We start from the raw sequence: 72,089 nt of genomic DNA on the forward strand, positions 1-72,089 counted from the left end.
CCTCTTGGTTCTGTATTACCGAGCTGACGTGACAACCACTGCACCACCTCTTCATGCGTTCCTTACTGCACCACCTCTTCATGCGTTCCTTACTGCACCACCTCTTCATGCGTTCCTTACTACCTAAAAAATACATTCCAAATGCAAGTTCTAGCCCATCGTTAAACTTTATCACTAAAATTTTATTTACAGATGTCAATTAAGTAGCTCATTTAGAAAAGTCCTCTTTGCCCTTCAAAAGTCAGCTGACTAAAAATTTCAACCTAACTGGTGAATGTCCTGATTGATTTAAACAGTTTTCTGCTTCTTATCTTACTACTCCAATCTTGTTTTAGGAACATTCCATACAAATAATTAGGTGAGCTTAGTTTGACAAATTTTGGATTTTATTAGACATAGGTTATTATTTTAAGTCTGGTAGCCTACACTTGAAACATGCCACATAAATAAGCTACTTAGTTGATATTAAGTCAGAAATAAAATAGTTTCCTCTGCTGGAATTGTGTCTCCGGTCTTTCCCTAGTGGTGTCATTAGAGGGGGGGATTGCAAGGACTTAAGTGGCAAAACTTTAGTTTAAAGATCTCTTGCTATCTTGGTAAGTAAGCTGAATAAGTTGAATAAAACTTTAAGGAAAATGCAACCTGGGGAGCTATTACCAGACTACTAGCCTAGGCTATGTCTACCTCTTTCTTATTTCAATCACTCTGAAGATTATACATGACAGGTCAATACCTATCTGAATTCTGAAAAAAATATTTGGTAAAATTCTAGTTGAGTGACTTCTTGCTATCTCAGAAAGGGGTTAGTTTAGGAAAATGAAACTTTCAGGGATGGGTCTACAGGCTAGAGTATATCCTGGGAAGGTATTTTAAAGTACCCACCTCTACTCCTTCTCCCTCTAGAGAGCCCTGAAATTTGCCTACATGACAGGTCAATACCTATTGAAATTTTGACAAAACAACATTTTACCTTAATTTTCAGTTACCAGTTGCTTTTTCTCTGCCTTTAGTTCTGAAAATGCAATTCCTTTTATTTGAATAGTTATTTGAAATTCTGAGCCATATCAATGTTTTTTTTTTCAAATTTAAGAAATGTATTTGCATATCTTTAAAATCTTATAAATTGGGATTGGGATTGAGCAAAGTTGTGAAGCTGAAAACAATTTAGTTGACCTTCATTCAAGCAGAAGATATATTTTGCATAGCCTACCTTCCTGGGACATACTTTAGCTTGTAGACCCAATCCTGAAAGTTTGATTTTCCTAACCTAACCCCTTTCTGAGATGGCAAGAAGTCAATCAACTAGAATTTTACCAAATATTTACCTTAATTTGATCCTGTCAATCTTTATTTTTCTTTGACTATAGTTTTTGAAGATGTAACCCCTGTTATTACAGTAGGCTACAATTTTAAACCATTTCAAAGATTTTTGTCCTAAATATTTCTTTTAAGAAATGAATTTACAGACCTTTAAAGCCTTATAAATTTGGATCAAGCAAAGGAATGAGGCTCAAACCACTTTTTTATGCCTCATTTGGTATAGATGTATGAACAGTCCATCACATAAGGAGACATGTTGAGAAAACAATTCTTACTTCATAATATGTGTTACAATTCTAGTTAATATATTTTGCAGCAGGAGAACCTTTATCTTTACTTCTTTCCTTGTTTTTCTAAGAAATTCATGAATTTCTTAAAACCTATGATCTTGGTTTGATCTGATCTAACAGAGTATATACCCCCACTCCCCTAATCTGCCAACCTAATATATACCCAGATTTACAATCCAGATCTAAGTATAACCTTCATTTATATCACAAAGAAACTTTACCCTCACCCCTAAGTATGTCTAAATCAGAGTATGTACTTGTACATCATGGGGGTGAGGTAAAGTTTATTTGTGATACAAGTGAAGGTTATATTTAGGTTCAGAATGTAATTCTAGATATGTATTTGCACACTAAGGGGGTGGGGAATATGCTCTGTCAATGTATTGGTTCTAAGAAATCCACAAAATTTCTTGGAAAAACAAGGAAAGAAGTGAAGGTAAAGGTTCTTCCACTGCAAAACATATTAACTAGGATTATTGTGCATATTATGATGCAAGAATTGTTTTCATAATATGTTTCTTTATGCACTAGACTGCTCATGCATCTGTATCCCTTATTTGAAGATGGTATCTATTTTACAAGGCAGCTCAGGACTACACCCTGTCAAAACCCTTTGTTTATTGTATTTTTGGAAGAGGAGGCTGAACCTATGCAAACAATGAAATTTTGATTTTCTATGAAAGATTTTATAAAGGATACTAGCTTTCAAGGTAATCCAAGATAGCTAAAACTTGCAAGTTTAGCTAAAATGATCTGGTGGTTTACATTGCCATATGCCACTTCAAAGTCTTGGAATGCAGCAACTATGACATTATTTTTTAGATTGAGATTCATTTATTGTATTTGCTAACAGGATAAAAGCATCTGTTGAGGAATGGTGTTTTCTGAAACCAATTTGAGTGTGAAGTTTCATATTATTCTTCTCAACAAACCAAAGTAGTTGATGGTAAATCACTTTATCCTTTACTTTTCCCAGCACAAGAGTAATCATTATTGGCCTGTGAGGCTTAGGGTCATATTTGGGTTTATTTGTCTTTAATATTGGTTGGAGGGATGAACATTTCCAAACACTGGGGAATTTAGATGTAGCCCATGGATGATTATAACAATTTAGGAGTTCCTGTTTATAAGAAGGGGCGAGATTCTTTATCCATGTAGGGGGTATGTTAGTGTAGCTTCTACTAGCCTTATTGCTAATTTGTTGTATTGCATTATTCAGTTCATGCATTGTGAATGGGCAGGTTATATATTCTGAGCCTGGGCAAGGCTGGTATATAGGATTTATGAAGATTGGGGTGGTGTTGCTGTTATTATTTGATGTTAGCTTATTTCAGAAAAGAGTTGCAAATAAGTTTGCCTTTTCATTATCATTATCATAATGGGCCTCTGTTTGTAATTTATTTAAATATGTAGCAGGAAATGTTTTTTTTTTTATCATTAAGCTTGTCCAATTTGCTTTAGTGTTAATATATTTGGGTGTGTATGGCAGAATTTTAGTGGGTACATTTAATGAAGAGACTATGGCAAACTGGTTCATGCAAAGGTTATCAATTTTCTTTATACAATTTGTATTCAAAATATTTATTGACACAATTTGTAGGTCAGTTGTGGAAAATTTGCCACTTTTGGGGTTAAAATATGTATTTAAATTTGGAGAGGTAGTAACTGCTAATTGAGTATTATTTTATATTAAACTTTCAATAAACTCACCAGCTTTATTTGCTGGCTTATCCCTCACAAAAGGCTTTGGGCATTAAAATCTCTACAAATAACTATTTTTTTTTAGCTTATTAAAATTACTTATATAACTGAAGAAATCCATGGCATCTGTAGTTTTGCCATTAGGGTTATAAAAGCTTATTGTATAAATTATGGTGTTATTCAGCCAAACATTAATTCCAAATGTATCAACATCATTTAAAAAATCTGGAAAGTTAATGCCACAAAATTTGATATTATTGTTTAGTATTAATGCTACACCACTTCCTTTTCTCTCTGATGACCTATCATTTCTCAGGGTAGTATATCCTGGAGAATTTTTTTTTTTTGTCAAATGGGTTTCCTGAAGGCAAGCAATATCAATGAAATTATTATTCATAGAAGATATTAATTCATTTAACTTATTATCTGAAAGTGATCTTACATTCCACAGAAGTATTGAGAGTTGCTGCTTTAGTTTTCATATGACTGTGTGTCAATGTTTAGCTTTGCTAGGGGTAAAGCAATATCCTTTTTTGCTTGAATAAGCATGTGAGTGGGTAGGTAGATGTTTGCTAATTCATTTATGATTTTTGCTTTCTGTGGGTGTTGTAGGTTCATGGACTGAACTGCATTAGAGTTTAGAATGAAGAGGCATATATTAGGTGTTAGCTTGTTTGGTTGTTCATCTGGCTTGTCATTAAGGGCTGAATTCCTGGTACTGTTTCTGATCCATTTCTGCTTGGAAGGGGTGGTCAGGCAAACCTCTTTCCATTGGATGTGGAGGTTAGTTGGCTCAGCTTTGGCTATTTTCTCTGATAGGAATTTGAGCTGGGTTGTTTTGAGAAAGGAGTCTTTTCAGTGATGCTTGTTGTTTGGGTTGAGTGTTCTATGAGTGAAAGTGTTGGTTTTTTTCATAGAGGGTTTAGTTTGGTGTGATTGGGCTGCATTTGCTTCCAGAGCTGCAAATGGGTAAGGTATAGCTTTCTCTGTTGCTATTTGGAGTGTTAGTGCTTGCTTTTTACATGCAGGGCATAGTGTTTTGCTTGAAGAATCATTGGAGCCTTTGCAGTTTATAGATGTAGGCTGATCATTTTTACAGTTTGCTATTCCTTTGGAATGGGAACTTTTACATTCACTGCTGGTTTGTAAGATTTCACTGCATTTGTTTGTTGTGTGTCCTAGTTTTAGACATTTTTTGGCACTGGACTGGTTTTGGCTTGTAGGGCTTGTGTTGTTTCATTTGTCCAAAGAGGAATATTTGGCATGGGATATTTTTTTTTTCTAAATATGAATACAAAAAACCTGCTTGACTTTCGGCCATTAGCATCAGGTTTGCCCAGTTCTGTGATGTCTGCAACTGGGATTTGGTTTTGTCTGAAAGCCCCTCCTTTAGCTCCTAGATGAGCATTTCTGGAGGGATGCTGTACACAACTATTTTAGCTGGTCCATAGAGCAGACTTTATTGGGATGATAAGATAGGTTTTTGAGTTGAGTAGTATCTCCACTGATTTAGAATCTTGGAGAGCTATTAGCAAAGGTCCATCATAGTTAATGTTTAAAGAAAACATCAATTTTAACAATTTGGAAATTGCAACCCTTATTAGAGTCATCTTCATTGTACTAAAGGGGGTATCAGGAGACATTTTTAAGTATATTCCAAGGTTTTGCAAAGGAGGAATTTTAGCTAAGGGAGGGGAATTATTTTTGATTGGAGAGTTTTTCTTTTCTTTTTTTGGAGCTCCTAGAAAGTACCTCTTGAAAGTCACTTTCATCATGGGCAGTGACAAATGCCCCCACCTCTACCACTGTGTTATCCATTGAATTTGACCCATCATGTTGGTTTTGAGATAGTGAGCTTGACCAGCCAAGATTGGGCATATGTCAAACGTTTTTGGTAGTATTTGGGGTAGGGTCCAGGGGAACTTTTTATGTTTTTTTTATGCATTGCCTATTGGAATAAGCTGTAATACTAGCAAAAGGAAATTATAATACCAGACCGAATGCACAAATGTGAAGGATGGGCTTCACCATCCACAAAAAACACCACAGTGTGGTCCAGAAGGAGGTTTGGTGCACAATTTGTTGGGTTGACTGCTGATAAATTGAAGTAAATATTCACAAGATTTTTTTTTAATTATTTCTTAAAGTGTCAGTGTTGTTGGGTTCTTCTTCCTCCTCTGTTTTATTCTTCTTCTTCTTCCTGTTTGATTATTTAGGGATGCTAATGCATAATATATCTATGCAATTCCATGGTCTGCAGAAGCTGAGATTGAACCCTAGGTCCTATATTTATTGCTAAGCAGAGATCACTCCCATTGTGCTACCAATTGCATTGCTTTATTCTAACTAGTCAATGCACTTATTTTCTATATAGCTTAATAGCCTAATAGTTAGCCATTTTAAAATTACCTATGTATAATGCCTTGATTTTAGCCAATCATTTGAGGAATTTAAGCTTATTGTGTACATTTTTTGAGATCTTGATAGCCAAACAGCTAGCTAATTTGTTAATGTCTGTATGTGGACCACATTGATTTTTACCCATTAGTTGAGAAAAGCATATGCAACTGACAATGATTAATTTTTTAAGATAAATTCAGCTTTGATTAAACATGTAAATTAATTGTGCATGTCGAAAATTCTTCAAATATAGCTAGATTCAATAAAACTAGAACAACAAGTTGGCTACTAAGGAATTAGGATTCTTGGGATCCACCTCTTCCATATTCAAGAATGCTTATTTTGATATTACCTAGATGACAGGCTTTTCATAAGCTTAGAAAGTAATTGATTTGTGTAGTAAACTTAAAAAAATCGTTTTGCTTAGATTCCAGCTTAGTTTCTTGGAACTGCTTTGCTAAAGTGTACAATCCAAGAAAGGAAAACTAAGTAAGCCAGATTTTAAAAAAATGAGTGGCAAAGTTAAATCAGGTTTTCATTTACCTTACTTGACAATTCTCCAAGTCTAATTTCACTAATTTCGACTAATTTCACCCTAAATAGGGCCAGAGAAGGCATTTTTGTGTTAATCTAAGATATCCTTCTGTTCTAAAATGAAGCACCCAAATTGCCCTTTAGATCCTTCATCCATCACAAAAGAATCCATTGTTGAAACTTGATAACAAAACAAATAAACAGTCTAAACCAAAACTGACCAGCTATGATAAAAAAGGACAACTTGGAGCAAACAAATGAACCTAAGGCCATTGAAAAAGACAATGCCACTATTTGTCTTGTATAAAACAAGGTGCTTTGGCATGGATAAAAATCAAGAAATAGAAGCTCCCATAAATCTAGAAATCATTTTGTATTTCAGTGAAGGAGGGACTCACTGGATGAAAAAAAACACAAAAAACAACTAAACAAATATGTTCTTCCTGAAAGATTCTTTTTGGTCTTCCTTTGAAATATTTTTTTTTTCAAAGAAATTAAGAGCCATCAAATTTGGTCATTTCTGCCTTAAGGCAGAAATGACCTTAAAAGATAAAAAGACCTTAAAGATAAAAAAAGATAAAAGACCTTAAAAGATAAAAAGACCTTAAAGATAAAAAAAGATAAAAGACCTTAAAAGATAAAAAGACCTTAAAGATAAAAAAAGATAAAAGACCTTAAAAGATAAAAAAACCTTAAAAATAAAAAAAGATAAAAGACCTTAAAAGATAAAAAGACCTTAAAGACAAAAAAAAAGATAAAAGACCTTAAAAGATAAAAAGACCTTAAAGATAAAAAAAGATAAAAGACCTTAAAAGATAAAAAGACCTTAAAGATAAAAAAAGATAAAAGACCTTAAAAGATAAAAAGACCTTAAAAATAAAAAAAGATAAAAGACCTTAAAAGATAAAAAGACCTTAAAGATAAAAAAAGATAAAAGACCTTAAAAGATAAAAAGACCTTAAAGATAAAAAAAGATAAAAGACCTTAAAAGATAAAAAGACCTTAAAGATAAAAAAAGATAAAAGACCTTAAAGATAAAAAAAGATAAAAGACCTTAAAAGATAAAAAGACCTTAAAAATAAAAAAAGATAAAAGACCTTAAAAGATAAAAAGACCTTAAAGATAAAAAAAGATAAAAGACCTTAAAAGATAAAACATCTTTTTGTGTGAAAGCCTCTTGGTGCTTGTGTCTTGAATCTCCCTTATAGTTGGTTTTGCAAACCCATGTCATTTTTGGAAGTCATTGCTAATAAAAATTTTTACCCATGCCAGGGTATACCTATCCCTTACCATGCCAGGGTGCCTTACCTTACCAGGTTACCCATGCCAGGGTGCTATGCCCTTCTGTAAATGCCACTGTACCTATAGTAACTATCTAGAGTAAAGGATAAGATGCTTTATAATAGGAGGATTTCAGTTGCAAACATCTAGATCTTTTATGTATTTTAAATATTTTCCAAAAATTTCACTTGGAGAATGATAGTCATTTTGAGTTGAGGGAATCCTTTATTTTTTTTTCAAGAGTTTTGGTTGGCTTGCTTAAAAAAAACTCATTTCATGCCTAGAAGCCTGACTAAGTGTCTTAGCATGTGTTTCTTTCATACTTGTTGGAGGGATCCTTGAATACTTGCTTATGGAAAATTCCCCAGTATAAAGGTATACTCTCAGTCTCAAATTCAGGAATAAATCCCAAGCTCACCTGTAGTAACCTTTATTATTCTTTTTTTTCAGGAATATTGCAAAAATGGCCATCCAGAAAATTCATGCTCGAATGATTTTTGACTCTAGGGGTAATCCCACTATTGAAGTTGATCTTGTCACAGAACAAGGCTTGTTTAGAGCTGCAGTTCCATCTGGTGCATCCACTGGCATCTATGAAGCCCTTGAGCTTCGAGATGGTGTAAAAGCTGAATACCATGGAAAGGGTGTTTTTAAAGCTATCAGAAACGTTAATGAAATCATTGCACCTGCTCTAATTGCAAAGGTAAGTATTTGTTTAACATTAGTGTCTTTCAATATCTAATGCATTCATAAAGAGGGGTAAACCTCCTGAATATTTCTTGTTGGTGAGACTGCTCTAAAACCTCATTTCTACCCATTCAAATAAATTAATAGGTTTTCCATATATTATGTTCAAAATTTCTTAGATCTAGAGAGAATGAGTAGCTGTTACCCACCATGGCCTGTTGCATTATCTGTTCTTGTGGAAATGCACTTTTTTGTGTTGTGACACTTCCCCATTTAGTGTCCCCTGATTCTCCCCCAGGGGTTGAAATCTTGAGTCTCTGTGCTCAATAGAAATGACTAGAAATTATTTCCTGTTAGAGATAGAAATTAGAAAATTCTATGAATGTATTGACTACCAAAAATTCAATAATTCTGTGGATGCATTAACTGCCGAAAATTCTACGAATGATTGACTGCCCTCCCTTCTTTAGCCTCATTTAAGACAAGTTTATGATCAGAGTCATCAAAGGCTTTTTTTAGATCAACAAGTATTTTTTCTATAGTAGACTTTTATCTGAAGTGTTTCTTATAATATTATCAAACATTCCAAAAAGGTGGTTTAATGTGTTGTAGCCTGAACTCTAAGTGACCAGATTTGGATCTATATTATGTTTTATATCATTGTCAGGGAAATCAAATTAAGAACCTTTTAAGCTCTTAACAAACGCCAGAGACTTTGGTGTAATTATAAGATTAGTAGTTTCTTTTAGTCAATTTGCTGTGAGGACTAGAGAAATGAATGAGTGCTGAGAATTATATGGAAAACTAATATACTGTAGATAAAAGATAATGGTTATTTACGTTCTTAATATTCCTGGGTATTCTTTGACTAATCTGACTGGTATTCCAAATAGATACTTGGCTTTTCTAGGGTCAAGATTTTCAGTTTCTTTAAAACATTAATTTTCTTTATTGCTGTTTTTTTTTTGGAGTAAAAATAAAGGGATCTGAGTTTACAAACAGATATAGAACATAGATAACTTCGAAGACCACACTGCCTTTCCATGACGAAAGTATAACATTTCAAAATAGGGACAAAATCTTTTAATAAACAGTGAACAGATATGAAATTTTTAATTGGATATTTCGAACGTATATATAGTGTTCATCATCAGCAGTAAAACTAAAAGACATCAATAAAAACAAACATAATTTATACCCAATAAACTAATTACATAAAAAAATAAAACAATAAAAAATAAGAGAAATAAACTATTTTAGATTTTCGTTTATTTCATTTTTCATATATTTTCATTTTCCATTTTTCATATATTTCATTTTCATTTATAAACTATGTCCTCTACTTTGATTTAATAAAATAGAATTTCAAAATTTATAAAATGATTGAATGCTTTCTGAAGAATGAGTAATCTTTAATTGCCATTCATATAGTATAAATAGAAAGTGTAGAAGTATAGAGTAATAAAGCAAGAAGTATAAAGCAAGTATAGAAGTATAAGCAAGAAGTATAAAGCAAGCGAGAAGTAAAGAGAAATAAACTATGTGTTCTCCATAATAATCTTTGCACGCTGCTCTCACATTATTTGGATGTGACCTTTTATGCTGTACTTCTTCATCTTCTGTCAAGTGTTAAATGTACTAAAACTCTATTTCTTACGTTCTTCTTCTTCGTCTTTACTAACGATTCTATTTCAGTTTTTCTTTCCATTAGCGGAAAATCTAAATCTGCTGAATGTGTCATGCTATTTGACTAAATTCTTTATTTTAGAGGTATTCCAAAGCTCGTTATAGAATTTGACGGTGATTTAGCTCTATACGAGCTCAAAATTGACTTTGCAAGGATTTTTGGAAAAAGGCAAGGGGCTGTTTCCCCCTCCCTCACCATCAAAAATAATACAAATGGGTGACTAGGTAAATTACTATTGCTCATATTTGAACTTGACAACGCTGTCCACAATATATGGCGGTTAGAATACAAACTTGGTCCTCTGTTGAAGAATCTCCACGTATTGGATAGGGATCTAACATTACATAGCAGGACGTTAGGAAATGAGTTTGATTATATGGTTTTAGTGAAAGCTGTATATTGTTTGTTGCTTTGTATTTGAGGTGCAAAACTGTACTTTCATTTCTGGAAGGATTTTGTCATATTCAGATTACTTCTGGGAAACCTAAGGTAGGGGTATTGGTGGAGTGAGTATAGAACTGAAGAGAAAAATGAGATTGCTCTCCAATACCTCCCTATGAAAAAGTTTGCTTCAGTTCTATTAGTTTATTTTTGTTACATCAATTTTTAGGTTTTCTCGCCATTTGTATTTTTCCTTAAGTAGATATGTCAGAAATGGAAGCACGTTTTTATCCGTTATTGCATTGCCTGTTGTTGCTATGTCAAATTTTGAGCTCTAAAGTCTGGCTGAATCTTTTGTATGAAATTGTAAGCAAGTAAAATGAGCAAAAAGTTTTGGAGTCACAATATTTTTTGCAAGTAAACTTTCTGTTTCTCTGTGCAAGACAAATAAAAAAGAGGACCATGCCTTGGCAAAGGTTTTGCTCTAAGAACCGGATGACATACTATAATCTCATAGCTTTTTGGCTGCTTGCTGTAACTCTTTTTCCTGATTTGGGTTTGCCAAAGCGTAGTTGTGGTCACATTAAGGATGGTTGATATTCTATTTTGTGTTGGGAACTGTCTGGTGTAAATGTTTGCAAATTTTTTCAATTGTGAATCGTTTAAAATGCACCTGGACATTTAAGAATGTCCCACGAAGGTTTAGTGTCAAATATCTTTTAATTTTACTTTTGTCATCACTGTTGTTTGTCAACTTAACCAGTTTAAAAGTAGCTTTTATGCCCAAAAATTGTTATCAAATTAAATTTGTAGTTTTTGCTTCTTTTTCTTATGATTTAACATAGCAGCACTGACGAGAATATGATACTGCCCTAAAAACTTCACAATTTGCAAACAGAGATAATTCCTCAGGATTGGCGGAAGGGTTTCATCATCCCCTTATGGAAGAGAAAAGGCTCGACAAGCGACTGCTCCAACTACCGGGGAATAACCCTACTGTCAGTTCCTGGCAAACTGTTTTCAATGGTCCTGCTGGATCGATGTCGGAGCATCATTCGAAAAATCTGGCGACCGGAGCAAGCTGGTTTTATGTCGGATCGTTCAACCATCGAGCAGATTTTCACGATTCGTCAAATAGTAGAGAAGACCACAGAGTTCCGACAGAAAGCATTTATTGCCTTCGTTGACTTCCGTGCTGCATTTGACTCAGTCGATCGAAAAGCTCTTTGGCGGATCCTAGAGTTGACTGGCCTACCCGATAAATATTGCAGACTTCTCAAGGCGCTGCACCATGGGACGGAGAGCTGTGTACAAGTAAATAGTCGGTGCAGCCCGTTCTTTCAAATCACGACAGGGGTGCGCCAAGGATGTGCAGTGGCCCCAGAGCTCTTCAATGTCATCATAGATTACGTTATGACAAAAACTACTTCACGTCTCAGCTTTGGGCTCAAATTCGGAGATCATATCATCACAGATGTCGATTTTGCCGATGACTTGGCCATTCTGGTGGACTCCATGGAGCAGCTGCTGGAAGCGCTCCGAATTCTGCGAGAAGAGGCTGCCAAAGTAGGACTGCATATAAACTGGAACAAAACTAAAATTATGGCCATAGACCCGTCTTCTCCTGCTGTTAACTCTCCAGTTAGCCTGGACAGCACCACTAACATCGAGGTTGTTAAAGACTTCACCTACCTGGGCTCCGTAATTTCTTCAAATGGCTCACTTCTCCCCGAGCTGCAGGCAAGATTATCTAAAGCGTCTTCTGTCATGGGTAGACTGAATCGTCACCTCTGGCGAAAACCAAATATCAGTCGCACAACGAAACTGCGGATCTTCAACGCTCTAGTCGGTTCTGTGATGCTTTACGGAGCTGAGACATGGTAAGCATCAGCTACAACCCTCAAGGAAATAGACGTATTTCATGCAAAGAGCCTGAGGAGGATTGAGGGCCTACGATGGTCTGACTTCGTCAGCAATGAAAAGCTTCTGCAGCTCACAAGGCAGTCTTGGTTTTCGACTCAAGCAGCCGAGCGAACCTTACGATGGTTCGGGCATCTGCTTCGAATGCCACCACATCTACCCGCAAAGATGATCTATGACTTCGACCCTATCAAAGTTGGTTGGAAGCGACCTCGAGGCCGACCGAAGAAACGTTGGTCCGACTGCCTGTCCGAGTTCGTGGCGATGGCAAACATCAGACAGGGCGAAGAGCAAATACTCGCCATGGACCGAAGTGGGTAGAGGAGGCAGATGTCACTCTCTACGCCGAGCAGTGCCCGGCAGGAGACTTAAGTCAAGTAAGTAAGTAAGTCAAGTTTTAAGAGCGTGCACGTATGAGCGATAAGATGGCTCTTACTCAGAAAAAATAGCTTGTTCTTGGCAGATAATTTAAGTTTATGAGAAATGGACACTCAGTGAATAAAATTGTGTTAATCAAGTAATCAATTGTTAAGTTTAAGTATCAAGTAGTTAAGTAGTTAAGCTTTTATGATGACAAAGCAAAGGCAGCAGAGAGCTCTGAACCAATTTTTGGTTCAAAGGCAAAGGGAGTGGATGGTGTAACTGAAGATAGAAATAAAGAGAGTTTCAGTGTCTGTAGTCATTTCAGCACGGTGACGAATAGTAAGATGTGCGGGATGGGTTGATAGCATTAACAGGATTATGTAGCCCCAAGGCTGATACAGTCATTGAAAATATAACTCTTTTTTAAATATGATATTGGAAGTTGTATTGGTAAAATTGGAAAACTGGATGAACATACGCGGTAGGAATGGCTTCAGAATCTGTGGACTCCGTCGTCTAACTATAGTTCCTCCTTATCAGGTCACAAGAAGCAGGGTAGAGACAAAAAGAGCTCTTTTTAATCATCGTTGCATGGAAGAATTTCTTTAGCTACTACTTTCAAATAAGGTTTATTTTATAAACATTTATGTTTTGTTTAACGCGCAAGGGATTAGAGGATCTAATGGGTTGCAAAAGTTAGTAAAAGGAAAACCCTCGTGGCTCTTGCTGAGCTAGCAGAAAAAGACGGCGACTTAGTGTCGCCTGAAACTAAAACTATTGTGCCTGGGTGGTTTGGTGTCTCACGAAAATCACAATCACTATCACCGCAATTCAGTTGATTCGGGCAAACATTCCCTTCTAAAATGTAGCAACTCTGGAACCAACATTTTAAACCGTGTAAACGAATATTGTAATCAACAAGTGCTAGAAAACAGAAAGGTTGAAGCCTCTTGTTTTCTTTGGTTGACAGAACATTGAGATGCGGAGAATAATTGAAAGAAAACGACCCATTGACAGACTTGAGGGAACTTCCGAGAACTTTCAAGGTACCATATAAATAACGGTGACATTATTTTAAAACAACATTTGGAAAGCTCTGGTGCAAATGCTACTTATTTGCAAATGCTTGTTGCAAATGCTACCAACATTTGGAAAGCTCTGTTGCAAATGCTACCAACATTTGGAAAGCTCTGTTGCAAATGCTTGTTGCAAATGCTACCAACATTTGGAAAGCTCTGTTGCAAATGCTTGTTGCAAATGCTACAAATGCTACCAACATTTGAAAACAACATTTGGAAAGCTCTGGTGCAAATGCTTGTTGCAAATGCTACCAACATTTGGAAAGCTCTATTGCAAATGCTTGTTGCAAATGCTACAAATGCTACCAACATTTGAAAACAACATTTGGAAAGCTCTGGTGCAAATGCTTGTTGCAAATGCTACAAATGCTACCAACATTTGAAAACAACATTTGGAAAGCTCTGGTGCAAATGCTACTTATTTAAGTGAAGCAACCAAGAAAGGATTCGTTAAATGCTATGCTATACAGATTATAAAAGAAATTCTCCTACGAGTTCATTCTGTCAAGTTAGTGTAGTTGTTGATATAACTACGGTTGTATCACACAGGTCACAAAAAATTCTGGTACGTTTCCATTCTGCCAAGATCTACAGTGTGGTTGTTGATAAAACTATAGATGTGGCACGTAGTTCATATCTAATTATTGCCCTTTGTTACGATTGCAATTATACCAGGCGTGATTATTTCGTTGGATTTTTAGACCAACACAACACATGTTACTGTGAGAGAACTGGAAACTTCAAACCAATCATTAAAGGGGAAACAACTGGAAATGTTGTGTTGGATTTTCTCCAATCTCTCGTGCTTTACTTGCCAAATTGTATGTACATAGGCACTGATACACGTACTGTCATGGTTTCAGAACGATATGGGGCTGTCAAGAAAGGAAGCAAATAATTCTCTGTTTTACCCTGCTCTAAATATTTCCACGTGAAAGATTTTTCTCCCCAGAGTGTTAGAAAATCCTTTATCTTAATAAAAGAAATAGTTCCGTTCATTGGTGCTTTTGCAAAGCGGAATTATATATTAAAAGTTAGGCTGTAACTCTATAGCGTTAGTATATATTAAAAAGGCTATATTATATATTAATATATAAATTACTATATATTATATATTAATATATTACTATATTAATATTATAAATTAGTATATATTGATATAGTACATATTAGGAAGACTCTAACTCTATAGCGTAAGTGTAGCACAAAATTGTGTTATACGGACTTGACTGGTTACAGGGCCAACCTATTGTTCGCACATGTAGGCTCTTAATTCGCGGGAAGAAAGCACTACTTTTAAGTAATGACGAAAACCACACTACTTTTCCATAATCAAACAGTTCGTGGTAACGAACTGTAGTAAGGAGCGACCCGGCTCAATAGTAACCAAAATTCTAAAAAATGGAATTTTGATACCAATACCTACATCAAAAGAATTGCATTTTAATGCTGATTTTGAATATATAAGTTTCATCAAATTTAGTCTTACCCATCAAAAGTTACGAGCCTGAGAAAATTTGCGTTATTTTAGAAAATAGGCGGAAACGCCCCCTAGAAGTCATAGAATCTTGACGAAAATCACACCATCAGATTCAGCGTATCAGAGAACCCTACTGTAGAAGTTTCAAGCTCCTATCAACAAAAATGTGGAATTTTGTATTTTTCGCCAGAAGGCAGATCACGGATGCGTGTTTATTTTTTTATTTATTTTTTTTTCCCAGGGGTGATCGTATCGACCCAGTGGTCCTAGAATGTGGCAAGAGGGCTCATTCTAACGGAAATGAAAAGTTCTAGTGCCCTTTTTAAGTGACCAAAAAAATTGGAGGGCACCTAGGCCCCCTCCCACGCTAATTATTTTCCCAAAGTCATTGGATCAAAATTCTGAGATAGCCATTTTATTCAGCGTAGTCGAAGAGCCTTATAACTATGTCTTTGGGGACGACTTACTCCCCCACAGTCCCCGTGGGAGGGGCAACAAGTTACAAACTTTGACCAGTGCTTACATATAGCAATGGTTATTGGGAAGTGTACAGGCGTTTTCAGGAGGATTTTTTTGGTTGGGGGAGGGGTTGAGAAGAGGGGGATATGCTGGGGGAACTTTCCATCGATAATTTGTCATGGGGGAAGAAAATCTCCATGAAGGGAGCGCAGGATTTACTAGCATTATTTAAAAAAAAAAAACAATGAAAAAATAAATATGAAAAAGTTCTTTCAGTTGGAAGTAAGGAGCAGCATTAAAACTTAAAACGAACAGAAATTATTACCCATTTGAGGGGCTCACCTCCTCCTAATACCTCGCTCTTTACGCTAAAGTATTTTTAGCAATTTCAACTATTTATTCTACTAATAATTCTACGGCTTTTGTGATTCTGGGGTCATTCTTAATGAATTGGGACAAAATTTAAGCGTTAGTGTAAAGAGGGAGGATCTGACAAGGGGGCTAGCCCCCTCATATATGTAATAAAAATATGAGAATACAAAAGTTCTTTACGTAAGCTAATTTATAAGTTACTTAAATCTCTTACTAATAAAAATATTCGTAAAAAATTAAAAATTCTAGTTGCCTTTTTAATTAACCAAAAAATCGGAGGGCAACTAGGCTTCCTCCCCCGCTCTTTTTTTCTCAAAATCATTTGATCAAAATTATGAGAAAGCCATTTAGCCAAAAAAAAAAATGCAAATTTTGTTTAATTATTCCTCTGCGGAGAGCCAAAATCAAAACATGCATTGATTCAAAAACGTTCAGAAATTAAATAAAAAAAAAACAGTTTTTTTAACTGAAAGTAAGGAGCGACATTAAAACTTAAAACGACCAGAAATTACTTCGTATATGAAAGAGGCTGCTTCCTCATCAACGCCCCGCTCTTTACGCTAAAGTTTTTTACTGTTTTAAAAAGAAGAATTGAGAGAAAGAGTCAAACTTAAGCGCAAAGAGCGGGGCGTTGATGAGGAAGCAGCCTCTTTCATATACGTAGTAATTTCTGGTCGTTTTAAGTTTTAATGTCGCTCCTTACTTTCAGTTAAAAAAACTGTTTTTTTTTATTTAATACAAATACAGAAGAGAGAATAATGAGGACTTTTTTTTTCCCAAGACAGTGAATGAAGTTTCGTTATTTTTCATTATTCTCTCTTCTTTATTTGTAGCACTACTTCTGTATACGTGCTCTACGTGCCCTGTAGGTTAATGATGCAAGGTTGTTCTAGTCGTGTTAGAGATTGCTAAAAATCAATCCCTCTCCGCCCCGGTTAAAAAGGAGTATACTATTGCAAATGCTAAGTAACATCTTGGACCACACAGCCTTCCCATTTATTGATGAAATGAAAAATAGAAAATACAAAAAATAAGAGGCCATACTTTTAATTCCGACAGTGAAGAAAAAAATAACAAAAGTCATTTCTTCTTTTTATTTAGTTAGGACTATTTATCTTTGAGAGCTCACATTTTTACGCCTTTTTTACAGTACAAGATTTTTTTTTTCGCTATATTTTTAGTTCCGGTTAGAGACATTGTTTCCTCAATCTACTACTTCATAAGAATTCTTTTAAAATAGAAATGTGTTTTTAAGGGATTGGATGTAACTCAGCAAGAGCAGATTGACCAGTTTATGTTGGATTTGGATGGTACACCAAACAAGGAGAAACTGGGAGCCAACGCCATTTTAGGAGTCTCACTTGCCGCTTGCAAAGCTGGTGCTAAGCAAAAAGGCGTTCCGCTTTACAGGTATTTGCATAATTTAAATAAAAGTAATTAGTAACTAAATTTTATCTCTAATTGAAAAAAATTAATAATTAAAACTATATTATTTGCATATTTGTTTAGCTTCATATCGGTAGGAGTTTTTTTTCAATGGGACATTTATACTTCCTATGTGTCTACCATAAATTGCAGAATAAATTTCATCAATAATGAAATAGTTTCATTCGGGGGGGGGGGGGGGGGGGGAATAAAAAAATCAATAATTTGAATAAGAAGTGCCTAAATCTTTAAGAAAATTTAGGATTTCCGAGGGGAAGGGGTGCATCCCCGTGGGGGGGGGTGGTCAATAAGTGATCATTGAGAATTAAGAGGTAAGAACCTGAAAAACGAGACTTCGGTGCTTTTCAGGCAACATCGACTCGTTATACATAAACCTGTTGACTTTGAAGCAGCCTTTGCTATGAATTTTGTTTTTCTAAGCTTTCCCCCTTTTTTCATATTGACACACTCATGTTGGCTTTAAGTTGTCGTAACGAATAAGCATATTTGTTCGTATACATTTTTTTCCAGCTGCTTATTAACACAGGAATAAAAAACAAAATACAGAAAAGACCAATTTTAAATACTTTTTGTTGCATGATGCCTCATGTTTCGGTAATAACTGAATTATATAAAAGAAAAGTCACATATCATTATGTACAGCTTATAATACAACACATATTGCTCAACGCTACAATATGCATAGCTGCCCAAAGGTAAATAATAAAATAGTTTATGCTTAATTCAAAGGTGACATATAAAATTTTTACTAATCGTTCTATTTAAGATTATAACAAAATTTGATACAAATAAGACTCGTTTTAAGATGTTTAGCCAAAACATTAAGCTTCAAAAATTGATACATTGATGTTTAGCCAAAACATTAAGCTTCAAAAATTGATACAAAATTTGATACATTAATATGTTTAGCCAAAACATTAAGCTTCAAAAATTCCTATTTGTATTCTCAACGTGCCTTGAAGAAAATTTTCTTCATTTATATTGCTCAATAGACCTGTTAACATAATGTAAAAGTATTAAGCAATTTCTTGACGTGAGCAGAAAATTAAAAATGTAATAAGAGACTATTGCAAAAATCCTAAGGGTGGTTGCTGTTTTCAATTGTAGGTGGTAATACCGGCTATACTCTAGGTTTCATCTAATTAAACACTATTGACCCGAATTTCTATTAAGCTGCAAAAGGTTCTTGAGTATCAGGTGTCATACAAATGAAGTATTTTGTATTAGTTTCTTGATTCTGTTTTCTTTACTCTTTCTTACTTTCTATTACTTATTTTTGCTGAATATCTGTTCACCTTAAGCTCATGTATTTTAATCTCAATAAATCTCATAAATCTCAATTTTTTTTTGGAAGGACTTTCAAAAGGTCCTTCATTAAAGGGCTTTCATTAAACATTTCCAAATATTGAAAAAAAATTCATTTTGTGTATTTTTAGTCTTCCAGAGTGTAAGGGTATTCCTCCTCCTTTCGAAAGTACTACTACTACTACTACTGCTAGTTTTTAGTAGTAGTAGTAGTAGTAGTAGTACTTTCAAAAGGAGGAGGAATACCCTTACATCTTGGAAGACTAAAAATATGCAGAATGAATTTTTCCAATATTCGGAAAAATTTAATGATTTTATTTTCCAGCAAAAAATTCCCCCTTCCCCTGGAAAAATTTTCAGGTCACTCCCCATGCTTGTAAAAAATACTCAGGACGTCCTCAATATACTCTTTTATTCCCAAACTGAAGACAATTCTTGATTGATCATGGTACTCAGTAAGGGGAGTGTAAGTAGACTCTTGGATGACCCTTACTTTCCTTGGATGACCTAAAATGCACAAACCATTTTTTTTTTCTTGAAACTATCTCACTTGTTATAGGCAAATGGGAACTTCTAGTTAATACTTTGGTTTTAATACCAAAGTATTAAAGATAGTGATGACTTTGTTTATTCCCCTTTTTCCATGATTTATGCGTGTGTTTTTCTGTACTTCTCTGTGTATCGATTTGATTAGTGTAGAATCAAGACTTAAGCTGCCGCAGATCGGCATGCTATTGTGCAATTTTGGTGCATATTCCTTGAAAATGTTGTATGGTTTTTAATACCAAAGTTTAACCGTTTATAGTCATTTGATTTGAGACATCAGAGGTCGTTATTTTTTTTTGGGTATTGCTAGTTTTGTTCAATAAATTGTTACAAGCATTATCGTTTTGCTTTGGATTTAGATACATTGTATGAATGCATGTAACCGTCGGATTAACTATCGAAAATTCAAACGATTCCCTGCTGAAAAGCGTTGAGTAATTTACGTTTATTTACTACATTGCATGGAAATACCCTAGCAATAGTGATTCTTCCTTGCGAGAGAAACGACTTCAACTCGCCCCATGATGGTTACGACACGCTCACCTGCACACCTGAAAATAGGGTTCCTACTCTAGAAGAAGAAGTGTTTAGGAGATATGGACAAAACATTTTGAGAATGTACTAAACCGAGGTAAAGTTGCAAAAATATAGAAAAGTAGTAAGCAATTTTTCTGCAGTTGTAAAGTGAAGGAAGGTTTATTTTGTGAGAAGGAGTTAGAGACGGTACTAGTAGGATTGAAAATTATAAGTTGTCGGGTGCTGTTAGCGATGTAGGGGAATTTTTTAAACACGGTGCCTTACTGAAGATTGTGAATACGATTCTTGAAAAGCGGGAAGTAGCTAATGTTTTTAGGGAAAATTGAATCAAACCCCTTTATAAGAAGTGATGTGAGTGAGTGTGGTCATTACAGAGGCATTTATTTAATTTCAACAGGAAGCACATTACGAAGCGTGCCTCTTGGTATCTTTTAGATTAGGAGATGGTGAAGTTGAAGTTTGATTCATTTTTGATTCAGCTGATAGAAAAGCTTTTGTGAAGGTCATATCCTTATATGGTATACCAGATAAGTTGTGATCAGGGCTATGTACGAGAATGATGTTGCTATGGTTAAGGTAGGAAGTGAGGTTAGTAGTTGGTTCAGTCCGTAATAAGGAGTTTAGCTGGGTTTTATCCCATTTTCTGTCCGCTTGGATAATCTGGATGGAGTTTGTCTGAAGAACGGCAAAGGCTTTAGGAGAACAAAATATCAAATAGGAAAGTAAAACTCTCCTACCCTTAGATTATGCAGATGATTTGAGTGTCCTAGAAAAAAATGATAGCGTAATGAATGCAATTTTTGATGTTTTAAGAGTTCATGGTGCAAGAATAGTTTTGGAATTTACGTAAAATTTTGTTTATGTATACCACAACACTGAAGTTGTCTGCAAATATACTTTGATCAGCTCATTGAGGACTATTAATACGTATTGAATATATATATATATATATATATATATATATATTCAATATATATATATATATATATATATATATATATATCAATATATATATATATATATATATATATATATATATATATATATATATATATATATATATATATATATATATATATATATATATATATATATATATATATATATATATATATATATATATATATATATACATATATATATATATAGGAATTTAAGTACAATTTTTTTGTGTATACCACAACACTGAAGTTGTCAGCCCGAAATTTTATATGTATTGGGTGAACTTTTAAACTTTTGGATGAACAAATTGATGTCATATACTTTGATCAGCTCATTGAGGACTATTGATGCGTATTGAGAAAAAAAATCTATCGGTCTTGGTTCAAAAGTTTATTTTCTGGCTTCAAATCAACTTTCTTATGCTGCACCACTACTTCGAAAGGAGCAATGGGAAAGCACCTATTTTTTTGTCGGTGGGGCCAGGTAGCTGTCGCATATCTTAAGCACTTATTGATTTAGTCTGACTTCGATTTTCAAATGGCATCTGCCTGCTTATCTACCAGCACGGGGCTTTCCGTCGAAAGCAGAAACATGCCTCAATGGAACAAAAGTTTGGCTGCATAACTTCCGATTGACTTCTGGACAAAGACTAAAGGCTCAACCTCAACTTACAAAGTCTAGACTCTTGACTCAATTACTAAGGAAAACTATCTTTTAGGCCCCAGGCAACAATTTACGTATTTTTCTAACATGTAATGTCATATTCATTAATTTGACCTGAGTTCAACACTTTCTGTAAAGACCGTGGAGGTTAGACCCTTACCCCTTTCTAGCGAAAATATGAAATCCTTGGACTTAAAAATAGAACAAAAACAGGATAAAACCATAGTGTTGCTCTCGCAATACACAAATTTTTTTGAGCCAAAATTGTTCATGTGCAATGGTTTTTGCCTAACCACGGTTAGATTTTTAATGTGTTAGAATACTTCTTAATCTGAAATCTCGTAAGATAAGCTCTGTTTTGGTTCTAGTGTTAACAGTTGTTGTTCTTGTAAAATACGAAACACAAAATGTACTTTATACTTCTTTAACAAAACGTATAGAAACGTCAGTTCTCTTATAATGCAGAAATACTATCTTTGTTCAGTTATTTAAGGCCTAAAAGACAAAATATAATCGACTAAAGGCATCAGTTCCTGTAATATTTGAATGTCGTCTTAAGGGAAATTTATTTCCTAGAAACGGTCCTAAAGTTTCAGGTCTTTATTGATTGTCATTTCTTTTCTACTCGTTACCCTTCTTTCATAAACTTTCTTCCTTTCTCTCTCTTTTTCATTATTCTCTCTATTTTACTATCTTTTTTCATGTGTTTTTTTACAGCACCTATGACTTTTTTTTTACAGGCACATAGCCGACCTAGCTGGCACACCAGAAATCATTTTGCCAACTCCTGCATTCAATGTCATCAATGGTGGCTCTCACGCTGGCAATAAACTGGCCATGCAAGAGTTTATGATCCTCCCAACAGGTCGGACCTTCTCTTCCTAAATCTTAAGTGTAACAGAAATTTTTGAGGCCTAGATATATTAAGTGTTGAAGAAAAGTATGATTTTACATGCAAATAAGATCAATGTACTGAACAAGGCCTTAATACAGGGGGAGGGTTTTTTAGGGTTTACCGCCCCTCGAAGTTTTGGTCTGACTCAAACATAACAAAAAACACTTAAACAAAATTTTTGATGCATTTTAAGAGTTTATTACCCCCCCCCCCCGAACAAAATTCCAGAATTTTGTGTGTGTGGGGGGGGGGGGATATACGCCCTTGTTACTGAAATTTATATTTTTTCCACAAGAGGGAATGGTTTAGTTGCAAAATATTTCAAAAATTGTTCCTTGGAAATCTTGAATTTAGGAAAGATTTGCTATTTAGCTGCTGCTAGCTGCTAAATGAACACAAATTGGTTACTATAAATATTTTGTCTTTGAGGGGGGGATTTTTCTTCCTTAATCTTAAGTGTAACAGAAATTTTTCAAGTCTAGATACAGTAAGTGTGGAAGAAAAAGTGTGATTTTACATGCAAATAAGACAAATATATTCAACAAGGCCGAATACAGAGGGGAGGGGGTGTTTCAGGGTTTACCCCCTCCCCCTTCTTAAAATTGGTTCGACTCAAACGTATCAAAGAAGCATAAAAACAAATATTTGATGCATTTTTAAAAGTTTTTTTTACTTCCCCCCTCCCCCCACCTCTGAACAAAAAACCAAGGATTTTTTTTTGTGTGTGGGGATATACCCTCTTGGTATTCAAATTAATATTTTTTCCACAGGAGGGAATGGCTTAGTTGCAAAATATTTCAAAATTTGTGCCTTGGAAATCGTGAATTTAGGAAAGATGCACTATTTAAATGTTGCTAGCTGGTAAATGAACTCAAATTGATTACCACAAAAATTCGTCTTTGAAGGGGGGGAGGTAAATATTTTATTTTCATGGACATGTTTTACAGTATGACTACCGGCTATTCAACCTCCCGCTAAGCTCACTTGGATATAATTCACTCCTTTTTTAAAATACTTCATTCTTAAAGAAATGTGAAATCGATTTGTATCGTGAAGTAAAATAAATCTCATAGATCTTTACCGCCTTGTTTTGTCTTTACTACTTTACTTTTTTTGTCTTTACTTTGTCTTTACTTTTGTGTTTTGTCTTTAAGGAAGAGTTGTATTCTAGTAGTCTGGGCTTAGGGGATTACAGTTCTCTGTAATTCTTGATAAAAGTGACTTATTTTAGATTTTAGCTGCACTATAATTGTCAATGAAATTTTTTAGTATATATTACAATATTTTTTTATTTAGATTATGTAGTATATTTTAAGAAGGACTAAGACTGTCAGTATTGTTCAGTGACTCTGCCCAAATAATTGTACTAGCTAGAATCGTAACTTAAATTTTATGTTTTAGAAGAATCAAAATACCATATATAATACGATATTTAGATAGAATAAAATTAAATTCACTAATAGAATAAAAAAAAAGAATAAAAAGATATAATAATAGATTTGTTTAAATAAATTAATGGATATTTAATTGAAATAGATGAATGAATAGAATTAATAAAAATAAATAAAATTAATTAGGTTGTTTGAAATATATAGAATAATAGAGTAAAAATATATATATAATAAAAGGGAATCCGTATTATCATGTATTTACAATCCCTAAGATTGGGTCAGAAGTAACTCCTCCTTAGAAAAATAAATAATCTTTTGTTATTCCATCCCCTATCTCAAGATTTGGAGCTTTCACCCTGGTATATTAGAAAAAATACTAGAGTATAATAAATTATAGAATATAATATAAAAATATAGAATTAAAGAAAATAAAGAATATATCTAAAATTATAGAACCCGCCATGCAAAAAGTTGGGTAGCAAAGTAGAAATGCCACTTGGCAATTTTAAAATCTGTTGGCAGATTTTGTCTGAAAATACCGTTTTTACATATAAATTACTCGCTCAAAGAATTGCTGTCAAAACACAAGATGTCTCCTAAAGTGTCGGTAGCCTTATGGGTCTTTTGTCGAATGCTACTACTGGCAACTTTGGAACTTTTTTTCATACCTCTATAGAACATATAAATAGAATATATATATAAATATATTAGAATATGCATAAATATATTAGAATATGTTATATCTATTAGAAAAATAATTACTTTTCTTATATATTTAATAGCCTTTAAGTATATCTTTTTTGTCAATCTCTTGATCTTACTCAATGGAAAATATTCTTCTTAAATTGAAAACCTGGGATATATTTTAAAATGTAGTTTGTCAGAAGCATTCGGGATTACTGGACTTTTAATTGTCAAAGCCGCACCCTTTGACTACCAAAATAATCATAAAAGATATCTCAACCTCAAATGTTCTCTTGACATTGAAGAACCTTTGGAGAAAGCCCAAATTCTTGGAGAGATCAATAAGGTTTCCGGGAAAAATTGTTCACGTGCTTTGCTCGTGGATTTATTTGGGGACAGTCCATTAAATGTGGATTGTCTGTCAGTTCTCTTGGAAATTAAATTCAAAAACAGGTTTTTTTTTTCAAATGAAAACCAAGAGTGATATTTGAAACTGAAAACGAACAGTTTCTCTGTATGTTTAGAAGAGATATTGCCCCCTCCTCCTCAGCTTTTAGCTCTTTATGCTAAAGTTTAACTGATGCTTATTTGAAAGTATTTAAATACAGCGAGTTAGTGCTTGTGAGTGGTTTAACGATGACCTTTCAAAACATTGAACTAAAAATTTTCTAGTTTAAAGCAGATGGGTATGGGGTTAAAGCAGATGGGTCCATTGTAGAGCAAATTCTGAAGCGAAAATGTTTTTCTCATTTCTATTGTGTTAGAGCATTCGTTCTTGAAGCATAGGTGGAAAAAGACAAACTTTGGTGTTTAGAGGGGTTGGCTGAGGTGGGGGGCTTAGTACCCCTCTAATGCGGGGTAATTTTTATTCTTTTCAAATTTTGCTGTCACTCTTACTTTAAAAAAAAACACTTGTTAATTCCTGTTCGTTTTTAATATATTTTTAGCGATTTCAGGGACTTTATATTCAAAACGTAGTTTTGTATACCTCGATGTTTTTCATTAAAATGAACATTTTTTACCTTGAATCTTGAATCGTATTGCCATAATGAGACCTCGGGCCAAAAAGCCAAGGAGTGAGGGGGTAGTGGCTTATTCCACCCCAATGACTTCCGAGTTATTAAAATTTGTAATTTCCGCTCGAAGTAGATCCCTTCCAATATGTAAGAATACCAGCTTGATTCTAGCAGTCCTCGTGGTTGTACTTCGGGGAGGATATAAGAAGGAGGAGGGTATAATACTTCAATCATGTAGTACTATATCTGCTCGTAATGTCCTATTCAAAACGTTACAATGTACCCACCTTCCTCTAAAAATTTGTTATAAAATTAATGTGTGATACAAATTTCAGTCAGATATAACGTTCTCAGCTTTGGAATACAGTTCATTGATGAGATTTATTATTAGAAATCAGTCATTTTTATGGGTTCGGGTTATTTCCTTAAAATTTCGTGGATGCCTTGAGATTTTGACACGGCGCTATATTTGGATGCAATGGAACCTGGGGTCTAAATTGGTGAGGTACCGGGTCTAGTTGTCCTTAATCATATTGAATGGGACCTTTAACAAACACTGGTTCGGTCTGATTCCCAGTCACGTGGAAAGTACGAAATTTCGTATTTTTATTAGGGTGTATGAAAACTCCTTTAAACTAAAATAGCGACGAAGACCACACTGCCTTTCCATAACAACAAATACAAAGTAGAGACAATAGGGAAAATTTCCACTGTCCTGAAAAGAGTTTCCCTATTGTCTCTACTTTGTATTTGTTCTCCTTTAAACTAAATTTTAATATTTTTATTAACTATGTAAATATCTATTTTTAGTCATTTTTTATCATAACTCAATTAATAGAATATGTTTTAACTAATTAAATTTTTACATATTTGGAATGAGCATTAAAAAGATGTTCTTTTGATGTCCTTATTATTTTCAAACTTCATTTTTGACAGTTTTAGCTACTTTTTTCAACTTCTAAACTCCTTTGAACTCTATTTTTTAACTACATAAATATTTTTCTTATCAGAACTATGTAAGTAGAATATTTTTTAACTATATAAATTTTAGCAATGGATGTACGTACTATTTTTAATTTTTTTAACAGTTTTAGCTACCTTTGGCATGGCTTGCTCTTTACTTACGGTTCATTGTCATGTACTGTTCGATTTGTTACCACGAACCGTTTGATCTAGTTCTCAAACTTGTAATTCAACCTTGAAATACTAATCAATAAAATTATCGTAATTTTTTTTTTAGGTACAAATGTACTTAACAAAAGTACAAATGCACTTAAGTATGTACTTCTTTTTGTAATTAGACTTCTGAATACTGGTCAATAAAATTATCGTAAAATTTTTCTTATAGTAGGTTTGTATGTCACTTTCTGTCGAGATATGGAGACATTTTAAGCAGAACACAAATACATTGTTCCTAATTTTGATTTTTAATTATTCCAAAGAATTCATTTTGCTTTTTGGTCTTTTATTATGAGTAATGTTTTTAGATACATATGTACCTAACAAAAGTACAAATGTACTTAATGTACTTAAAAATGTACAAGTTTATTTAATTAAGGAATGTTAATTAAGTAAAAAGTTGCTTAAAATATTCTTTGATACAAAATGTTCATAACAATGTTTTTAAGTACATTGCTTTATAGAAATGGCTAGGTTGACTACTGAAAATATTTTCTACTATTCGAAAAGATAGATTTGCCATCGAAACGAATTTTTTTTATTAAGTACAAATAAAAACAAAAATTACCATCGAATGCAAGTTCAAATACACTACATTATGGACATGGTCAAATATGCAACTAAAAAAGATAATTTCACTACTTCCTGATAAATTTACCACGAAATACCCTACCCCTTCTACAAACTGCTTATCCTCTCCTCTTTTTTGGCATGAATTCATCTTGTCTTGATAAAAAAAAGCTCTATTTCTTCTCTTTTTTGTTCAATATTTATCCCATTTTTCTGTTCCGATCGCAGAAAAATGCTTTTAATGTGTTTGTGAAGATTTTTAAGATTATTTTTATAGATTTGGTCTAATGTATAATTAAAAAAAATCCAGTACTTCCTGATAAATTTACTAGAAAATACCCTACCCCTTCTACGAACTGTTTATCCTCTCCCCCTTTTTGACATGAATTCATCTTGTCTTGATAAAAAAAAGTTCTGTTTCTTCTCAAATTTGTTTAATATTTACGCCATTTTTCTGTTCCAATCGTAGAAAAGCGCTTTTAATGTGTTTGTGAAGATTTTTAAGATTAATTCTATAGATTTGGACTAATGTACAACTAAAAAAATTCAGTACTTCTTGATAAATTTACTAGAAAATACCCCACCCCTTCTACGAACGGCTTATCTTTTCTCCCTTTTTGGCGTGAACTCATCTTGTCTTGAAAAAAAGTTGTGTTTCTTCTCATTTTTGTTCAATATGTATACCAATTTTCAGGCCTATCCCAGAAAAGCGCTTTTAACGTGTTTTTCGAGTTATTTAAGATTACTTTTATGGATTTGATCTAGTGTAACTTATAAAAAAGATTAAGTACTTCCTGATAAATTTACTAGAAAATACCCCACCCCTTCTGCGAACTGCTTATCCTCTCCCCCTTTTTCGTGAATTTATCTCATCTTTTAAAAGAGTTCACCTTCTTCTCAATTTTGTTTAATATTTACGTCCTTTTTCTGCTCCAGTCGCAGAAAATGGCTTTTAATGTGTCTGTGAAGATTTTTAAGATTACTTTTATGGATATGGTCAAATATACAACTAAAAAAAAATTCAGTGCTTCCTGATAAATTTACTAGAAAATACCCTCCTCCTTTCTACAAACTGCTTATCCTCTCCCCCTTTTTGGCGTGAATCCATCTTGTCTTAAAAAAATCTGTTTCTTCTAATTTTTGTTAAATACTTACTCCAATTTCCTGTTCCAATCACAGAAAAGGGCTTGTATTGTGTTTGTGAAGATTTTTAAGATTAATTTAATCGATATGGTCAAATGTACAACTAAAAAGTTAGTCCTTCCTGATAAAATTTACTAGAAAATACCCTCCCCCTTTCTACAGACTGCTTATCCTCTCTCCCTTTTTGGATTCAATCCATCTCGTGTTAAAAAAAAATGTTTCTTCTTATTTTTGCTTAATATCTACGCCAATTTCCTGTTCCAATTGTAGAAAAGCACTTTTAATGTCTTTGTGAAGGTTTTTAAGATTACTTTTATGTATATGGGCAAATGTAAAACAAAAAAAAAAATCAGTGCTTCCTGATAAATTTACTAGAAAATACCCCACCCCTTCTACGAACTGCTTATCCTCTCTCCCTTTTTGGCGTGAATTCGTATTGTGTTGATAAAAAAAAGTTCTGTTTCTTCTCATTTTTGTTTAATATTTATGCCAATTTTCTATTCCAATCGCAGAAAAGCGCTTTGAATGTGTTTGTGAGGATTCTTAAGATAACTTTTATGGGTATGGTCAATGTACAACTAAAAAAATTCAGTGTTTCCTGGTAAATTAACTAGAAAATACTCTACCCCTCTGCAAACTGCTTATCTTCAAATTGCCTATGTCCCTTCTCTTTCTTCTCATTTTTGTTTAATTAAGCTTCAAATTTTGACTTAAATTGAGCTTCATTAAGCTTCAAAATTTGACTTTTAATGATTATTATGTGTGAAGTAATATAAAGGAAATGATGGTAAAATATAAAGTAATATAGATGAAAACATAGTAACTGTTTACTCAGAGCGGAAATAGGATCATTGCTTACTAAAACTCTTAGGAAAATAGGAGTCAGTAGTGTAAATACAAGAAAGAAGGTGAAGGAGATAGAAGGAAGAAAGAAGTGATTCAAAAGAAGATACTAATTTAACAAAAGAAGAATAGAAGAAAAACGTATCCTAGTTTCACTCTTTGATTTTTAATTATTATTTATGAAGTATTCTGCACCACTTTTATATTGTTTTTGTATTTTTATAATATAGTATTATATAATATTATTAATAATAATATTATAATGAAGTTTTCCTTTTTAGGGGCGGGTTCATTTTCTGAAGCTATGAGAATGGGCAGTGAGATTTACCATCATTTGAAGAGCGTGATCAAGAGCCGCTTCGGCCTTGATGCCACCGCTGTTGGTGATGAAGGTGGATTTGCGCCAAACATTTTGAACAATAAGGATGGTAAGTTTTCAGTAATACCAGATCCTGGAAAGGATAACAAAGAATTGATCATAGACAAATTAAATGCCACTTGCAGATGTGTTTTGAAGTCACCCTTTTTCCTCACCATCATTATAACTGCAAAATTTCTACAATACCATCTTATCTTACAGCAAATGATAATAAGAAATTTCATTTTTTTAAAGGAAACCAATTTTTAATTTATGCCCACGACATTTATCTCTCATCGTGGAAGATAGTGTAACCCATGATAATTGTGAGGGTAACAGGGTCCTAATGGGCTTAATTCGTACATGGGTTGATGTATATTTAATAACAATAAGGCTTTATGGACCTTGGTTAAGATAGTAATTCACTTCCATATATCTTTACATAATATGATGAGATATTTAATAACAATGAGCATTTGTGAACCATGGTTAATACTGTAATTCATTTCAATATAAATTTAAAAGCAAAGCGCACCCTTATTTAAAAAACTAAGTAAATACGTTCAAGAAAATGGTCTCTACTTGCTATAAAAAAAACTAACTAACAGCAACTCACTGTTGCACCAAACCGCCTGAGGCCAACTCAGCTACGTATGCTCCTCCTCCATCCCAATCTATTCAAAGCCCCCCTCTTTACATCCTTCAAGTAATTCCCATTTCCATTAATCTTTCTTTACATCCTCCCACCCCAACCGCGGACAACCTGCTTTCTATAGTCCTATACGGTTGGTCGTAAAGAACAATCTTTAGCAATCCGTCATCTTTCATCCGCAGAACGTGCCTAGCCATCTCAACCTTTCTCTCATTATAGTCCTAGAAAGCGGGATCGAACCACACTTTTCGTACAGTCTGCTGTTTGAAATACGGTAATTCAGATGGCCTCAAAATTTTCCTCCCAACATCCCTCTAACTCCTTAGAAAACCTAAAAATGAATTAAAGCAGCTTCTCCATCTTGGCATATTCGCAACATTCTCACCTTATCCCTAAGTGTTTAAAATTTTTATTACCGATATCATCCACTTTGATAAACCTTGCCTTAGAATACCCCCCCCCCTCCCGTGCTTCCACAATCTTAGCATACAGAGATAGGTGGGGACGCTGATAGCTCACATCATTTCAGAGTCCGCGAAAATAATTTTTAAATGTTAAACAATCGCCCTTTCCATTCTATAAACCTCGTATAATAGGCATAAACCTAACAAAGTATCCTATTTTTTAGGAGCCGAACTAGCCCCTTAGTTCCGCTCAATTTGAGGGGGAGGGGGCTAATAAAGAGTGTTGTGCAGCCAGTGATGATGGCAATAGAGAAAAGGATTGGTAGGTGTCAGTTATATATATCTGGTTTCAACCTCTTAAATGTACCATGTTAATGCTTTTTTTATGTTTGGACAATGTCTCTTAAAAGAGATTAACTAGCTTCTGAATCCTCCTCGACTTGAAGGAGGGCTAATAACGAATTTTGTGCAGCGCGTCACGATGGTGAGGTAAAAAAAAAGGCTAGTAGGCATCAATCCTTATATATATAGCAGGTATAACCTTGTAAATACATCCTGTTTATATTAAAAAAAAAATGGATAAGAACTCTTGTAATCTCTAAAGCAAGGTTTAAAAGGAACTAATAATAAAAAAGGTTAAAATATAGCCTTTTATTCCTACTCAATACAAAGAGGAACTGATAATGAAATTTGTAAAACCTCTGATGATGATAAGGAAAAGAGATTAATAGGAACTAATTTGCACGATAGTATGGAATTGGAATATGGTCAATTGTAAAGAAATCTACACAGCTAACTCTACAAAAAAAGGATGACAGAAAGAAAGTGTAGTTCTCTGAATACATTGGAAAAAGAATTGGAAAGAATTAAACTTAGACCAGGATATTTTGAAAATATTGGTACATTAGAATGAAATAATTATTAGTTCAAATTGATAGAAAATGAAATTTGGTCCACCTAATTCTGGATCCTACGCTGAAGGCTTTCAGGTAAAAAAAAAAAGCGCTCATCATGTCAATGTCGATACTTAACTGGTAAAATTTCAGTATGTGATAAAATTGTAAAACTAGTTTGATTCAGAGTTTTTTTTGTTTTTTATTTTTAATATATATAATATTAAATTATATTATTAAAAAAATATTCTAATTATAATATATATTATTTTATTGTAAATTATATTATTAATTCATAATATTAAAAAAAAAACGCTTTTTATGTCAATGTAGATGCTTTATAAAATGTAATTCGTAAAATTTCTTGATGTGACAACGTCGGAAAACTAGTATTGGTTTGCTTTTTATCTTTATTTTTAACCATGAAATAGGCACTTTCGTATCATCTACTCGTATGCAATCTTTGAACAAGATTTTTACCATGTATGCCTTTATAGGTTTGTCCCTTATTGTAACTGCAATTGAAAAAGCTGGTTACACTGGTAAGGTTGAAATTGGAATGGACGTTGCCGCCTCTGAGTTCTACCGAGAAGGTAAATATGATTTGGACTTCAAAAACCCAAATTCCGACAAAACTGCTTGGCTGTCTGGACAAGAACTTGCTAACTTGTATCAAGAATTTATTAAGGAGTTCCCTGTTACATCAATTGAAGATCCATTTGATCAAGATGATTGGGATGCATGGAGCAGTTTCACGGCTAATACTAACATTCAAGTAAGCATAAGTGAAGGGGTGCTGCCAAGGGCATATCCAGGATTTTTGTTCGAAGTAGAGGGTTACTAAATCTTTAAAAAGCGCATCACAAATTTGTAATTTGTTACTTTTTTACAAGTTGGACAAAACTCGGTGTTGGGTCGATCCCGGTAACCTCCCCGCCGTGAGATACGACCTTGGGTGTAGATTAAATGCAAGGAAGCCACAGTTCCGAAAATAAATAAATTATCAAAGGCATTTCTCGTGACTTTCGTATACAGTGTTTCAATAACATTATCTTTTTCCCTCTTTTGAACAGAAAAAATTTACTTTTTCATTTTCTCAAAAAAATGAAACTTTTTATATAACTGCTTGGTTCAACAAACTCTCTGGCAGAGTTACACATGGGTGCCAAAATCTAGCTTTGCGAAGGAAGCTGGGTCTCGTCGCTCGTTTTAGCCCGGCTCCAGTAAACTATCCTGGTCCGTTGCAGGTCCGGTCCTAAAGTAAACTTTACCACCGTCCTGTGGATTTGAATGGACCGTATTGGAAACTTTGAAGTTTTCTTGAGGGTCCTCCCGAGAAGCGTTCGTCTTTACCATTAAAACTGCACTAGTGCGTGTAAAGGGGGGGAGGGTTGTACTTTAAATTCAAGGATGCTCTACACCTGAAAATAAGATTCATTGCAAGCACTTTTCATAATAATTTACGTAGCTAGGGATAAAGGCGCTATAGTAGGTTTCTCTAATGTTTCCTAAAAGCTGAAGTGTTTTGGTAAAAAAAAATAATTAGGAATATTAATATAGATGATCTCACTAGCAGTTGAGGGCTGCATTTTGACTGGGCTTCATCTTGAAACTTATACTGTTTTTGTGCGATTTACCTTTTTGTAGTTTTTGAAGATTATTTCCACCCTCCAAAAAAAATAATCTTATTTACCTGTCGATATTTTCTATTGAATGCATCATTTTACTTTGTACACAGTGTCTTTTTTTATGTTCTTAAGTCGTGTCTTATCTTTCGTCCGCCTAAAAAAGTCCTTATTAAATGTAATAGTGAATATTCAATATACTTTATAAGCAAACTTAATGATTTTTGCATCGTGAAAAACAACTTAATTCCCTTTTTTTGGTTTACGACCCTTTTGCTTTGGAGGGTAAATATTAAATAATCCAAGAAAAAGTCTGTATTGCCTTGAAAGCTATTTAAAAGCCTTGTCAGCTCATTTTTTATGGCACTTGGTATTAACCAAGTAACATATAGCAATCGCAAATTCTGTCGGTCCCGGTTTTGCTACTTTAGGCACTTCCAGGTAAGCTAGGACGATGAAATTTGGCAGGCGTATCAGGGACCAGACCAGATTAAATTAAAAATAGTCGTTTTCCCGATTTGACCATCCGGGGGGCGGAGTGGGGGGCCGGTTAATTCGGAAAAAAATAGAAAAAAATGAAGTATTTTTACATATGAGTGGGTGAGGGACCTTAATGAAATTTGGTGTTTGGAATGATATTGTGTCTCAGAGCTCTTATTTTAAATCCCGACCGGATCTGATGACATTGGGGGAAGTTGGAGGGGGGGGGGGGGAACCTAAAATCTTGGAAAACACTTAGAGTGGAGGGATCGGGATGAAACTTGATGGGAAAAATAAGCACAAGTCCCAGATACACGATTGACATAATCGGAACGGATCCGCTCTCTTTGGGGTAGTGGGGGGGGGGGGGGGGTAATTCTGAAAAATTAGAAAAAATGAGGTATTTTTAACTTACGAACGGGTGATCGGATCTCAATGAAATTTGATGTTTAGAAGGATATCGTGTCTTAGAGCTCTTATTTTAAATCCCGACCGGATCTGGTGACATTGGGGGGAGGGAGTTGGGAGGGGGAAACCTAAAACTTGGAAAACACTTAGAGTGGAGGGATCGGGATGAAACTTGGTAGGAAAAATAAACACAAGTGCTAGATACATGATTGACATAAACAGAACGGATCCGCTCTCTTTGGGATAGTTGGGGGAGGGGTTATTTCTGAAAAATTAGAAAAAATGAGGTATTTTTAACTTACGAATGGGTGATTGGATCTCAATGAAATTTGATATTTAGAAGGATATCGTGGCTCAGAGCTCTTATTTTAAACCCGACTGGATCTGGTGACCTTGGGGGGGGGGGAGTTGGGAGGGGAAACCTAAAACTTGAAAAACACTTAGAGTGGAGGGATCGGGATGAAACTTGGTGGGAAAAATAATCACGAGTCCTAGATACATGATGGACATAACCGGAACGGATCCGCTCTTTTTGGGGTAGTTGGGGGAGGGGTTAATTCTGAAAAATTAGAAAAAATGAGATATTTTTAACTTACGAACGGGTTATCGGATCTCAGTGAAATTTGATATTTAGAAGGATATCGTGTCTCTAGGCTCTTATTTTAAATCCGGACTAGATCTGGTGACGTTGGGGGAAGTTTGAGGTGGGGGAACCTAAAATCATGGAAAACGCTTAGATTGGAGGGATCGGGATGAAACTTGGTGGGAAAAATAAGCAGAAGTCTTACATACGTGACTACATAATTGGAACGGATCCGCTCTATTGGGGGGGGGGGGGTAATTCTGAAAAATAAGAACAATGACGTATTTTTAACTTACGAAGGAGTGATCGGATCTTCATGAAACTTCATATTTAGAAAGACCTTGTAACCCAGATCTCTTATTTTAAATCTCAACCGGATCAAGCATTATTGGGGGGGGGTGGTAGTTGGGGGACCGGAAATCTTAGAAAATACTTAAAGCGGTGAGGTCAGGATGAAACTGGATATGAAGAATAAAAACCTGTCTAAGATACGTGACTGACGTAACCGGACCGGATCTGCTCTCTTTGGTGGAATTGGGGGGGGGGGGTAATTTTGAAAATTGAGGTATTTGTAACTTACGAAAGGGTGACCAGATCTTAATGAAATTTGATATTTAGAAGGATCTTGTGCTTTAAAGTTCAAATTTTAAATTCCGACCAGATCCTGTGACATTGGGGGGAGTTGGAGGGGAAAACTGGAATTCTTGGAAAACGTGAAAATTGGGGTATTTTTATCTTACGAATAGATGATCGGATCTTAATAAAATTTGATTTTTAGAAAGAATTCATGTCTCAGAGCTCTTATTTCAAATCCCGACCAGATCTTTTGACATTGGGGGGAGTTGGAGGGGGAAATCTTGGAAAAACACTTGGAGTGTAGGGATCGGGATGAAGCTTGGTGGATAGAATAAACAAATGTCCTTGATACGTGATTGACAGAATCGTACTGGATTCGCTCTCTTTGGGGGAGTTGGGGGGAGGGGTTCAGTGATTTGGCGAGTTTGGTGCTTCTGGACGTGCTAGGACGATGAAAATTGGTAGGCGTGTCAGGGAGCTGCACAATTTGACTTGATAAAGTCGTTTTCCCAGATTCAACCATCCGGGGGGCTAAAGGGAGAGGAAAAATTAGGTATTTATAACTTACGAGTGGGTGATCGAATCTTAATGAATTTGATATTTAGAAGGACATCGTGACTCAGAGCTCTTACTTTAAATCCTGACCGGCATTAAGCCTCTTATTTTCCTTTTTAAATCAATCTATTGATTCATAGAATTTTGTTAGAGCTCATACCATATGATCTCTTGGCTCTAAGCTCTTCTCGCCTCGTCACAAGTGCCATATGAGCTCTTAGCTCTTGTTATTCTAGATTATTGATGGTGATCTTGTCTTTGACCTATTCAAACCGTATATATTTTCTTTTTTTGGGAGGGGGGCTTATAGGTAGAGCAAAAAAGTTTTTTTTTAATGTTAATTCTTTCAATTTTCGGTTTTTCTACGTTGGTAGATATCTACGTAGGTAGATAATTGATACTAAAGAAAAACGCTTAATAATCTTATATTCAAGCTGATTATTCTAGATTGTCTCATTTTTCCTTTTAGATTGTTGGTGATGACTTGACTGTAACCAATCCCATACGTATTCAGACTGGAATTGATAAGAAAGCATGTAACTGCCTCCTTTTGAAAGTTAACCAAATTGGTTCGGTCACAGAATCCATTCGGGCTCATAAATTGGCAAAAGCTAACGGATGGGGTACCATGGTATCACACAGATCAGGTGAAACTGAGGATTCGTTTATTGCTGATTTGGTTGTTGGGCTCAGCACGGGACAGGTAAGTTTGTCAGTCTGTTTAGAACAAAGGCTTATAACCAGAGATCTGAGGTTGCAGATGGTAATAGTTTCGTTTATTACTGATTTGGTTGTTGGACTCAGCACTGGACAGGTCTGTTTAGACCAACAGCTTATAACTAGAGATCTGAGGTTGGAGATGGTAATAGTTTTGCTGTAAGTAAATTTTCACACGTTACTGATATGTATGACAATACGAGAATTCGCAGGACAGCAACAAAAATGTGGCAAGTCATATACAGTAGGAAAAGCCAATATCTTCACTTAGTAGTCTTCAGTGCAAAACAAACAAAAAATTCGATGAAACGAATAAAAAGAAAAATGAAAATTGAATAGTGCAAAAAAGGAAAATTCAAAACAAAAAGTCACCTTCTCAGACGAACAGTAGCTCTTTTTCTTCTTCTTTTTTAAGGTTGGTATTTTTATTTCGTTTGGTTGACTTTTTTGTTATTTTTGGTATTAGGACGTCTACAGCTAAAATATTTACATTTTCTTCTGTTTTTAAGAGAATTGTCTTAGAAAGTAACTCTTTTTCTTCTTCTTTTTTAAGGTTGATCTTTTTATTTCGTTTGGTTGGATTTTTTGTTCTTTTTGGTATGAGGACGTCTACGGTTAAAATATTTTCATTTTCTTCTTTTTTAAGAGAATTGTCTTGTAATTCTCGTTTGAATAGATTTTCTCATATTGGTACTAAATTTTACTATTCAAGGAGCCAGGGTCGTTAGAAATTAAAGTATTTGGAGCTTGGGCTACAAACAAGAGTGTTGCTCTAGCATTTTTATTGGGGGAGAGGGATCTACATCCAGAGAATCAAGGGGTATGGGCTATATTATAAATTTTGCTCTAAATAATTGGAGGTGCAACTGCCCCCCCCCCCCCCAAACGACGCCAGTGGCTGTAACCTAGTGTACTTAGGTGTCAAGAATTGCTGAGATAAATTATCCTGAATCCAACTAATGAAATGCCGTTCGAGATAAATTTAATGCTCAGGGGGTCAGTGTTGGTAAAAATGGCAAGATTACAGTAGCACGATATATATATATATATATATATATATATATATATATATATATATATATATATATATATATATATATACATATATTATATATATATATATATATATATATATATATATATATATATATATATATATATATATATACATATATATATATATATATATATATATATATATATATATATATATATATATATATATATATATATATATAATAAATATATATATATATATATATATATATATATATATATATATATATATATATATATATATATATATATACATATTCCCGTCATTCGGCAAGTGGTAATCTTGTAAATCTTGATTCTTGTTTAATGCAACAAATGAGTGAATTTTGTTTGTTACTCCTTCCTTGGAAAAATGAGGGCTCCCCAGGGAATAAATAGAACGTTGAAGGGTTCCAATGACTTGTAATAAAGAGTTGCGTTGCTTATGGCATCTTTATAGATTTGTACTTGATTTTGAGCCACATTTTGTTTTTGACGAATACTGTAATAGCGTTGTTCTTGTATCGTAATATTTTTTTTGTTCTTCAGTTTTATTTTTGACTCGGTCTAATTTTTGCTTGTCTTCTAACCGCACAATTTTTGTTTTTCACTCCATTTTTGACACGTTCTGATAATAACTTACTCGTGATTGCTTGTAATTCTTACTGCTGCTTATCTTTTAACGGTATATATCTACTTTTGGGTATACCTCTAGATGAGTTTTTATGGCACTTGGTATTAACCAAGTGACATGTAGCGGTCGCAAATTTTGTCGGTCTGTCTGTCCCGGTTTTGCTACTTTAGGCACTTCCAGGTAAGCTAGGACGATGAAATTTGGCTGGCGTATCAGGGACCGGACCAGATTAAATTAGAAATAGTCGTTTTTCCGATTTGACCATCTGGGGGGGGGGGAGTGGGGGGCCGGTTACTTCGGAAAAATAGAAAAAATGAAGTATTTTTAACTTACGAACAAGTGATGGGATCTTAATGAAATTTGATGTTTGGAGGGATATTGTGTCTCAGAGCTCTTATTTTGAATCCCAACCAGATCAGGTGACATTGGGGGATTTGGGGGAACCTAAAATCTTGGAAAACGCTTAGAATGGAGGTATCGGGATGAAACTTAGTGGGAAAAATAAGCAGGAGTCCTAGATACGTGATTGACATAACCGGAACGGAGTTGCTCTGTTTGGGGGAGTTGGGGGGGCTATTCTGAAAAATAGACAAAATGAGATATTTTTAACTTACGAAAGAGTGACCGGATCTTATTGAAATTTGAAGTTTGGAAGAATATCGTGTCTTAGAGCTCTTATTATAAATCCAGACTGGATCCGGTGACATTGGGGAGAATTGAGGGGGAACCTAAAATCTCGGAAAACGCTTAGAGTTGAGGGATAGGGTTGAAACTTGGTGGGAAAAATAAGCACAAGTCCTAGACACGTGATTAACATAACCAGAACGGATCCGCTCTCTTCGGGGGTGTTGGGGGGGGGGTGTTAATTCTCAAAAATTAGAAAAAATGAGACATTTTTAACTTGCGAAGGAGTGATCGGATCTTAATGAAATTTGAAGTTTGGAAGAATATCGTGCCTTAGGGCTCTTATTTTGAATCCCGACTGGATCCGGTGATATTGGGGGGAATTGAGGGGGGAACTTAAAATCTCGGAAAACGCTTAGAGTTGAGGGATCGAGATGAAACCTGATGGTAAAAATAATCACAAGTCTTAGATACGTGATTGAAATAACCGGAACGGATCTGCTCTCTTTGGAGGAGCTGGGGGAGGAGGGTTAATTCTAAAAAATTGAAAAAAATGAGGTATTTTCAAATTACGAAGGAGTGATCGTATCTTAATGAAATTTGATGTTTAGAAAGATATCGTGTCTCAGAGCTCTTATTTTAAATACCGACCAGATCCCGTGAAGGGGAAGTTGAGGGGGGAGCCTAAAATCTTGGAAAACGCTTAGAGTGGAGGGCTCGGGATAAAACTTGGTGGAAAAAATAAGCACAAGTCCTAGATACGGGATTTACATAACCGGAACGGATCTGCTCTCTTTGGAGGAGCTGGGGGAAGGGGAGGATTAATTCTAAAAAATTAGAAAAAATGAGGTATTTTTGACTTACGAAAGAGTGATCGTATCTTAATGAAATTTCACATTTATAAGGACCTCGAAACTCAGGTCTCTTATTTTAAATCCCGACCGGATCCAGTGTCATTAGGGGAGGGGGGACCGGAAATCTTGAAAAACGGTTAAAGCGGAGAGATCAGGATGAAACAACTTGGTGGAAAGAATAAGCACAAGTCCAAGATAGGTGACTGACATAACCGGACCGGATCCGCTCTCTTTGGTGGAGTTGGGGGGGGGGGGTTGGAGTAATTCGGAAAAAATAGAAAAAATGAGGTATTTGTAACTTACGAACGGGTGGTCAGATTTAATGAAATTTTATATCTACAAGGATCTTGTGCTTTAGAACTCTCATTTTGAATCTCGGTGATATTGAAGGGAGCTGGAGGGGGAAACCGGAATTCTTGGAAAACGTGACAATCGAGGTATCTTACGAATGGGTGATCGGATCTTAATGAAACTTGATATATAGAAGAATCTTATGTCTCAGATGCTTCATTTTCAATTTGAATCGGATCCAGGGACATTGAGGGCTGAAGGGGGGAAACCGAAATCTTGGGAACCGGAAATCTTGGAAAACCCTTAGAGTAGAGAGATCGGGATGAAACTTGACGGGAAGAACAAGCACAGGTTATAGATACGAGATTGACATAATTGTTACGGATCCGTTCTCTTTGAGGGAGCTTAATCTTTAATCTCTTTGAGGGTTAATTTGGAAAAATGAAAAAGAATGAGGTATTTTTAACTTAAGAATGGGTGACCAGATCTTAATGAAATTGATATTTAGAAGGCACTCATGTCTCAGAGCTCTTATTTCAAATTCCGACCAGATCTTTTGACACTGGGAGGAGGAAGCCGGAAATCTTGGAAAACGCTTATAAATGTCGTAGATACGTGATTGACGTAACCGGACTGGATCCGTTCTCTTTGGTGGAGTTAGGTGGTGGGGTTCAGTGCTTTGGCGAGTTTTGTGCTTCTGGACGTGCTAGGACGATGAAAATTGGTAGGCGTGTCAGGAGCTGCACAAATTGACTTGATAAAATCATTTTCCTCGATTCGACCATCTGGGAGGCTGAAGGGAGAGGAAAAATTACAAAAATTGAGGTATTTTTAACTTACGAGGGGGTGATCGGATCTTAATGACTTTTGATATTTAGAAGAACCTCGTTCAGAGCTCTTATTTTAAATCCCGACCGGCATTAAGCTTCTGATTTTCCTTTTAAGCAATCTATTGATTCCTAGAATTTTGCTAGAGCTCATACCATATGAGCTCTTGGCTCTTCCGACCTCGTCACAAGTGTCATATGGGCTCTTAGCTCTTGTTCATACTAATATGTCTTTTCATACTTTTCTCTTTTCTAAGATATATGATTATTGAAGCAAGTCTGATCTCTAGCACCGATTGTCTAATTAATTTTTGGTTTTCTTTTTAAAGGTTTTTGAACGGTTATAATCCCATGATAGAATATATTCAAATATTTTTGTAATTTCCAGTTTTTTCCCACATTTAACAATTTAATGTCTTTTTATACTTGAGTCTTTTCAAAGATATTTGATTATTCAAGCAAGTCCAATTTCTAACAACGATTTCTACTAAGCTTCAAACTTTTGATTTTCTTCTTCAAGGCTTTTGAATTGTTTTAATCCCTTGTTGAAATATATACAAATATTTTTGCAATTACCAGTTTTTTGCAAATCAAGGAATTTAATGGGAAGTGCGACAATACTATTGCAATACTGATATATTTAAAAACGACGTCACTCAAATGCATATATTTTTTTTCCAAAATTAAGGAATTCAAAGATATATATGGAAATTCAAAGGTAAATATACCTATTTTTCTCCCACGCTTATCTTTTTTAAGCTTGCCACCCGCTACTAATAAATTTGAATAACTACGTACAGAAGTCATTCGTAAAAAATTAGAGTCTTAATCTGTCCTAATTTTTTTTATGTGTATTGTTGTCTAAGTTTCCAATTGACCAATTCAATCAAATTTTATTTTCACTGTCCTTGGTACTTCAGTTTTAAAAAGTGTGAAGCCAGTAGGCCAGCCACTTAAATATGAATATTAAGTTTGTTATTTGTGAAGAAGGAAATAATCAACTTCAATTTCTTCAAGTCATCAATTTCTATGAGCCTCTAGTATAACTGAAGATTGTTAAACCTAGATTTTGCTCAAACGAAGCTTTTTTTTTTGAAAGTACGTTTCATGAAACAGCTGCTGTTCTATCTTCTCTCACTTCCCCCCCCCCCCCTCTCTCTCTCTCTCAATCTCTAACTCGCAATCTCTCTTAATCTTTACTTGTTTTATTCTCTTGTTCTGTCTCTGTCTCTAAAAATATAATGACAATTATTTCCTCCCAAAATTTCGATTATAATAAACGAAAATGAAATCACACGAAGCAGTCCTTGATTTCTTTTTTTTATTAAGGGATATTATTTTTAAAGAAACTACAATATCTTTCCTATTTTAGATCAAAACTGGTGCTCCATGTCGCTCAGAGCGTCTTGCAAAATACAATCAAATTCTTCGTATTGAAGAAGAGCTTGGGAGTAACGCTAAGTATGCTGGCAAAAACTTCCGCCATCCACTTTAAATTTATGAAAATGTTGTAAGATGTGATTAAGTGTCTGTTTTCTGAAATAGTCAATTTGATTTTCAAGGCTCATTCAAAAATCTGCCAATTTCTCTATGTGTTGATTGTTTTCTCGATTAAATAAAATGTGTGAATAATGTGCTTGGTTTTCTGGCTTCCTGCGTGCTTAATTTAGGAGACGGTTAACACGCCTGGATTTGACACGAAAAAGTCGACCCATACGAATGAAATTTTTGGAAGAGGCGGTGGGGGTACATAAAAGAGCAAGGATCTAATTTATGCTGTCATATGACAATACTAGAGAAGAGTATTGATTAGCGGTAGCACTACTAGGAGTTACCAACTGAGCTACTTCGGCTTGAATACATTCGTTTTTGAATTGGTATATGATGAAATAATTCAGACGTCATATGCAGACAGTGACGTCACTCGACATACAAACAGACAACTTATTTATATATATATATATATATATATATAGATATTATGTGTAAACAATGAACGAATTGCCTAACTTACGACCCTTGTCCTGAGGACTGTGGAAAGGTTGACATCCCCAAAGACATTACTGGACCTTTCAACAATGCTGAACAAAATAGCTCTCTTAAAATTTTGATGGTATATGTTATGGGGAATGATAGGCTTGTGGGGGCCTGATTGCCCTCCATTCACTTTTGACTCTTAAAAAGGGCCCTAAAATTTCCGACTTCCAATCAAATGAGCTCCATCCGATTCAAAGTTCATACGACAACCTGTTCCATTAAAACTTTTTTCCCTGGGGTATAACTTACAACCCTTACCGCCAAAATTTGGGGAATTCTATCAACCCCAAAGACCTTATTATACGATGTTTGGACTAGTTTTGAACGAGTGGCCATCTCAAAATATCTATCGGATACATTTGTGGAAAACATGACGTGAAAGGGGGGGGGGGTGGCTACTATCCAATCATTTTGACTCTTATAAAGGGCACTAGAACACCCGGCTTGAATCCAGTAAGCTCCCTCAGGATATTATGCGACCACCCTTTCCATAAAAACTTTGTATGCCTCTGAGCATAACATACAACCCTTGCATTTAGGTGGCTTGTCATATTCAAAGACATAATTTCCAGACCTTTCAACTACACTGAAAAGAAATTTTGATTAGATGTGTTTTGGTAGTTGATAGGCATGGAGGAGGGGGCTTGTTTCCCCGCAATCACTTTTGAATATTAAAAGGGGGACTAGCCCTGTCAATTTCTAATCGAATGAGCCTTTTTCGACGTTTCTATAACAACAAATGGCTGTATGAAAATTTCTATCAGATTTTTTTAGGAACATACGAGGTGCGGAGTGTATTCGCCCTTCGATCACTTTGAAACTTAAAAAGGGAACTAGATCTTCTGATTACCAATCCAACGAATCCCCTCCGAAGTTTTAACGACCACTCTTTTTTAAAAACCTTATGTGCCCCAAGGCATAACTTATAACACTTGCCCTGAGGGCTGGGGGGGGGGTTCATCCTTAGACACAATTTCTGGACTTTTTAACGACACTGAACGAAATGGATATCTCAAAATTCTTATTGGATGTGCTTAGGGAAAGTTTGGGCGTGGGAGGTGGGTTAGCTGCCCTCTAATCACTGTCGACTGTTAAAAAGGATACTGGCCCTTTCAATTTCCAATCGAATAAGCCTTTTTGAAGTTTCTGCAACAACTCCTTCGCTTCGAAATGCCCTGGTCTATAAAAAAACAAATTAATACATAGTGCCCACATTGCTCTTTACTTAGGAAGCGCTATTGTGTTGCCTATGATAGTTCGCTGCAAAAACATATTGATGGTTATTTCAAAAAATAGCTTGAAACCCAACAATAATGATGTCAAATAGAAATGAAAATTATACCATTAGAATCACAATAGCTGAAAACCACATTTAGGAAAATTACATTCCTCCATTTTTAGCAGATAGGAACATCAGTTTTTCGTATGAAGAGCAGTGATGTCTCTCCTTTTTACTCTGGTTGTTTTTTTTCTGTTGCTGCTAGTCGGGTGCTGAACATCTTGTGGATATGGTAGGTTTTCTGCACAGGGTTTTAGTTTATTGTGATTCCAATGGTGCACTTTCGTTTAGACCTGACGCCATTTCTGAGGGGTTTCATGAGATTTTTCGAAATATCCATAAAATGGTTTTCTATGTAACTTTTTATTTGTAATACTAATCGGGGTAATAGTTATCATACCTGAAACAGCTACAAACGCTAATTTTGTCTCACTAGCCAGTTTGTTTTAAATGTGTTTTTAAATTTTTTTGGGTGGTTCGTTTATTACTAGGTTACAACGACCCCTGCAACCACGACAACCCAGATATGCCCTTTTCATGGCTTCAATGTTGTATTTTATATTTATTTCCCCAGATCACTTCGTTGTGAAGGAGTGATTCTAGATACAATTGGAGGGCAATCAGTCCCCTGTGTCCTTTTTGGTAGATTTTTCCTCTCAACCCCCATAGACCTCCCAAATAAAATTTTAGGATAGCAGTTTTGTTTGAAGTATTTAAAATGTTAAACAAATAATCCGGTGGTGATATGACCCCACAGACCATATGCCAAGCGCCGTAAATTATGCAAGTTACCCATTGGGTACATGTACGTTGCATAATAGAAAAGGGAGGCATGTTTAATCTTTGCTGTCTCGAAATTTCTAGATATTGTTTTCTATGCCAAGAGCATCCAAATTTTTGATGGTATGAGGGGGGGGGGGGGGAGAACCAGAAATGGAAAAAAGAACTTGTGGTTCCGAATTTGTGGTACTAAGTACATCAGATTACACATATAACATTAACTCAGGAGTGGTTGATGCATTAGAAACAATGAGATGCCTCGGTGTCTACTTTGGTATTAGGCCAAAGTTTGAGCGTTTATAACAAAAAGTGCAATTACTATTCTCCATATTCTGAAAGTGAAACACACGTTTCCCAAGTTCAGTTTGCACAGCTTTAAAACACATATAAAGCATTGGGGAGACGTATTGTTGAGCATTGCCCAAGCATTTGGTATCTGTACAACCGTTTTGATAGGTTGAAGTAAAATGTATAGAGAGGCAAGTGACAAGGTTAGTTCCGAATCTGAAGCAATTAACTGCACTTCAAATTTTACGGTTTCGTAGTGTTAGAGCTGATTTGATGAATAAATTCAGGATTGTGCCGAAGTGTGTTCTTCATTTTTTTGCATTATACTGCTACTACGCAACACCTTTAAAACTTATATTCCTTAGCTGTGAGCTTAAGAATTGGTGTGATGAGTTTCGTACTGAAAATAGGGGGCAACACTAAAACTCAAAATGGACAGAAATTTTTCCATATGTGAAGGGGTCCCCCCCCTCCTCTGTACCTTGCTCTTTACGCTAAATTTTGACTTTTCGTCTCAATTTGTTGAGAGTGACTCCTGAAACACAAGGGCCGTTTATTGGAATAAGAAGCTTTTTAAAGTGCTTTTTATAACATTTCCGCGTCCCACATACCTTAACCAGTAAAGGACATGGATTCACGTGAAACTTGGTAAACGGGTAGCATATCTACAGCCTAGGAGATGCTAAACAAGATACTTTAGACTGTTATCCTTTGCTGCTTAGACTTTATGAAGTCCAAATTTTTATTGTCGGGGGATTTTTCATCTATCATGGAAAGTAAGTAACTTTTTAATTAAAATTATTGCCTCGTTTTTAGTAAATCGTTCTCAAGTGCTTAAATATAAATTGTTTTATTCCTATCCCCTTCTTATCTTATGTGGGGTCCCCCAGAGAACCCTAATGGGTCCCATTTTATTCCTTATAATGGTTTATAGCCTCATGACTGACCACACAGAGCGATGGAAGTATGTGGATGACCTGTCTGCACTTGAGGTTTGTCGACGAAATATTAAAAGCTCAATTATGACATTATTGACGATGTCACAAACTTTCTTTGTCGAGTTATGAAAGTTAATTTTTAAAATCATCCCCTTCTTCACAAACCCCATTCCTCCCAAAATCTCTGCCACATGCATTAAACTGCTTGGGGTGACAATTACTGCTGACTTGAAGTAGGATGCCCATGTTCAAAATATCCTAAACAAGCTTCCCCTTCGGTTTTTCTTCTAAAACTTTTGTTAAAATTTTCCTGCCCCTCCCCCTAAGGATCTTCTCCAACTTTATTGTTCCTTTATTCGGCCAATACCGGAGTTTGCCTGTCCAGTGTGGCATTTCGGTCTTTCTTCAGGGCATATTTATAAAATTGAAAATGTCCAAACACGAGCACTTAGAATAAAAAATGGTGAAGGGAAGGTTCCATATCATTATCTACTTCGTAAGTTCAAGCTCACCATGTTGGCCGAGAGAAGGAACCTCCTATGCCTTCGTTTCGGTACCAAGACCCTGTCTGTTCCTCAATTACGTTCCATCATCCCCGAACCCTACCTTCCCGCCTGCAACAGACCAGTCCTTATAAAATCCCCAAATTGACTCCTATCCCCGCTAAACATGAAAGATATCAGAAGAGTTTTGTTGAGTTGTATAATAACCAGGAAAATTAGTCATTAACTTTACTGTTATCTATTTATTTTTCCTTTCTGAATTTTTAACTAAGTTTTGGCTAAAAATATTTTTATGTATTTTCATTAATTTTATTGTTATCTAGTTATTTTCGACCTTTTAACATATTGTTGACTCTTTTTTTATGTATCTTGTACAATGAATTATGTTTGACGTGAACGTCAAGTTCTTTCAATTATATATATATATATATATATATATATACTAGCTGTTGGGGTGGCGCTTCGCGCCACCCCAACACCTAGTTGGTGGGGGCGCTTCGCGCCCCCCCAAGCCCCCCCGCGCGCGTAAGTCGTTACGCGCCATAATAGTTACGCGCCATTGTAGTTGTGTCCCTATGTCCCACCTGTGAATATAGATATATATATATATATATATATATATATATATATATATATATATATATATGGTTTTAACTACGTAAAACTTGCGAATATACAACATTCTTTGCTGTCCCATTGTCTTTGCATATAAATAGATTGTCAGGTTTACCGACTCTTGAACATGCAACATATAATGGTCCATGGGAAAACAATCTGTATTCAGATCTATACCTCATGATTCTAATGATTGCCCTTGAGCTTTGTTGATGGTGATTGCTAATCGACCATTCCCTGTCCCGGTGTCCCGGTCGTCATTTATATCCCCCTGTTTCCCCCGGTGTCCCCGTTGTAGTTGTGTCCCTGTGTCCCGGTCGTCATTTATATTCCCTGTGTCCCGGTCGTCATTTGTATCCCGGTGTCCCGGTCTGTATATACATTCGTTTTTTAGTTTTGTTTTTCTCCTTTATTTTTTTCCTTTTTTTTCTTTTTTAGTTTATTTAGATTTTTAGATTTTTTACTTTTTTTATTAGTTTTTAGTTTTTTTTTCTTTTTAGTTTTTTTGTAGTTTTTACCTTCTTTTTAGTTTTGTTAGTTTTTTTTTTTACTTATGTCCTGGTCGTCATTTATACTCCCTGTGTCCCGGTGCTTTGTTGATTGCTAATCGAACATTCCTTTTGTCCTTTTTTTCTTTTTAGTTTTTTATTGGTTTTTACCTTTATTTTAGCTTATTTTTCAGTTTTTTCCTTTTTTTTAGTTTCTTTTTATTTTTTATTTTTTTTTAGTTTTTTACCTTTTTTTAGTTTTTTTAGTTTTTTTAGTTTTTTAGCTTTTTTACTTTTTTATTAGTTTTTAGTTTTTTTTGTAGTTTTTGCCTTTTTTTAAGTTTTGTTTTTCTCCTTTATTTTTTTCCTTTTTTTTCTTTTTTAGTTTATTTAGATTTTTAGATTTTTTAGTTCTTTTATTAGTTTTTAGTTTTTTTTTCTTTTTAGTTTTTTTGTAGTTTTTACCTTCTTTTTAGTTTTGTTAGTTTTTTTTTTTACTTATGTCCTGGTCGTCATTTATACTCCCTGTGTCCCGGTGCTTTGTTGATTGCTAATCGAACATTCCTTTTGTCCTGGTCGCTTTCTCTTTGAGTGTCGTCATTTATTTTTTTCTTTTTTAGTTCTTTTAGTTTTTACCTTTTTTAGTTTTTTTTAGTTTTTTAGATGAAATTTTTTTTTAGTTTTTTCCTTTTTTTCTTTTTAGTTTTTTATTGGTTTTTACCTTTATTTTAGCTTATTTTTCAGTTTTTTCCTTTTTTTTATTTTTTTTTTATTTTTTATTTTTTTTAGTTTTTTACCTTTTTTTAGTTTTTTTAGTTTTTTAGCTTTTTTATTTTTTTTATTGGTTTTTAGTTTTTTTTGTAGTTTTTGCCTTTTTTTAGTTTTTTCAGTTTTTTTTTTAGTTTTTTATTGGTTTTTACCTTTATTTTAGCTTATTTTTCAGTTTTTTCCTTTTTTTTTAGTTTTTTTTAGTTGTTAGTTTTTTTAGTTTTTTACCTTTTTTTAGTTTTTTTAGTTTTTTTAGTTTTTTAGCTTTTTTATTTTTTTTATTAGTTTTTAGTTTTTTTTGTAGTTTTTGCCTTTTTTTAGTTTTTGTAGTTTTTTAGCTTTTTTATTAGTTTTTAGTTTTTTTTGTAGTTTTTGCCTTTTTTTAGTTTTTTTAGTTTTTTAGCTTTTTTATTTTTTTTATTAGTTTTTAGTTTTTTTTGTAGTTTTTGCCTTTTTTTAGTTTTTTCAGTTTTGACGTCACCTGATCCAGTTTTTTCAGGTGACGTCACCTGATCCATCCACAGATCCACAGACAACTTATTTTTATATATATATTTTAGCTTATTTTTCAGTTTTTCCTTTTTTTAGTTTTTTTTTATTTTTTATTTTTTTTTAGTTTTTTACCTTTTTTTAGTTTTTTTAGTTTTTTTAGTTTTTTAGCTTTTTTACTTTTTTATTAGTTTTTAGTTTTTTTTGTAGTTTTTGCCTTTTTTTAAGTTTTGTTTTTCTCCTTTATTTTTTTCCTTTTTTTTCTTTTTTAGTTTATTTAGATTTTTAGATTTTTTAGTTCTTTTATTAGTTTTTAGTTTTTTTTTCTTTTTAGTTTTTTTGTAGTTTTTACCTTCTTTTTAGTTTTGTTAGTTTTTTTTTTTTACTTATGTCCTGGTCGTCATTTATACTCCCTGTGTCCCGGTGCTTTGTTGATTGCTAATCGAACATTCCTTTTGTCCTGGTCGCTTTCTCTTTGAGTGTCGTCATTTATTTTTTTCTTTTTTAGTTCTTTTAGTTTTTACCTTTTTTAGTTTTTTTTAGTTTTTTAGATGAAATTTTTTTTTAGTTTTTTCCTTTTTTCTTTTTAGTTTTTTATTGGTTTTTACCTTTATTTTAGCTTATTTTTCAGTTTTTTCCTTTTTTTTAGTTTTTTTTATTTTTTATTTTTTTTAGTTTTTTACCTTTTTTTTAGTTTTTTTAGTTTTTTTAGTTTTTTAGCTTTTTTATTTTTTTATTAGTTTTTAGTTTTTTTTGTAGTTTTTGCCTTTTTTTAGTTTTTTCAGTTTTTTTTTTAGTTTTTTATTGGTTTTTACCTTTATTTTAGCTTATTTTTCAGTTTTTTCCTTTTTTTTTAGTTTTTTTTAGTTTTTAGTTTTTTTGTTTTTTACCTTTTTTTAGTTTTTTTAGTTTTTTTAGTTTTTTAGCTTTTTTATTTTTTTTATTAGTTTTTAGTTTTTTTTGTAGTTTTTGCCTTTTTTTAGTTTTTGTAGTTTTTGCCTTTTTTTAGTTTTTTTAGTTTTTTAGCTTTTTTATTTTTTTTATTAGTTTTTAGTTTTTTTTGTAGTTTTTGCCTTTTTTTAGTTTTTTCAGTTTTGACGTCACCTGATCCAGTTTTTTCAGGTGACGTCACCTGATCCATCCACAGATCCACAGACAACTTATTTTTATATATATAGAAGATAGATAGTTTTTTTTTTTTACTTATGTCCTGGTCGTCATTTATACTCCCTGTGTCCCGGTGCTTTGTTGATTGCTAATCGAACATTCCTTTTGTCCTGGTCGCTTTCTCTTTGAGTTTCGTCATTTATTTTTTTCTTTTTTAGTTCTTTTAGTTTTTACCTTTTTTAGTTTTTTTTAGTTTTTTAGATGAAAATTTTTTTTAGTTTTTTCCTTTTTTTCTTTTTAGTTTTTTATTGGTTTTTACCTTTATTTTAGCTTATTTTTCAGTTTTTTCCTTTTTTTTAGTTTTTTTTATTTTTTATTTTTTTTAGTTTTTTACCTTTTTTTAGTTTTTTTAGTTTTTTTAGTTTTTTAGCTTTTTTACTTTTTTTATTAGTTTTTAGTTTTTTTTTGTAGTTTTTGCCTTTTTTTAGTTTTTTCAGTTTTTTTTTTAGTTTTTTATTGGTTTTTACCTTTATTTTAGCTTATTTTTCAGTTTTTTCCTTTTTTTTTAGTTTTTTTTAGTTTTTAGTTTTTTTAGTTTTTTACCTTTTTTTAGTTTTTTTAGTTTTTTTAGTTTTTTAGCTTTTTTATTTTTTTTATTAATTTTTAGTTTTTTTTGTAGTTTTTGCCTTTTTTTAGTTTTTTTAGTTTTTTAGCTTTTTTATTAGTTTTTAGTTTTTTTTGTAGTTTTTGCCTTTTTTTAGTTTTTTTAGTTTTTTAGCTTTTTTATTTTTTTTATTAGTTTTTAGTTTTTTTTGTAGTTTTTGCCTTTTTTTTAGTTTTTTCAGTTTTGACGTCACCTGATCCAGTTTTTTCAGGTGACGTCACCTGATCCATCCATCCACAGACAGACAGACAACTTATTTTTATATATATAGATAGATATATATATATATATATATATATATATATATATATATATATATATATATATATATATATATATATATATATATATATATATATATATATATATATATATATATATATATATATATATACTAGTGCTTGTTTGACGTAACATTCATATTCGGCAACTCTGCTATGATAGCAATTTTTGCAATTCTATTGTGTTCTATACACCAAGAAGCCTCTCAATTAGAACTTTACCAGAAGTTTACCTAAAAATCTACTAGCTTGAATTGACAGCCCTAGAATCAGTTTTATTATTATTATTGTAATTTTATTACCCATCATAATGTATAAATCCACAAAATATGGAGTAGGAAAAATTAGGAAAAAAAAACAATGTACAACACTACATAATCAACAACAGATTATCACCTATTTCAGAAGTCTATGCATATCACTAGTCGGATCAAGATCTTGCCTATACCGCAGTAGACGCTTCTGCCCGGCAATTACGGGTTGGGCCACTTCATACTTCTTTGATATCCTGCTGTTGCTTGACCAAGGTGGAAGTGGGGAATAACGAACGCAATATCTAATTTTTGGTATTTCGATTTAGTTTTTGTATTTAGATTTAAAGTTTTGCTAGTCTATGGAGTTTTTCTAAAGCGTTTGAATTGTGAGTTTTGCATTTAACTTTCGGTATTACGAAGTATTCGATTATGCGCGTTGATTTTAAGATTTTGTGTGTTTAATTTTTTCTGTTATGAGCTGAGATTTTCATCTGTTGTCAATTTTTGCACTTAGATTTAATTTTGTTGTGATGTTTTGTCATGTTTTAGTTTCCTTGATTGAGGCCTAGGACTCGGGTTTTTCTATTTGAAGTTTAGTTTGTTTTCGTGGGGTGGGGACCATTGGGAGTAAGATGGGTATCTCATAATTTTGATTCATGGTCATGGATTGTTAAAAATTAAAATGCTAGAAAGAAAAGAAAGGAAAAAATATAAACATGTTTTGGGTTTGTTTTTGCATTTGGTTAAAGCTTGCGTTTATTAAATTTTTGTTTTATGGGATATTAAGTTTTTAAATTTAGATTTTAAGTTTTTTTTTAGTGTTTGAATTTCTTGTGTATAGTGTTTAAATTGTGTTTTTAGGTATTGGAACATTTCGATACATTTTTTTGGTTGTCTTTAGTTTTTATTAACTTTTTTTGGGAAGGGGGATGGCTTAACCAGTTTCTTAGATATGGCTCACTTTTAGATATTACCCATTTTTATGTTTTTTTTTAGTTTTTAGGTATCGGAAGAATTCGATAGAATTTTATTGGTTGTTTATTGGTTTTATTTTTTGTTTTGGAAAGGGGGAAGGCTTAACCAGTTTCATAGATATGGTTTATTTTTAATGCTAGTTATTTTTATGTTGTTTTATTTTTTAGGTAATGGAACATTTTTAATGGATTTTTTAGCTGTTTCTAGGTTTTATTTTTTTTTGGGGGGGGGGGGAGGTGGAAGAATTAACCATTTTATTAGATATGGTTTACTTTTAGACGCTACCTATTGTTATATTTTTTTTTTTGGTTTTTAGGTATTGGAACATTTTGATAGATTTTCGTTTTTGTTTTTAGGTTTTAATTTTTTTTTTAGAAGGGAGAAGGCTTAATCAGTTTCTTAGATATGGTTTACTTTCAGACATCACCTATTGTGTTATATTGTTTTTATTTAAAAACAATTTATTTGTTTTTATTGTTTTGAGGCAAATTTTTTTGGGGGGAAGGGGGTAGGCTTAACCAGTTTTCTTAGATATGGTTTACTTTTACGCGTTACCTAATTTATATTTTTTTATTATTTTTTTTATTGGTACATTTTGATAGATGTTTTTTTGGAAGACATGGGGGGGTGGGGGGTGGAGGAGGCTTTATCAGTATCTTAGATACGGTTTATTTTTTAGTGTTTGAGTTACAATTTTTCGTAGCTAATTCTTAGTTTTTTTTGATAGGATCTTTTATTATTAATACTGATTATTTATTTAGTTACTTTTTATATGTGGAGTATAATTTTCGTATTTGATATTTGACTTTCGTATACGGGACGGACATTTGTATTTGTGCCATTAATTTTAGGCCCATTAGATTTAACTTTTAAGTTTTTTGTTAAGATTTCAACACATTGGATTAATAATTCTTTTTGTAGGGTTTTAGTCTTCTTATGTTGTTTTAGCTGGTTTCTTGCTGGTTTTAGTATATAATTAAGGGGTCCAAGTCTTATAATGAATTGCGTTTCAATTTTTTGATTTAAGTTAAATGTTTTTGTGTGTGAGGTTCGAGTTTCTATAAGGTGTTTAAACTATTGTATGAGTTTATGGTTTGGCATTACATTTCGTTTTTGAGTTTATGTTTTCACATTAAGTTTCGTTTTAAGTTTTTACTATTGGCGGTTTTGTTTTCTGTGTGTGTTGGTTAAAGTTTTCATTTGTTAGATTTCTGTTTTTGCATTCACATTTTTAGTATTTCGATTTAGTTTTGCATTTAGATTTAATGTTTTCCTAGTATTTGGAGTTTTTCTAAAGCGTTTGAACTGTGTGTTTTGCATTTAACTTTCGGCATTAGGAGGTATTCGATTGTGCGCGTTGGTCTTAAGATTTTGTGTGTTTTAAATTTTCTGTGATGAGCTGAAATTCTTATATGTTGTCAATATTTGAACTTAGATTTAATTTTGTTGTTATTAGGGCATAACTTATAGTGTTTGTCAGGTTTTAGTTTCCTTCATTGACGCATAGGGTTCGGGTTTTTATATTTGAAGTTTACTCTGTTTTCGTGGTGGGGACCTTTGTTAGTAAGATGGGTATCTCAAAATTTTGATTCATGGTCATGGATTGTTAAAAAAAATTCTAGAAAGAAAAGAAAGGAAAAAACATAAACGTGTTTTGGGTTTGTTTTTGAATTTGATTAAAGCTTGCATTTATTATATTTTTGATTTATTGGATGCTAATTTTTAAAATTTAGATTTTTGTTTTTTTTTGTGTTTGAAGTTCTTGTGAATAGTGTTTAAATTGTGTTTTACATTTAAATTTCTATACTAGAAAGGTTTTGTTTGTTTATATTTGTTTTCAGCTTTTGTATATGGCTTAACTTTTTATTGTAATGGGCTGAAATTTTTATATGGAAGTAATGGGTTTTGGAGTGTAGAATTTTTTTTTCAATATCTGGTTTTAATTTCTTTGATTGGGGTTTGGAGATTTTGTTTGGTATTATAAAATTAAAATCTTCTTTTTACATCTGTTCTTTTATGATGGCGGTGGAGATGAGTATGTCATTACAATCTGTTCTAGTGGGAGGATATTAGGGGGTTGGGTCTAATGGTAAGGGGTGGAGGGGCTACCGATGCACAACAATCAAATGGTGGCCCTGTTCTCACAATTCTCACTGCCCAACTGGGAGTGCATTCAGCAGATAATGAATCAAATATACGCTCTTTTCTCATTTGTATAAACACGCATCCGTGATCATTCTTTTGGCAAAAAATGAAAAATCCACATTTTTGGAGACATGAGCTTGAAACTTTTAAAGTAGAGTTCTCTGATACGCTGAATCTGTGATTTTTATTAAGATTCTGTGAATTTTAGGGGCTGTTTTTCCCGTTTTTTAAACATAAGGAAAATTTTCTCAGGTTCGTAACCTTTGACGAGTAAGACTAAACTTGATGAAACTTATATATTTGAAATCAGCATAAAAATACAATTCTTTTCTTTTGATTTATCTATTGGTATCAAATTTTCGTTTTTTGGAGTTTCGGTTGCTGTTGAGCCACTTCTGTTGTCACTTCTTACTAACAGTTCATTACCACGAACTGTTTGATTCTTTTAAGTTATTACCTTTATCAACTTAATCACTTTATCACATTAAGTTATTTCCTTTATTCTTTTTATCATATTCTGTGGTGATAAAAAACGTTACCTATTTTTGTATTTTTTTCAGGGTTCTAGTGTTTTTACGTTGCTTTGGTTTTCTTCTCTCAGTTTTAGTTTATATTTAATGAGATCAAAGTTTTGAACTGTATTTGGATTGATATTTTTTCGTGTTTTCTGTCTGATGTGTTAAAATTCTTATATGATGTTTAAGTTATTTTCTATGGGTTTATAGTTTCGCAGTCAAAGTTGAAACTATAGCGTAAGGAGCGAGGTGTTAAGGAGGAGGCAACCCCCTTCATATACATAATAATTTCTGTTCATTTTAAGTTTTGATGCTTCTCCTTACGTTCAGTCGAAAAGACTTTTTTAATTTAATTTCTGATCGCTTTTTAAATAATCCAAGGAAATCTGGCCCCACCTCCACGGAGAAATGCCCTCGCAAAGGAAGTATCTAATCCCGTTGAAAATTTTCCAATGTCAATTACCCTTAACAACTACACACGTAAAATTGACTAGGAAAAGAGAGAGTAAAACAGTTTCTTCTTTAACCTCTACTCTACACACGTAAAATTGACAAGGAAAAGAGAAAGTAAAAGAGTTTCTTCTTTAACCTCTGCCATCCTTCCTCCAAAATTAAAATCAACCTCCTCTTTGCTCCTTAGTACTAATACTACTGACTTCAATATTATACATCTCTTATGGGCCTAGGAAATCATTGAACTTTCCGTGTGTAGGACTTGTATATTTTTGCGGTATTGGAACATTTTTTACTGGATGCTGTAATTGTTTCTGGGCTTTAACTTTTCTCGTTTTTCTTCTGTTTGGGGGGGAAGGGGGTCTAAGTTGTTTCTTGGATTTGGGTTAAATTTAAACCACAAATATAGAGTGAAAAACAAAATTAAAATTAAAATTATGGATTATTAATTACAAAAATGAGAAGGAAAGGAAATGCAAATATTGAAGTCATAAAAGGAAAACATATTAATTCTAAAAGTGACGTCACAATGAAAAATGAGATGACGTCATATGGTATATATATAGAGATGTAATGCTTGCCATTTTTTAGTTTCTTTTTAGTTTTCACTGGTGAAGCGTCAGGTAGTGCTCCCAGAGAAGGATATTTGAGGATTTACAATGCAGTGAACTAAGGATGGATTTCAGGTAAGGAATGTTTATGCTCTTTTCAAGGAAACTTTGTTGAGTGGCTGCAAAGGTGCATGAGTCATAGTTACGGTTAGGGCCAGAAACATACATCTTTCCTTTTTTCCACAGCTTTTCTCACGGAATCCGACCAAATTTTTAGGAGATATCTGCATGAATTTGTTTTCAAGTCGGAAAAAGTAGGGGTTAGCATTTTTAAGATTCGTATTTAAGTTTTTGAATTTGTTTTCCCGTTTTTATTCTTGGGCTAAAATAATAATGTGCATTATATTCAAGAGGACATCTATTAAAACTAGTATTCTTACATGAACCAATTGTTATATAAGTTTATTCATATTGGGTTTAATAGATTTCTAATAGCACTAAAGTTTTATTTTGTCCTTTTTTTTGAAATTATAAATCTGTCTCCCTTTGCTTAGGATGTTGGATTCAGGGTTCAAGGCTTTTTTTTTGTTTCGGGCTTAAGTTTATGGGTGTCACGCTGAAGTTTCATTTTCCGATGTATTCGAATAAAGTTTTTCTTTGTGGACTCAAACATCTGTATGTTTTATTTGGGGTTTTTAATGTTTGGTCTAAGAGGTCGTTTTTTTATATTTGAAGTTTAGTTTTGTATGCCAGGCTTGAGTTCTTATGCAGGAAATTCAAATTTGTTTTACGGAGTTTTTACATAAAAAGAGGGAAAACGCCAAGCTCTACGTGATATAGTGTTGAAACAGAAACAAATGTAGTCAAAGTGTTTTTTTCTCAAATCTTAAAATCATATTTTAATAGGAAAGAAAATATACTGAATCAAAACAAAAATTTAAAACTAGATTTTTAATACAATAGAAAAATAGTTTCAATAAAAGGACAAAATACCCATGGGTAACTGAGCTTCTATAACAAAACATTCTCAAATATCAAAATTGGGACATTTGGATTGTATTTGTATTTTTTTTTCACCCTGGTGATTGAATTCTTGACCTTTTTTATATAATTTTTCTTTCAATGCAGTTATAAATGTAAATCCAGGGGGGGGGGTTTGGACTAAGAGATCAATGAAGTTTCCGTGTGTAGGCCTTGTGTATATCTTAGGCATTGGAATATTTTAATAATGTTTCTTTTGTTTTGTTGATGTTTGGTTTTTGTTCGGGGGGGGGGGGGGCTTAACCGTTTTCATAGATGTGCTCTACTTTTAAAAGTTACCTATTTTTATATTGATGCATTTTTTAGGTATTGGACAATTTTGTGGAAATTTGTTTTGTTTCGGGGTATTAATTTTTGAAGGATATGGGCTGAATCAGTTTCTTAGATGCATTTTACTTTTAGTGTTTGTGTTAAAAAACTTTTTTTTAAGTAATGCTTATCAAACAGTATGTGGTAACGAATTGTAATTAAGGAGCGACCCGGCTCAATAGTTGCCAAAACTTTAAAAAACAGAGTTTTGGTACCGGTAGATATATCAAAAGAATACAAATTTTATGCTGATTTCGAATATGTAAGTTTCATGAAGTTTAGTCTAACCAATCGAAGGTTAAGAGCCTGAGAAAATTTCTCGATTTTTGAAAAAAGAAGGGAACCCGCTGAAAGTCATAGGATCTTAATGAAAAACATACCATCAGATTCAGTGTGTACGAGAACCCATACTTTAGAGGTTTCAAGCTCCTATCTGAAAAAATATAGAATTTGTATTTTTGCCAGATGAAAGATCCCGGATTTGCTACGACAGTATTTGCTATTGGGGAAAATGCGTATATTTGTGGGGGGGGGGGGGGCTGGATTTTCTGCTCGTGGGATTCTTCACGGGAATAATTTTTTGTTGGGAGGGAGGTTCTCAGGGGATGAATTCATTCAGGATAAATTCACACTAGGAGAATTTTCCAGAATTCCCTTCTGATATTCTTCTTATGTCCTGCTCTCTTATTGTCAACTCAATTTTACGGGTGGAGCTGTTAAGGATAATTGTCCGAGTTAAATTTTTACTAGAATTGAAATGTCTAGAGGATAAATCTGTGGGGAGGAGGTATATATCCCTTGAGGTGCATTGAGATTTCTTGGTATTACTTAAAAAATTATAGAAATTAAATAAAAAAAAGCTTTTTCAACGGAAAGTAAGGAGTAACCTTAAAACTTAAAACACAATTTTTTCCCCCATGACAAATTCCTTCATGGAAAGTTCCCCCGACATTTCCCTCTCTTCTCAACCCCTCCTCCAACCAGAAAATCCCCCCTGAAAATGTCTGTACATTTCCTAATAACCATTACTATATGTAACACTGGTCAAAGTTTGTAGCTTGTTGCCCCTACCTTCGGGACGTTGAGGGAATAGTTCGTCCCCAAGGACATAGTTGCAAGGTCATTCGACTATGTTCAATAGAATGGCTATCTCAGAATTTTAACCCTGTGACTTTGGGAAAATAATTAGCGTGGGAGGGATCCTAAGTGCCCTCAAATTTTTTGGGTCACTTAAAAAGGGCACTAGAACTTTTCATTTCCGTTATAATGAGCCCTCTTGCAACATTCTAGGACCACTGGGTCGATACGATCACCCTGGAAAAAAAAACAACAAAAAAAAAAAAAACTTACAAATAAACACGCATCTTTGACCGGCCTTCTGGCAAAAAATACAAAATTCCACATTTTTGTAGATAGGAGCTTGAAACTTCTAAATTAGGGTTTTCTGATATTCTGAGTCTAATGGTGTTATTTTATTTAAGATTATATGACTTTTAGGGTGTGTTTCTCCCTATTTCATAAATAGGGTAAATTTTTTCAGGCTCGTAACTTTTGATGGATAAGACTAAACTTGATAAAACTTATATATGTAAAATCAGCATTAAAAGGCAATTCTTTTCATGTAGCTATTGGTATCAAAAGAACTGTTTGATAGTATTGAAGGTTTGCATTTACCTTCATTTCCTTTGGTTAAAGTGGTACTTTGTTAGATTTGTGTTTTTTTTTTATCTGGGGAGATAAGGTTTGTATATTCTGCTTGACCTACTCATAAAATTTTATATATATATATATATATATATATATATATATAATATATATATATATATATATATATATATATATATATATATATATATATATATATATATATATATATATATATATATATATATATATATATATATATATATATATATATATATATATATATATATATATATATATATATATATATATATATATATATATATATAAAGGTTTTTGTTTGTTTTTGTATTTGGTTAAAACTTGCATTTATTACATTTTTGTTTTATAGGAAATAAAAATTTCATAAATCAGATTTCAATGTTCGTTAGTATTTGAAGCTTTTGCGTATAGCGTCTAAATTGTATTTAGTATATAACTTTCTATACTAGAAAGGTTTTATTTTTGTATGTTTGTTTTGAGATTTCGTGGCTTAACCTTTTTTTTTTGGGATTTGCTAAAATTCATTTTGAAGTAAAGGCTTTGTGCTTAGAATAAAATCTTAAATCCGGTTTTATTCCTTAATTGGGGTTTGGGGATTATGATTTTGGATTTTAAGTTTTGTTAAGTATGTAGTTACTATATACGAAGTCAAAATTTTCTTGGGAAGTGTTTAATTTTTCGTATATACACATGCACTGCTAGTGGGAGGAAAATAGGGGGTCGGATCTAATTATTAATACTAATTATTAGTGCTTAATTATAATTTTTCATTATTAATTACAAATACTAATTATTAATACTATTATAATATATTTAAGTTATTTGTTTAGGTATATTTCAAATTTTGATTACAATTTTTGTGGTAGGTGTTGGACTTTTTTGTATACGGGACGGAGTTTTTCGTCTGTGGCATCAAATGTTGGATCAAAGGTTTAAATCTTTTGTTTAGATTTATGTATATTAGATTGAATATTCTTTTTTTTAAGGGTTCTAGTCTTTTTTCTGCATTTTATCTGTTTTATCTCGGGTTTCAGTTTATATATAAGATGTCAAAGTTTTGAATTGGATTGGGTTTGAGTTTTTTAAACTAGGTTATATTTATAAATATATATATATATATATATATATATATATATATATATATATATATATATATATATATATATATATATATATATATATATATATATATATATATCTATATATATAAAAATAAGTTGTCTGTCTGTGGATCTGTGGATCAGGTGACGTCATGTTTCTGTGTCAGCTGACGTCATGAAATTAGTTGTCGTCATTTTTGCTATGACGGTGACGTCATTAATGGTATTTAAGACATTTGTTCACGGAAAAATGTTTAATTGTAAAATGACTGAAAAAAGAAAAAAGGTAAAAAACTAAAAAAAAACTAAAAAGAAAAGACACTCAAAGAGAAATTACAGACCGGGACACAAATGACGACCGAGACAGAGGGAATAGAAGTGACGACCGGGAACCTCAAAGAGAAATTACAGACTGGGACACCCGGACACAAATCACGACCGGGACACAGGGAATATAAATGACGACCGGGACACAGGGATTGTTCGAATAGAAGTTACAGACCGGGACACCGGGACACAAATGACGACCGGGACACCGGGACACAGGGAATATAAATGACGACCGGGACACAGGGACACATCATTAGAATAATGAGGTATAGATATGAATACGGTTTGTTTTTCCCATGGACAATTATATGTTGCATGTTCAAGAGTCAGTAGACCTGACAATCTATTTATATGCACAGACAATGGGACAGCGAAGAATGTTGTATATTCGCATGTTTTACGTAGTTAAAAATATGCATTTATATCTATCTCTATTCACAGGTGGGACACAGGGACACAACTACAATGGCGCGTAACTAATATGGCGCGTAATGACTTACGCGCGCGGGGGGGCTTGGGGGGGCGCGAAGCGCCCCACCAACTAGGTGTTGGGGTTCGTGACACCCCAACACCTAGTTGGTGGGGGCGCTTCGCGCCCCCCCCCCCCCAAGCCCCCCCGTGCGCGTAAGTCGTTACGCGCCATATTAGTTACGCGCCATTGTAGTTGTGTCCCTATGTCCCACCTGTGAATATAGATATATATATATATATATATATATATATATATATATATATATATATATATATATATATATATATATATATATATATATATATATATATATATATATATATATATATATATATATATATATTGTTTTAACTACGTAAAACTTGCGAATATACAACATTCTTTGCTGTCCCATTGTCTGTGCATATAAATAGATTTTCAGGTTTACCGACTCTTGAACATGCAACATATAATGGTCCATGGGAAAACAATCCGTATTCAGATCTATACCTCATGATTCTAATGATTGCCCTTGAGCTTTGTTGATGGTGATTGCTAATCGACCATTCCCTGAGTCGCCATCGTCATTTATATATCCCCCTGTGCACCCCGGCGTCCCCTTTGTAGTTATGTCCCTGTGTCCCGGTCTTCATTTATATTCCCTGTGTCCCGGTCGTCATTTGTGTCCCGGTGTTCCAGTCTGTGATTTCTCTTTGAGTGTCCCGGGCGTCATTTATATTCCTTGTGTCCCGGTGTCCCGGTCGTCATTTATATCCCCCTGTGCCCCCCGGCGTCCCCATTGTAGTTGTGTCCCTGTGTCCCGGTCGTCATATATATTCCCTGTGTCCCGGTCGTCATTTGTATCCCGGTGTCCCGGTCTGTATATACATTCGTTTTTTAGTTTTGTTTTTCTCCTTTATTTTTTTCCTTTTTTCTTTTTTTTCTTTTTTAGTTTATTTAGATTTTTAGATTTTTTAGTTTTTTTATTAGTTTTTAGTTTTTTTGTAGTTTTTACCATTTTTTTAGTTTTTTTAGTTTTTTTTTTTTACTTATGTCCTGGTCGTCATTTATACTCCCTGTGTCCCGGTCGTCATTTGTGTCTCGGTGCTTTGTTGATTGCTAATTTATATTATATTTATATTTATATTTTTTATATTTATTAATATTTTTTTAGTTTTCTTTTTCTCTTATTTTTCAGTTTTTTTCCTTTTTTTTTAGTTTTTTATTTTTTAGTTTTTAGTTTTTTTTTGTTTTTTACCTTTTTTTAGTTTTTTTAGTTTTTTAGCTTTTTTAGTTTTTTTTATTAGTTTTTAGTTTTTTTTTTAGTTTTTGCCTTTTTTTAGTTTTTTCAGTTTTTTTTAGTTTTTAGTTTTTTACCTTTTTTTTAGTTTTTTTTTAGTTTTTTAGCTTTTTTAGTTTTTTTTCTTTTTAGTTTTTTTTGTAGTTTTTACCTTTTTTAGTTTTTTTTCTTCTTTTGTATTAGTGTGAAATAATTCAGACGTCATATGCGGACAAACACGACGTCACTCGACAGACAGACAGTTTTTTTTATTTTTTTTAGTTTTTTTTTTTTACTTATGTCCTGGTCGTCATTTATACTCCCTGTGTCCCGGTCGTCATTTGTGTCTCGGTGCTTTGTTGATTGCTAATTTATATTATATTTATATTTATATTTTTTATATTTATTAATATTTTTTTAGTTTTCTTTTTCTCTTATTTTTTCCTTTTTTTTAGTTTTTTCTTTTTTAGTTTTTAGTTTTTTTTTGTTTTTTACCTTTTTTTAGTTTTTTTAGTTTTTTTTAGTTTTTTAGCTTTTTTAGTTTTTTTTATTAGTTTTTAGTTTTTTTTTTAGTTTTTAGTTTTTTACCTTTTTTTAGTTTTTTTTAGTTTTTTAGCTTTTTTAGTTTTTTTCTTTTTAGTTTTTTTTTGTAGTTCTTACCTTTTTTAGTTTTTTTTCTTCTTTTGTATTAGTGTGAAATAATTCAGACGTCATATGCGGACAAACACGACGTCACTCGACAGACAGACAGACAGACATAACCCACAAACAACTTATTTATATATATATATTTATTCATATTTTTTTAGTTTTCTTTTTCTCTTTTATTTTTCAGTTTTTTCCTTTTTTTTTAGTTTTTTTCTTTTTTAGTTTTTAGTTTTTTTTAGTTTTTTACCTTTTTTTAGTTTTTTTTAGTTTTTTTAGTTTTTTAGCTTTTTTACTTTTTTTATTAGTTTTTATTTTTTTTTGTAGTTTTTGCCTTTTTTTATTTTTTTCAGTTTTTTTTAGTTATTAGATTTTTACCTTTTTTTAGTTTTTTTTAGTTTTTTAGCTTTTTTAGTTTTTTTTTCTTTTTAGTTTTTTTTGTAGTTTTTACCTTTTTTAGTTTTTTTCTTCTTTTGTATTAGTGTGAAATAATTCAGACGTCATATGCGGACTAACATGACGTCACCTGATCCATCCACAGATCCACACACAGACAACTTATTTTTATATATATAGATCTATATATATAAAAATAAGTTGTCTGTCTGTCTGTGGATGTGTGGATGGATGTGTCAGGTGACGTCACCTGAAAAAACTGGATTAGGTGACGTCAAAACTGAAAAAACTAAAAAAAGGCAAAAACTACAAAAAAAACTAAAAACTAATAAAAAAAATAAAAAAGCTAAAAAACTAAAAAAACTATAAAGGTAAAAACCAATAAAAAACTAAAAAAAAAACTGAAAAAACTAAAAAAAGGCAAAAACTACAAAAAAAAAACTAAAAACTAATAAAAAAAGTAAAAAAGCTAAAAAACTAAAAAAACTAAAAAAAGGTAAAAAACTAAAAAAAATAAAAAATAAAAAAAAACTAAAAAAAAGGAAAAAACTGAAAAATAAGCTAAAATAAAGGTAAAAACCAATAAAAAACTAAAAAAAAAGGAAAAAAACTAATAAATGACGACACTCAAAGAGAAAGCGACCAGGACAAAAGGAATGTTCGATTAGCAATCAACAAAGCACCGGGACACAGGGAGTATAAATGACGACCAGGACATAAGTAAAAAAAAAAAAAACTATCTATATATATAAAAATAAGTTGTCTGTGGATCTGTGGATCGTGGATCAGGTGACGTCACCTGAAAAAACTGGATCAGGTGACGTCAAAACTGAAAAACTAAAAAAGGCAAAAACTACAAAAAAAACTAAAAACTAATAAAAAAAATAAAAAAGCTAAAAAACTAAAAAAACTAAAAAAAGGCAAAAACTACAAAAAAAACTAAAAACTAATAAAAAAGCTAAAAAACTAAAAAAACTAAAAAAAAGGCAAAAACTACAAAAAAACTAAAAACTAATAAAAAAAATAAAAAAGCTAAAAAGCTAAAAAACTAAAAAAACTAAAAAAACTAAAAAAGGTAAAAAACTAAAAAAACTAAAAACTAAAAAAAAACTAAAAAAGGTAAAAACTAAAAGAACTAAAAAAGAAAAAAATAAATGACGACACTCAAAGAGAAAGCGACCAGGACAAAAGGAATGTTCGATTAGCAATCAACAAAGCACCGGGACACAGGGAGTATAAATGACGACCAGGACACAAGTAAAAAAAAAATTAACAAAACTAAAAAGAAGGTAAAAACTACAAAAAAACTAAAAAGAAAAAAAAACTAAAAACTAATAAAAAAACTAAAAAATCTAAAAATCTAAATAAACTAAAAAAGAAAAAAAAAGGAAAAAAATAAAGGAGAAAAACAAAACTAAAAAACGAATGTATATACAGACCGGTACACCGGGATACAAATGACGACCGGGACACAGGGAATATAAATAACGACCGGGACACAGGGACACAACTACAACGGGGACACCGGGGGAAACAGGGGGATATAAATGACGACCGGGACAAAAAAACTAAAAAGAAATAAAAACTAAAAACTAATAAAAAAAACTAAAAAATCTAAAAATCTAAATAAGCTAAAAAAGAAAAAAAAAGGAAAAAAATAAAGGAGAAAAACAAAACTAAAAAACGAATGTATATACAGACCGGGACACCGGGATACAAATGATGACCGGGACCGGGACACAGGGAATATAAATGACGACCGGGACACAGGGACACAACTACAACGGGGACACCAGGGGAAACAGGGGGATGTAAATGACGACCGGGACACCGGGACAGGGAATGGTCGATTAGCAATCACCATCAACAAAGCTCAAGGGCAATCATTAGAATCATGAGGTATAGATCTGAATACAGATTGTTTTCCCATGGACCATTATATGTTGCATGTTCAAGAGTCGGTAAACCTGACAATCTATTTATATGCAAAGACAATGGGACAGCAAAGAATGTTGTATATTCGCAAGTTTTACGTAGTTAAAACCATATATATATATATATATATCTATATTCACAGGTGGGACATAGGGACACAACTACAATGGCGCGTAACTATTATGGCGCGTAACGACTTACGCGCGCGGGGGGGCTTGGGGGGGGCGCGAAGCGCCCCCACCAACTAGGTGTTGGGGTGGCGCGAAGCGCCACCCCAACAGCTAGTATATATATATTAGTGCTCATAAACTTTATACTGTTCGAGTTTAAATTTGTTTAGGTACTTTTTAGATGTGGAGTACAATTCATTGTGCTTGTTGTTTGACTTTCGCATACCGAACGGAAGTTTAAGCTAAAAACAATAAATTTTGGCCCGTGGGATTTCATTTTTAAGTTTTGTTTAGTTTTTTTGTACATTCCTTTTTTAGTGTTCTAGTCTATTTCTCTTGCTTAAGCTGTATTCTCTCGGGTTTTAGTTTAAAATTAAGTAAGCTTTTGTTAATTAAGTATAGTTTAAGGTTTGTTTTTAATATTTAGTATTTAATTTCTAGTAATGTTTAGTTTTAATGTGTAAAATATTAGGATTCAATGAAGTTTGGCCAATTGGATTTAATTTTAATTTTTTGTTTAGATATGTTGTTATATAGTTTTTATATTGTTTTATAGATAAGATGTATATCAAAAACCCTTTAGCAGCACATAATAGAGCCTACAAACAAAACTCGAGGAAAAAAAATCTGAACTAAAAAAAAAAAAATATTTTTATTAACAAGTTCCAAATATTGACCGAAAAATACTGACCATAATAAAATTCAATTCCTAAGAGCGAAAACAAACTGTCCCCTTAATTGTCATTCCCTATGTTTAATCCCTAATCCACACCTAGGACAGAAGTAGGGGCCTTCAGCCAGCCTTCTAGCCTTTTTCTAGGGGGAATTAACCAGCTTCTTAGATGATTCCTTTTTTCGGTTTCCAGTCTGTCTATGTTGTTTAAACTGTTTTCTTTCGGGTTTTAGTTCATAATTCAGGAGTAAAAGTTTTGAATTATATTGGGTTTTGGTTTTTTGATTAGTATTTGTGTTTTTGTGCCTGAGGTTTGAGTTCATGTGCGATGTTTCAACTATTTTGTGTGGGCTTATGCTTTTTAATTAAGGTGCGTTTTAAATTTTTAGTATTTATTTTTAAGTAATTTTTAGTTCTATTTTATAATTTTTTGGATTCAATGACTTTGAGCCAATAAGATTTAACTTTTAAGCCTGCACGTACCTGTGTGATCATAGTGTGTTTTGATTTAGTTCCATGCAGTTTCTAATTATTCTGTTTTTTCCCTTAATATGTCTATAGCAGTATTAGTAGTAGTAGTAGCTGTAAACTTGATTGTAGCCTAAGCTTTAGTGGCATCAGTAGTAATAGAAGTAGTTTTAATAGTAACAATAGCAGTAGTATGATTAGAAATAGCAGCTTTAGGGTGCACATGTTTTCTGTTAGTTAGTTCAACTTATCTCACAACAAGCCCTGTTAGTTTCAACTTCACTCACCAAATTTTTCCTAAGATATTGCTGCTGCGTCCTTTTGACAGCCTGCAAACAGAGGACGTGTTATGATTCAGTTCATATCCCCCCTTCAAAATTACATTAAAGTTTCACCTTCATGCCCTTAGGAATAGTTGTAGTACTAGTCACAGTAATAGTAGTGATAATACCAGTATTACCAGTTATAATACATCCATGATCTTTCTTCTGACACGTAACTTTCATCTGGCTGCTACCAGTAATAAAATATAATAGCGGCAGTAGTATTAACCAATTGGTCAATTGAAAATCCTTCCCATCAACTCCTTAAAGTTCGAATTTAATACAATTAGCCATTGCTATGACATTGCTGATATGTCCTTTTGATAACTTGCATGTTCATATACTTCTTGAAATTTTCCTCTCAATGCTCGTAGCCCTACAAGTAGTTGCAATTGAAGTAGTGGCAGCAATAGTAAATGTAGCAGTAACAGTAGCATTAGCAGTAGCGTGCACATATTTCCTTTTGGTATGATGATCTTCCGCTTTTACCTATTCTCTGAAAGTTTCAACTTAATACCCGAATCAATTCTTATGATATGCTATTTTTACAATGTGCATGCACATAGCGTCTGTTGATTTAGTTCAAATTCCCCTTAATACTGGTAGTAATAGTGGTGGTGGTAGTTGTAATAATATCGATAGCCTGAAAATAATGACTTTTCGATCATCTTCTTTATCATTTCCTGAATTTTCCACATTAATATGCACAGTTATTCCTGTTTTGTACCCTTTTGACAACCTTTATATATAAACGTGTTTTCATTTAGTTCAATACTCCCCTGAACATTCTCTGAAAGGCTCAACTGAATACCCTTTGTCTGATTGTATTCCATACATGCATACTTTTCTCAGTAATAAAAAAAACAAGTTTTTCTAACTGAAAGTAATGAGCAAAATTAGAACTTAAACGAAAATAAATTATTGCGTTTATGAAAGGGGCTGTCCTCTCCTCAACGCCCCATTCTTTAAGCCAAAGTTTGACTCTTTCAAACAACTCTTTCAAACTTTCAAACAACTTTATAAGACAATTAACAACTTAAGTGTAAAGAGGTTAATTTAAGCGGTCAAAGTTTTCAATGTATTAGGTTTGAGTTTTATGTTTTTTTATGTGAGGTTCGAGTTCATATATGATGTATAAACTATTGTTTGTCGGCTTATGGTTTCACATTAAATTTCGTTTTTAGTTTTGGCATTGGTGGTTTTTGCTTCTTTGTGTGTGTTTGCTTAAAGTGTTCATTTGTTAGATTTGTGTTTTTGCATTCACATTTTTTGTATTTCGGTTTAGTTTTTGTATTTAGATTTAATGTTGTGCTAGTATTTAAAGCTTATGTTTTCACATTAAGTTTCGTTTTAAATTTTTAGTATTGGAGGTTTTTGTTTTTTTGTGTATGGTGGTTAAAGTTTTCATTTGTTAGATTTCTGTTTTTGCATTCACATTTTTGGTATTCCGATTTAGTTTTTGTATTTAGATTTAAAGTTTTGCTAGTATATGGAGTTTTTCTAAAGCGTTTGAATTGTGAGTTTTGCATTTAACTTTCGGTATTAGGAAGTATTCGATTGTGCGCGTTGATTTTAAGATTTTGTGTGTTTAATTTTTTCTGTTATGAGCTGAGATTTTCATCTGTTGTCAATTTTTGCACTTAGATTTAATTTTGTTGTGGTTAGGGCCATATAGTGTTTGTCATGTTTTAGTTTCCTTGATTGAGGCCTAGGACTCGGGTTTTTATATTTGAAGTTTAGTTTGTTTTCGTGGGGTGGGGACCATTAGGAGTAAGATGGGTATCTCATAATTTTGATTCATGGTCATGGATTGTTAAAAAAATTGCTAGAAAGGAAAGAAAGGAAAAAATATAAACATGTTTTGGGTTTGTTTTTGCATTTGGTTAAAGCTTGCATTTATTACATTTTTGTTTTATGGGATGATAAGTTTTTAGATTTAGATTTTTATTTTTTTTAGTGTTTGAAGTTCTTGTTTATAGTGTTTAAATTGTGTTTTTAGATATTGGATTAGCTTATTTTTTCACATTAAGTTTCGTTTTAAATTTTTAGTATTGGAGGTTTTTGTTTTTTTGTGTGTGGTGGCTAAAGTTTTTCATTTGTTAGATATCTTTTTTTGCATTCACATTTTTGGTATTTCGATTTAGTTTTTGTATTTAGATTTAATGTTGTGCTAGTATTTAAATCTTATGTTTTCACATTAAGTTTCGTTTTAAATTTTTAGTATTGGAGGTTTTTGTTTTTTTGTGTATGGTGGTTAAAGTTTTCATTTGTTAGATTTCTGTTTTTGCATTCACATTTTTGGTATTTCGATTTAGTTTTTGTATTTAGATTTAAAGTTTTGCTAGTCTATGGAGTTTTTCTAAAGCGTTTGAATTGTGAGTTTTGCGTTTAACTTTCGGTATTAGGAAGTATTCGATTGTGCGCGTTGGTTTTAAGATTTTGTGTGTTTAATTTTTTCTGTTATGAGCTGAAATTTTTATCTGTTGTCAATTTTTGCACTTAGATCTAATTTTGTTGTGGTTAGGGCCATATAGTGTTTGTCAGGTTTTAGTTTCTTTGACTGAGGCCTAGGACTCGGGTTTTTATATTTGAAGTTTAGTTTGTTTTCGTGGGTTGTGGACCACTGGGAGTAAGATGGGTATCTCATAATATTGATTCATGGTCATGGCTTGTTAAAAAAAATGCTAGAAATAAAAGAAAGGAAAAAATATAAACATGTTTTGGGTTTTTTTTTTGCATTTGGTTAAAGCTTGCATTTATTACATTTTAGTTTTATGGGATGTTAAGTTTTTAAATTTAGAAGTTCTTGTGTATAGTGTTTAAATGGTGTTTTTAGGTATTGGAACATTTCGATACATTTTTTTGGTTGTCTTTAGGTTTTAATTAACTTTTTTTTTGGGAAGGGAGATGGCTTAACCAGTTTCTTAGATACGGCTCACTTTTAGATATTACCCATTTTTATGTTGTTTTAGTTTTTAGGTATCGGAACAATTCGATAGATTTTTTTTGGTTGTTAATAAATAGCAACAATAGCAGTAGTATGATTAGAAGTAGCAGCTTTAGGGTGCACATATTTTCTGTTGGTTAGTTCAACTTACCTCCCAACAAGCCCGGTCACTCACCAAACTTTTCCTAAGATATAATTGCTGCGTCGTTTTGACAGCCTGCAAACAGAGGGCGTGTTATGATTCAGTTCATATCCCCCCTTCAAAATTACATTAAAGTTTCACCTTCATGCCCTTAGGAATAGTTGTAGTACTAGTCACAGTAGTAGTAGTGATAATACCAGTATTACCAGTTGTAATACATCCATGATGAGGAAGAAATTAAATAAAAAAAAAACAAGTTTTTTTAACTGAAAGTAAGGAGCGACATTAAAACTTAAAACGCACAGAAATTACTTCGTATATGAAAGAGGCTGCTTCCTCATCAACGCCCCGCTCTTTACGCTAAAGTTTGACTCTTTCTATCAATTCTTCTTTTTAAAACAGTAAAAACCTTTAGCGTAAAGAGCGAGGCGTTGATGAGGAAGCAGCCTCTTTCATATACGAAGTAATTTCTGTGCGTTTTAAGTTTTAATGTCGCTCCTTACTTTCAGTTAAAAAAACTTGTTCTTTTTTTATTTAATTTCTGAACGTTTTTGAATCAATGCATATTTTGATTTTGGCTCTCCGCAGAGGAATAATCAAAACGAAATTTGCATATTTTTTTTTTTGGCTCAATGGCTTTCTCATAATTTTGATCGAATGATTTTGAGAAAAAAAGAGCGGGGGACGAAGCCTAGTTGCCCCCCAATTTTTTGGTTAATTAAAAAGGCAACTAGAACTTTTAATTTTTTACGAATCTTTTTATTGGTAAATGATTTACGTAACTTATAAATTAGCTTACGTAAAGAACTTTTGTATTCTCATGTTTTTATTACATATATGAGGGAATTCGCCCCATCGTCAGTACCTCGCTCTTTACACTAAAGCTTAAATTTTATCCCAATTCATTAAAAATGACCTCCTGAATCACAAAAGCCGTAGAATAAGTAGTTGAAATTACTGAAAATACTTTAGCGTAAAGAGCGAGGTATTAGAAGGAGGTGAGCCCCTCATATGGGTAATAATTTCTGTTTGTTTTAAGTTTTATTGCTGTTCCTTACTTTCAGCTGAAAAAGCTTTTTCACTTTTATTTTTTAATTGTTTTTTTTTTAAATAATGCTAGTAAATCCTGCTCTCCCTCCATGGAAATTTTCTTCTCCCATTACAAGTTCTCGAATGAAAGTTCCCCCAGCATATCCCCCTCTTCTCAACCCCTCCCCCAAACCAAAAAAATCCTCCTGAAAACGCCTGTATACTTCCCAATAACCATTACTATATGTAAGCATAGGTCAAAGTTTGTAACTTGTTGCCCCTCCCACGGGGACTGTGGGGGAGTAAGTCGTCCCCAAAGACATAGTTATAAGGTTTTTCGACTACGCTGAATAAAATGGATATCTCAGAATTTTGATCCGTTGACTTTGGGAAAATAATTAGCGTGGGAGGGGGCCTAGGTGCCCTCCAATTTTTTTGGTCACTTAAAAAGGGCACTAGAACTTTTCATTTCCGTTAGAATGAGCCCTCTTGCAACATTCTAGGACAACTGGGTCAATACGATCACCCCTGGGAAAAAGAAAAAAAACAAAAAAACAAAAAAACAAATAAACACGCATCCGTGATCTGCCTTCTGGCAAAAAATGCAAAATTCCACATTTTTGTAGATAGGAGTAGGGTTTTCTGATACGCTGAATCTGATGGTGTGATTTTCGTTAAGATTCTATTACTTTTAGGGGGCGTTTCCCCCTATTTTCTAAAATAACGCAAATATTCTCGTAACTTTTGATGGGTAAGACTAAACTTGATGAAACTTATATATTTAAAACCAGCATTAAAATTCGATTCTTTTGATGTAGCTATTGGTATCAAAATTCCATTTTTTAGAGTTTTGGTTACTATTGAGCCGGGTCGCTCCTTACTACAGTTCGTTACCACGAACTGTTTGACACGTAACTTTCATCTGGCTACTACCAGTAATAAAATATAATAGCGGCAGTACTACTAGCAGCAGTAGTATTAACCAATTGGTCAATTGAAAATCCCTCCCATAAAGTCCTGAAAGTTTGAATTTAATACAATTTGTCATTGCTATGACATTGCTGATATGTCCTTTTGATAACTTGCATGTTCATATACTTCTTGAAATTTTCATCTCAATGCTCATAGCCCTACAAGTAGTTGCAATTGAAGTAGCGGCAGCAATAGTAAATGTAGCAGTATCAGTAGCATTAGCAGTAGTGTGCACATGTTTTTTTTTAGTTTTTAGGTGTCGGAAGAATTCGATAGATTTTTTTTTGGTTGTTTATTGGTTTTATTTTTTGTTTTGGAAAGGGGGAAGGCTTAACCAGTTTCTTAGATATGGTTTACTTTTAAATGCTAGTTATTTTTATGTTGTTTTATTTTTTAGGTAATGGAACATTTTTAATAGATTTTTTAGCTGTTT

The 72,089-nt window shown here is 33.2% G+C and overlaps 1 protein-coding gene and 1 long non-coding RNA gene across 3 annotated transcripts; both read left to right on the forward strand.

Moving 5' to 3' along the window:
* Positions 1–215: 215 nt before the first annotated feature.
* Positions 216–42,266, forward strand: LOC136039242 (enolase-like). 2 transcript variants are annotated; one of them, XM_065722795.1, is made up of 8 exons: positions 216–358; positions 7,977–8,229; positions 17,210–17,364; positions 22,134–22,258; positions 29,396–29,542; positions 31,919–32,196; positions 36,118–36,351; positions 42,003–42,266. In XM_065722795.1, exons 2-8 carry the CDS (start codon positions 7,990–7,992, stop codon positions 42,123–42,125), a joined length of 1,302 nt encoding a protein of 433 aa, XP_065578867.1. In that variant the 5' UTR covers positions 216–358; positions 7,977–7,989; the 3' UTR covers positions 42,126–42,266. The 2 variants fall into 2 exon arrangements, with proteins under 2 accessions (XP_065578867.1, XP_065578868.1); XM_065722796.1 differs by having other exon boundaries at positions 217–270.
* Positions 42,267–63,051: 20,785 nt separating this feature from the next.
* LOC136039243 (uncharacterized) lies at positions 63,052–64,681 on the forward strand. The gene is made up of 2 exons (XR_010620395.1): positions 63,052–63,493; positions 64,073–64,681. It is a non-coding gene; the product is annotated as an uncharacterized LOC136039243 (long non-coding RNA).
* The last annotated feature ends 7,408 nt before the right edge of the window (positions 64,682–72,089 follow it).

The sequence above is a fragment of the Artemia franciscana genome, chromosome 19 (assembly GCF_032884065.1).
Source record: "Artemia franciscana chromosome 19, ASM3288406v1, whole genome shotgun sequence".
In the NCBI taxonomy this organism is placed as follows: Eukaryota; Metazoa; Arthropoda; class Branchiopoda; order Anostraca; family Artemiidae; genus Artemia; species Artemia franciscana.

What these genes read in the sequence shown, in the direction of transcription:
- LOC136039242 (XM_065722795.1), top strand. Translation starts at nt 7,990, where the DNA reads ATGGCCATCCAGAAAATTCATGCTCGAATGATTTTTGACTCTAGGGGT. An exon ending in CATTTTGAACAATAAGGATG is followed by an intron (nt 29,543 to 31,918) that starts GTAAGTTTTCAG and finishes ATGCCTTTATAG; the next exon opens with GTTTGTCCCTTATTGTAACT. An exon ending in CGGCTAATACTAACATTCAA is followed by an intron (nt 32,197 to 36,117) that starts GTAAGCATAAGT and finishes TTTTCCTTTTAG; the next exon opens with ATTGTTGGTGATGACTTGAC.